The sequence below is a fragment of the Bufo gargarizans genome, chromosome 2, assembly GCF_014858855.1.
Source record: "Bufo gargarizans isolate SCDJY-AF-19 chromosome 2, ASM1485885v1, whole genome shotgun sequence".
NCBI classification, from domain to species: domain Eukaryota; kingdom Metazoa; phylum Chordata; class Amphibia; order Anura; family Bufonidae; genus Bufo; species Bufo gargarizans.
The window spans coordinates 286,728,320-286,800,408 of record NC_058081.1 but is presented as its reverse complement, the minus strand read 5'-3'; the positions used below and the strand labels follow the sequence as shown (position 1 = coordinate 286,800,408).

Here is a 72,089-nt window from a genome sequence, read left to right as displayed (position 1 = left end):
TCCCCCACACTGCCCCATATAGTAATTTCCCTCACACTGCCCCATATAGTAATTTCCCCCACACTGCCCCCATATAGTAATTTCCCCCACACTGCCCCATATAGTAATTTCCCCCACACTGCCCCCATATAGTAATCTCCCCCTCACTGCCCACATATAGCAATTTCCCCCTCACCGCGCCCATATAGCAATTTCCCCCTCACCGCGCCCATATAGTAATTTCCCCCACACTGCCCTATGAAGTAATTTGTCCCCACACTGCACCCCCATGAAATAAATTGCCCCCACACTGCACTCCCATGAAATAATTTGCCCCCACACTGCACCCCATGAAGTAATTTGCCCCCACACTGCCCCATGAAGTAATTTGCCCCCACACTGCCCTATGAAGTAATTTGCCCCCACACTGCACCCCCTGAAGTATTTTGCCCCCACACTGCACCCCCCTGAAGTATTTTGCCCCCACACTGCACCCCCTGAAGTAATTTGGCCCTACACTGCCCCCCATTAAAGTAATTTGCCCCCACACTGTACCCCATGAAGTAATTTGCCCCCACACTGCACTCCCATGAAATAATTTGCCCCCACACTGGCGCCTATAAAGTAATTTGCCCCCACACTTCACCCCATGAAGTAATTTGCCCCCACGCTGCACCCCCTGAAGTAATTTGCCCCCACATTGCACCCCTGAAGTATTTTGCCCCCACACTGCACCCCTTGAAGTAATTTGGCCCCACACTGCCCACCATGAAGAATTTGCTCCCACACTGCACCCTCTGAAGTGATGTGCCCCCACACTTCCCCCATGAAGTAATTTGCCCCCAAGTAATAATCTGCCCCCCCTGAACTGATTTGCTACCACACTGCCCCATGTTCTCCTCTGCCCCTCCCCCTCCCCTACACACAAAAACAATTTTATTTAATTTTTTAAATTCTTCATTGTCCTGCGTCCCTCCCGGCACAAGCGCATGATGACGTCATCACGCATGCCTGCACCGGGATTTCACTACCGCATAGGCCTCAGGCCTACTAGCAACTATTCGCTCCCGTGCCCCGCCGCAGTATGTGGGCGTTTGGGTCGGCATTGGGCCCCCCAGGGATGCCGGGCCCGGGGCTACCGACCCTATTACAATCCGCCACTGCTACTGAGCTGTGTGGAGGCTCATTTTTTTCGGGACAATCTGTAGTTTTTATTGATACTATTTTGGAATGTGTGTGACTTTTTAATCATATTTTATTAAACATTTTTGGGTAAGAGAAGCGATGAAAAAATGGCAAGTTGCCCATTTTGACAATTTTTTCCATTATTTCGCCATTTTTATTTTTTAATAGTACGGGCCTTTTCAGATGCGGTGATGCCCATGATGTTCATATTTTTTGTCACAGATAAGGAATGTCAGGAGAACCTGAACAGTGCTGTGGAGAACAAACTGCAAAATAAAGAAATACCGTATCAAGACAGGTGCAAAGGAAAACTGGCTTAGTTGCCCACAGCAATTAGAGATGAGCGAATTTCAGGTTATAAAATTAGTTCACGCTTCGTTTGGTGGCAAGCAGAAATGCCTTATGGATTCCGTTACCACGGACCATAACGCAATTCTATGACGGAATGCCTTTAGAGGCGTTCCGTTATTCATTCCGTCATAATAGAAGTCTATGGGCTGCAAAACGGATCCGTCCCGTTTCCGTTGTGCAGGGGAGTCCTCTCCCGCATAACGGAAATGGGATGGATCCGTTATGCAGGTCATAGACTTCTATTATGAAGCAATGAATAACGGAATACCTCTAAAGGCATTCCGTCATAGAATTGCATTATGGTCCGTGGTAACGGAAACCATAAGGCAATTCTGCTTTTACCACCAAACGAAGCGTGAACGAATTTCATAACATGAAAGTCACTCATCTCTAATAGCAACCAATCAGCTTCCACTTTTCATAGCTCCTTTGGAAAATGAAAAGATCAATCTGATTGGTTGACCGCACCACTTTTGATTAAACTGTGAAGCAAAAAAACAACCAAAAGTTAGAAATCAATAAAATAACAAAAGAAGGAATACCTAGTGAATTATAGCTACCAGTGCATGGGTACAGCATTACCCTGTGAGCTGATAACCGTATTCATTTCATCACACAAGCCTCCACTTCTCGAGCGGCCATGTTTTCATGGACCAGGGTCTCAGCTTATGAAAGTGACTCCGTCAAAATGGCTCCGTGGGTGCAGACGGAAGTCTCTGACACCCTGCCCTCCTGCAAACGGAGTCAGTGCTGCAGGAAGCTGCCGAGAGGAGAGCGATGGACGGGTAGATGAGGGGACAGGCAGTAGACTGGTAAGCGCTGGGGGCGGAAGGCTATTCCACAGAGGCTTTCTCCTTCTTGCACCTTTTCTACCTCCATGTATACTATTTCATGCTTCTTATTGCTGGGCGCTTATTAGTTCATATAACCAGTCCCAGGGATAGGTTGTCTGCTTGTTCAGCTAGGAGGGGAGGCTCCTAAAAAAGGGACACCTGGAGTCCTGCAAGAGTTGGCTAATAATCCCTTGGATTTGGCTAGCTGGGCTGCCTGCTGTTATACAGTCCATGTACCTGTGTATGTGGTGCTGACTTATTAGACACAAGCCTCCCACCCCCCAGACTAATGTTTGGGCTGTAAGAGAGGCGCCTGACCACAACCCATGTCCACCACCCAACCAAGCCTAACCCCCTGAAAACCAGCAGAACCCCCTAAATGGCTATGCCTGAGATCATCAGCATACTCGTCGTATGTAGTGGCCGGCGTACAGAGGTATGCATACAGCTACACTGTGCTGAGAGGCAATCTGTTTGGGCAAGCCCCTGGCCCACTAAGCAGATACCTATGGTGGTCTTTGTTGGGGTACTTTCACACTAGCGGTTTTCTTTTCCGGCGCTGAGTTCCGTCCTAGGGGCTCATATCGGAAAATAACTGATCAGTTTTATCCCCATGCATTCTGAATGGAGAGCAATCCGTTCAGGATGCATCAGGATGTCTTCAGTTCAGTCTTTTTGCCTTTTCTGGACGGAGATAATACAGCAGCATGCTGCGGTTTTATCTCCGTCCAAAATTCCGGAACACATGCCGGATCTGGCATTTTTTCTCATTGACATGCATTCATGCTGGATCTGGCCCCAAGTGTTCCGGAAAAACTGATCCAGCATTGCGGTCTGCGCATGCTCAGACCGCAAAAAATGTGAAAAATAAATAAATGCCGGATCTGTTTTTCCAGATGATACCGGAGAGACGGATCCGGCATTTCAATGCATGTGTCATACGGATCAGGATCCTGATCTGTCTGACAAATGCCATCAGTTTGCATACGTTTTGACGGATCCGGCAGGCAGTACCGGCGACGGAACTGCCTGCCGGAATCCTCTGCCGCGAATGTGAAAGTACCCTTAGGCCACCAGTTGCCAAAGTAAAGCATCACGCTGGGTTCACACCTGAGCGTTTTACAGCGCGTTCAAACGCGATGTAAAACGCTCAACACATGAAAACCAATGCTTCCCTATGGCCCTGGTTCACACTTGAGCGTTTTACAGCGCATTTGAACGTGCTGAAAAACGCACTACGCTCAAACAAGTTCTTGAGCTTCTTTGGGGCGTTTTGTTGTGCGTTCCCGTACATAGACTTTCGGGAACGCGCGACAATAGGCGTTCGCTTGTCTCTGTATGCGCGATTGTAAACGCCGGTACAATCGCGCATACAGAGCGCTCCATCGCGAATGCTCAGGTGTGAACCCAGCATCAGGGTTCCTCTGTCTGACCAGTGGTATCTACAGCTGCATTAGTCTCCATCAGGACTGCGGGACATACAGCGCTGCAATCTTCTGAAGTGCTGCTGTGAGTAGACGGCACCCTAGAAGAGCTCCTGCAAGGGCTGTTACACACAAGCGAGTCCACTGCAGGAATCGCGCTCCGTTTGTGAGTGTGAGCCTCTGTTCTGGATTCGCAGGAGCGCACAGCATTATTATATTGTAAAGCTGTCAGCATGATCCTGTAGAAGTAAGGTCAAGCAGAGGCACACAGCATTATAAATCATGATAATGCCGTGCGATCCTGAAGTCCAGGACGGAGGATCACGCTCGCACACAGTGTGATTCCCGCAGTGGACTCCCACGTGTGGAACAGCCGTAAGATGTGCTTTTTTAAAGGGCATCTGTCAGCAGATTTGTACCTATGAAACTGGCTGACCTGTTGCAACCAACTTGGCAGCTGAAGACATCTGTGTTGGTCCCATGTTCATATGTGCCCGTATTGCTGAGAAAAATTGTCTAAATATATGCAAATGAACCTCTAGGAGCAATGGGGGTGTTGTTGTTACACCTAGAAGCTCTGCTCTCTCTGCAACTGCTGCATCCTCTCCACTTTGATTGACTTTAGGAGAAATCGGGGCCAAGTGTGAAGACCTTTTCACTGCCTGTTCCCGTCTATCAAAGTGGAGAGGACACGGCAGTTGCAGAGAGAGCTGAGCTTCTAGGTGTAAAGGCAACACCCCCATTGCTCCTAGCGGCTCATTTGCATATATTAAAACATCATTTTTCTCAGAAATGCGGACACATATGAACATGGGACCAACACAGATGTCCTCAGCTGCCAAGTACACATGTAACAGGTCAGCCAGTGTCATAGGTACAGATCTGCTGACAGATGTCCTTTTAATACCCCAAATAATGACTTCATATTTAACTCATATTTCATCTTTTCTGTAGGTACCATGAGTGGAGGTCTTGCACCTAGCAAGAGTACTGTGTATGTGTCTAATCTGCCATTCTCACTGACCAACAATGACCTCCACCGGGTATGTACAGTCTGCAGCTCTTTACCATAGTGATCTGTGGGTGTACCGCCATGTCAAATACACATACCCCATACTGAGAGCACTCTTTCTAATCATCGAGGGGGTTCAGATGAGTGCTTCATCTGGCTGCTAGGGTTAATTTATTTCTGAAGCATCGATCTCACATCTGGACAGGGAATTTTATGGGCTTACTTTGGTTGGTGCCAGTGCACTCCTCTACTTACCTTTAGCAGGTCATAATTATAGAAGTGCTGCCAGGAGACAGATGCTCTGTAATAAAGCATGTTTGGGTTTGAAAAGAAATCCTTATGTTTTATGTTTTTTTTCAGATTTTTTCAAAGTATGGAAAAGTAGTCAAGTAAGTAAATTAATAAAAAATATCAGTGATGCGTACTAACAATTACATATAATTATGTACTATCAGTCTGGTTTCTAGGTAAACTGCATGTCAACTATGGGGGGAGGGGGGTTGGCATTGTTGCAGTGTAAGGAAATTCTATGGATTGGTTCCTTTGTTTTGCTATTAGAAAGTGTTTTTCTGCAATTTTCACATTGATGCCTTTCATTAATAGAAATAGGTGCAGGTCTGACTCACAATTTTATATTGTTTTTTGTTGGGCTACATTTAGCCCCTTAAAGGGAACCTGTCACCAGTTTTATGGTGTCCTAACTAAGGGCAACATAAATAAGTGACTGATTCGCTTAGCAAAATGCTGGGTCACTTTCTTTAATTGACCCAGTGAATCTGCCAACATCTTGTATTGAAAAGCTCCAGCTGATAATGATGAGTCATGAATATTCATGAGCTCCTGACTCTCCCCTCCCACCTGCTGCTGAATGACAGTTATTTTCCATATGAATCATTTATTACAAATATGAGACTTTGTAATAAAAAAAAATGTATTTTTTTTTTTATTTTTTTTTATTACAAAGTCTCATTCCACTAACTTGTGACAAAAAATAAAAAATTCTAGGAACTCGCCATGCCCCTCACGGAATACCTTGGGGTGTCTTCTTTCCAAAATGGGGTCACTTGTGGGGTAGTTATACTGCCCTGGCATTTTAGGGGCCCATATGCGTGAGAAGTAGTTTAAAATCAAAATCTGTAAAAAAAATGCCCTGTGAAATCCGAAAGGTGCTCTTTGGAATGTGAGCCCATTTGCCCACCTAGGCTGCAAAAAAGTGTCACACATCTGGTATCGCCGTACTCAGGAGAAGTTGGGGAATGTGTTTTGGGGATGTCTTTTTACATATACCCATGCTGGGTGAGATAAATATCTCGGCAAAAGACAACTTTACCCATTTTTTTTTTTTTTATACAAAGTTGGCACTTGACCAAGATATTTCTCTCACGCAGCATGGGTATATGTAAAATGACACCCCAAAACACATTCCCCAACTTCTCCTGAGTACGGCGATACCACATGTGGTTTTTTGCAGCCTAGATGCGCAAAGGTGCCCAAATTCCTTTTAGGAGGGCATTTTTAGACATTTGAATCCCAGATTTCTTCTCACGCTTTAGGGCCCCTAAAAAGCCAGGGCAGTATAAATACCCCACATGTGACCCCACTTTGGAAAGAAGATACCCCAAGGTATTCAATGAGGGGCCTGGCGAGTTCATAGAAAAAAACTTTTTTGGGCATAAGTTAGCGGAATTTTTTTTATTTTTTTTTTCTCACAAAGTCTCACTTTCCGCTAACTTGGGACAAAAATTTCAATCTTTCATGGACTCAATATGCCCCTCAGCGAATACCTTGGGGTGTCTTCTTTCCAAAATGGGGTCATTTGTGGGGTGTTTGTACTGCCCTGGCATTTGAGGGTCTCTGCAATCATTACATGTATGGCCAGCATTAGGAGTTTCTGCTATTCTCCTTATATTGAGCATAGAGGTAATGAGATTTTTTCCGTTCAACCTCTGGGCTGAAAGAAAAAAATGAACCGCACAGATTTCTTCATTCACATCGATCAATGTGGATGAAAAAATCTCTGCCAAAAAAAAAAAAGGAGGGGAAAGGCGTCTGCCAGGACATAGGAGCTCCGCCCAACATCCATACCCACTTAGCTCGTATGCCCTGGCAAACCAGATTTCTCCATTCACATCAATCGATGTGGATGAATAAATCATTGCCGGGATTTTTATTTTTATATACAAAGTGTTTGCCGAAGCACATGAACACTGCCTCCTCCTCAGCTCATATGCCTTGGCAAACGTATCTTTTACTGCAGAGGAGAAATCTCGTCTTGCAGCGCCGCATACACCGACTTGCGTGTAATCTGACAGCAGCGGAATGCTTCTGTCAGAATGCACATCAGTGCTGCAGCTAGTCGATCGGTTGGTCCACCTGGAAGGTAAAAAAAGAAAAAACCAGGCCGCAACGCAATAATTTTATTAACTTTATAATAACCTTTGAACAGAACATATAAACTTTATTTAACTTTTGGAACTGAACGTTAACTTTTTTGCTTACTGGTGTTTTTTTTTTTTTTTTTTTTTTTTTTGCTTGTTTTTTTTTTTTACCTTTATAGAACAAACCTCTCCTTCCCCATGGGTCAATGTGCAAAGCGCAAATCGCCCAAAGATGTGGCGAAGTGCGTTATGCACTTTGTCCCAGGTGAAAGGAGACGTTTGCAGCAGCTGTGAGTGAATGGGCCCTAATAGCCCTGTGTGCCTAGTCCTGGTGAGATGTGATCCTTATGCTAGGTGTACCTGTGTGTGGTACTTCCGGAAACACTCCCCTAAGCAAGGACAGAAATAGCGGGTGTCACGCCTTATTCCACTCCTGCTACAGACACGACATCTTTTTCGGGGTGACGGTTGGGTTGAGGTACCAGCAACGACATTGGGGAAATGTCGCTCGTGTAGACGGCTAACTACACTGGTGGATGGGGCTACGGAACCTCCTGGATACAGGAGGTTCTCGATCTCTTCCTGAAATCTGAGGAAGGATCGTGTTCTCCCAGCCTTACTGTAGAGAACAAAACTATTGTACAGAGCCAATTGAATTAAATATACAGACACCTTCTTATACCAGCGTCTGGTTCTGCGGGAAACTAAATACGGAGACAACATCTGGTCATTGAAGTCCACCCCTCCCATGTGAAGGTTATAGTCGTGGACTGAGAGGGGCTTTTCAATGACACGGGTTGCTCGCTCAATTTGGATTGTCATGTCTGCGTGATTGGAGGAGAGCATGTAAACGTCACGCTTGTTTCTCCATTTCACTTTATTTTTTCTACTTTTGGGGGTCTAATCCCTTTTACAATGCATTCCAATACTTCTGTATTGGAATGTATTGGCTGTATAAGTAATACTGTGTATATTACTCATACAGCTTCCGGCCTGTGAGATCCAGGGGGCTGGATCTCACAGGCTCGTCACTGGAAGGCAGCACAGATGCCTAAGGAAGGCATCGCGCTGCCTTCCATGCCATCAGGGCCCCCCTACAGCCCCACAGGGACCCGATGGCACAGCTGCTCGCAACATGAAAAGCCGCAAACCACAGGTCTAAATTGACCTGCGGTTTGCAGCGATTGCCGACGCGGAGGGGGGGGGGGATGATGGGACCCCCTCGCATTTAGCCAAGGTGCCTGCTAAATAATTTGAGCAGGCACCTTGTTCCGATCACCGCCTCCGCCGCGCGTCGGTGATCGGAAATACACAGGGCGTACCGTTACAGGTACGCCCTGAGTCCTTAAGTACCAGGACATCCGTAACAGGTTAAAGAAATAAAAAAACTTTGAAAAAAATATTACTGTATAATTCTGATAATATTATCAATGTTGTTGATTAGACTGCATATTTTTTTTTCTTTTTAGAGTCACTATTTTAAAGGACAAGGACTCCCGAAGGAGTAAAGGAGTTGCGTTTGTTCTATTTCTAGATAAGGAACCAGCACAGAACTGTGTCCGGGCACTGAACAACAAACAAGTATGCTTTTTTCATACTGTATTTGAGACCATGAGTAAATAGGATGTTGGATTTCTTATATAAATGCATGCTTGTCTTCCAGCTCTTTGGCAGAGTGATAAAAGCTAGCATTGCCGTTGACAATGGTAGAGCAGCTGAATTTATACGGCGGAAGAATTACACTGACAAGTCCAGATGTTATGAATGTGGGGTGAGTTACTACCAATCACAGACACCAACTCTGTCTAAATTCATACATAAAATGTCTACCACCACTGGAGTTTTTATGCTTTATTGTGTACTAGCGTATATACCCAGTTTTGCCTGGTGGTACATCTATATACAGTATATAAATATTTTCTAAAGCTACTGTATTTTTTTTGCCCTATAGGACGCATTGGCTCATAAGACGCACCTAGGTTTTAGAGGAGGAGGAAAATAAGAAAAAAATATTTTTCATTAGACCTCTGGTCAGACCACCAATCAGACCCCAATGTGTGACCCCTCAATCAGACCTCAAATAGGAGCCCCATGCCTCTCATCAGCTCCCATATCAGCCCCCATGCTACAGAGCACATAAAATAAAAAAAACACTTACCTCTCCTGCTTCGGACGCCACCGGTCCTCTCCTCCACCGCTCCTTCTGCTGCCGGCTGTACAGTGCCCTTGCACTGTATGCAGCCACAGCACAGCCGACAGTTGCGAACCAGAAAGTGGCGAGTACAGAGCCTTCACCGCTTCCCGGTCCTCCGGTACCAATGAGCGCTTCCATGCTCATTCGTATTTGCCCCATAAGTCCCTCGGATCTGAAGCAGAGTTCAGTTTCAAGTTCTAAAGCGGTTTTCCACTTTAAAAATCAACTTCCGAAGTTATCCAACAAAGTCTGAAGCTCGCTTTGCTGAACACTATTCGCAACCAATCATTGACCTGTGTAAAAGGTATCACTGAGGGCATGGACCTAAAACTTAACTTTTATTTAAAAATAAAATAAAATTACAACTTGGATAAAGCATCCTATTTGGTGCGTAGAAAGCTATCAACGGTAAACAAAGGGCGGTAAAAGGCTGAGAAACTGGGATACAGGGAATAACTATCGCTAAACTTTCCCTCCACAGCTGCTCAGCCCAGAGATGCACCTTAATGGTAGGTGTACTCTGCCCGCGTACCTAGGACTGAGCGGTCCTTGAAAAGACCCTATTACAAGATGTAATTGCAAGATGTATCCCAATTTCACAGGTTCCAACGCGTTTCCCCCTCTTAATGCAACAGAGGGTTCATCAGGGGTCAATACAGAAAAAGTGCGCGGCCTCTTGCAGAGCGCCCCTATTAGACACTAGCGTTACGGATTCTCTCGGGGTGTGTTCAGGAAAAAACTGATGGTTTTGCATGTAAGTTCAGACAGTTTTGTCTGCGATTGCGTTCAGTGTTTTATTTTTTTTTCACAAGGGTGCAGTCAGTTTTTCATGCGCCTGAAAAAAAAGCTGAAGAAAAACCATCTACATCTCCTAGCAACTAGCACTGAAAAATGCATTGCATCCGGATGCAATCTGTTTTTCACCGAATGCCCATTCACTTCTATGGAGCCAAAGCTGCATGAAAAATGCAGCATATAGAACATGATGCCATTTTTCCTGAATGCAGAAATGATGCGCATAAAATGACGCTCATGTGCGCAGACCCATTGAAAGGAATCGATTAGGATTCAGTCCAGATGCTATGCGCTTGCTTCACGCTCGTGTGAAACAGGCCATAGAAAATCTTACCTGCTGTTCTAAGAGACGTACGAAACACCACCGGGTTTTTGAAACCTCTTCATTACATCAATCTTTGGGGGTGTATGCATATGTGTACATCTTATGAAGGACTCCACTACTTAAAATGGCCTTTCTCCTTATTTTTAGGAAGGTGGGGGGTTTAACTGCAGATGACAATCCATATTAGAGCAATTTATGTAGCTTTGAGTATCCCGTCATACACTATACCCCTATGGCATTATGGGAAATATTGTCATACCATTGTAATACTGTCATTTGGCTTTAATTTAGTTTAGGGACAGGGATGTTAAACATTTTTGTAATTTACATTATTAATGTTTCTTTCTTCTACTAGAAGATGGTGTAGAGTCAGCGTTGCTAAGGAGAATCTATCTTCAGACTGCAGAAGACTCTTGTCACTGCCTCGGTCCCTAGCTATGGACATGTGGTATAACTATCGCTGTCCATCACGTTGCCTAACTGACTTGTTACACACAGGCGTCTTGAGCGCTCATTAAAACACTGAAGACAGATTCTGCTTAGCAACTCTTAGTTACAGCTTTAATAGACTCTTTAAACTCAAACGACAGTTACTTTAAAGTGTAACTGTCATGTTTTCATCAAAAAAACAATTTTATTATATGTCACTGCTGCAGCAGCATAATGCGTAAAGCAATCTTTACATACCACTGTTTTCCTTTTAGTTTTTCCCTTAAAGGGATTCTGTCACCTCTCATAACACAAATTCAGATTTTAAACCAGTCATGCTCCACAGATTACCTTGAATCGGCTTTGCTGTTCTATACTGTAATCCGTCCAGTAGTTTTGCAGAAAAATGACTTTTATAATTATGCTAATTAATCCTGAAGGTGCCCAGAGGGGCGTTATGTTCCACTTTGTGTGCCCAGTAACGCCCCCCTGCAGTGCCCAAAACACCTTCCTATTGAATTCCTAACCGCCCACAGCATCTCATCCCTCTCCTCCCCCTCCCTGATGGCCGAGCGAAGTCTCACACAGACGCAGTACCCACTGAGGGCTGCGCCAGTGCGATTTGCTGGAGACTGAGGTAAGAGTGAGCATCGGACGTCACTGGGCTCGGCGCATGCCCAGTGACGACGATGAAGCTCCTGCCCTCAGTCTCCAGCAAATCGCACTGGCGCAGCCCTCAGTGGGTACTGCGTCTGCGCGAGACTTCGCTCGGCCGTCAGGGAGGGGGAGGAGAGGGATGAGACGCTGTGGGCGATTAGGGATTCAGGAGGAAGGCGTTTTGGGCACTGCAGGGGGGCGTTACTGGGCACACAAAGTGGAACATAACGCCCCTCTGGGCACCTTCAGGATTAATTAGCATAATTATAAAAGTCGTTTTTCAGCAAAACTACTGGACGGATTACAGTATAGAACAGCAAAGCCGATTCAAGGTAATCTGTGGAGCATGACTGGTTTAAAATCTGAATTTGTGTTATGAGAGGTGACAGAATCCCTTTAATTACGGCTGCTTAACCCTTTCATGACCAAGGGTCATTGATGCCCCAGTGTCCAGGTCAAAATTTACAAATCTGACATGCGTCACTTTATGTGGTAATAGCTTTGGAACACTTTTACTTATCCACGCCATTCTGAGATTGTTTTCTCGTGACACATTGTACTTCATGATAGTCATATATTTGAGTCAATATATTTCACCTTTTATTTATGAAAAAATCCAAAATGTACCAAAAATTTTGAAAAATTCACAATTTTCCAAATTTCAATTTCTCTGCTTCCAAAACAGAAAGTGATACCTAATAAAATATTTATTACTTAACATTCCCCATATGTCTTTATGCTGGCATCATTTTGGAAATGTAATTTTATTTTTTTAGGACGTTAGAAGGCTTAGAAGTTTAGAAGCAATTCTTACAATTTTTAAGAAAATTTCCAAAACGCACTTTTTAAGAACCAGTTCAGATCTGAAGTCACTTTGTGGGGCCTACATAGTGGAAACCCCCATAAATGACCCCATTGTAGAAACTACACCCCTCAAGTTACTCAAAACTGATTTTACAAACTTTGTTAACCCTTTAGGCGTTCCACAAGAATTAAAGGAAAATGGAGATAAAATTTCTAAATTTCACTTTTTTGGCAGATTTTCCATTTTATAATTTTTTTTTCTTTAACACATTGAGAGTTAACAGCCAAAGAAAACTCAATATTTATTACCCTGATTCCGCGGTTTACATAAACACCCCACATGTGGTCGTAAACTGCTGTACGGGCACACGGCAGGGCGCAGAAGGAAAGGAATGCCATACGGTTTTTGGAAGGCAGATTGTGCTGGATTGGTTTTCTGAACGCCATGTTTTTTATTTTTCTGCCGATCGTCTTGTGCAGGGGCTCGTTTTTTGCAGAAAGAGTTGAGGTTTTTATTGGTACCAATTTTGGGTACATAGGATTCTTTGATCATTCATTATTACACTTTATGGGGCAAGGTGACCCAAAAATTGTCTGTTTTGGAACAGTTTTCATTTATTTATTTTTACAGCGTTCATCTGAGGAGTTAGGTCATGTGATTGTTTTATAGAGAAGATCGTTACGGACGTGGCAATACCTAATATGTATACTTTTTCTTATTTATTTAAGTTTTACACAATAATAGCCTTTCTGAAACCAAAAAAATGATGTTTTAGTGTCTCTATAGTCTGAGAGCCAAAACTTTTTAATTTTTTGGGCGATTGTCTTAAATAGGGTATCATTTTTTGCGGGACAAGGTGATGGTTTGATTGGTACTATTTTGGGGGTCATAAGCCTTTTTGATCGCTCGCTGTTGCACTTTTTGTGATGTAAGGTGAAAAAAATAGCTTTTTTGGCACTGTTTTTTTAATTTTATTTTTATGGTGTTTATCGGACGGGGTCTATCATGTGATATATTTATAGAGGCGGTCGTTACGGACGCGCTGACACCTAATATGTGTATTTTATTTTTTCATTTTTTTTAAAGGAAAAGGCAATTTCTTTTTTTCAATTTACATTTTTATTTATTTTTACTTTTATTATTTTCACTTTTTTTTATCAGTTCCCTCTTGGATCTTCAAGATCCAGTGGGGCTGATAGTTGTACTATACTTTGCAATGCTCTTGCATTACAAAGTATAATACTTACAGATGTCCTGTAGGTGGCAGCACTGGACACCTTTCCATGGCAACAGGACGCTTTTGCAAAGCGTCCGGTTGCCATGGCAACCATCGGGTGCTGCAATCACAGCGCTGCAGCCCCGATGGTGGAGAGAGGGAGCTCCCTCCCTCTGTTAACCTCATGGATGCCGCAACCGCGGCATCTATGGGGTTACAGGAGAGTGTCAGCATAGAGCTGACACTCTCTGCTGATGGCGGCGGCTCAGTAATGGAGCCGCCGCCATCGCACACAGCAGGGAGATCGGGGGGGCAGCGCTGGAAAGGTGGGGTGAGGGGGATCGGGGAGGCTACAAAATGACTGCATGGGTGGGGGGGGGGGGGGGGGGATCGCCGAGGCTACTAAATGACTGCATGGGGCGGGGAGGGGGCGGACCAAATCACGGCAGCTAGTAGGAGAATGAGCTGCAGGCGGCACAAGGGGGGGCACAGCCACAGATCGGGGGCACAGATCGGCGGGAGGGGGGTTTATTACCCGAGGTCACATTACCTGATTTCATGCTCTGATCTGCAGAGCGCAGATCAGAGCATGAAACCAGCATTTTAACACTGCCGCGATCCGATTGGTTAGTCTGCACAGACTAACCAATCGGATCGATTGCCGGCAAGGGGCCACTCTGATTGGTCCCTTGCCGGCATTACTGCACTGTATGCTGTCCGTGACAGCATACAGGGCAGGGGCAGAAGCTTTAATCCAAGCGCTTTGCAGCGCTTGGATTAAAGAGCTGCCAGAACGTTTATATACGTGGTAGCTGCACGGGGTATGTGCAGCTATCACGTATATATACAGATTGCGGTCGTGAAAGGGTTAAACATTTACAATATGAGAACCTTCTCAAGATGGCTCCTCTACCAGTTCTCTGAGGCCAAACCTGCTTTCCCTCACTTCCCATACACGCTTGCTGTAGCCAGCAACTCCCTGCCAGCCAATCAGATTGGATTACTGAGAGACACGTCTCCTCACTCTGAAGCCTAATGCAGCTTAGCCAGAGACAGACAAGCCCTAGTAACGGTCTTTTAAGGGAGCAGTGGAAAGGGACAGAGGACATTAATGAAAGCTGTTATTATAAATATAAGGTAATTGCAGATCTTTTGACAATCATTGACAGACTAACTCAGGTATACATGCCTAGCTCTAATAACTAGCAAATACAGATTGTGTTTTTATTGCATGTGACCACACAACTAAAATTCCAAGTAAATGTGTTCATTTTATTTTATTTTTTAAAGGACACCGGTCACTTGAGTTATGCTTGTCCCAAAAATATGCTGGGGGATCGTGAACCTCCACAAAAGAAAGAGAAGAAAAGAAAGAGAAGGGGTGAAATTGAAGAAGTGTAAGGAGTCACTTTCCCATTTGGGCTACTTTCACACTCGCGTTTGGTGCGGATCCGTCATGGATCTGTACAAACGCATCCGTTCAGATAATACAACCGCATGAAAGTGAAAACGGATCCGTCCCCGTTGACTTACATTGTCAGGACGGATCCTTTTGGCTCAGTTTCATCAGACGGACAGCAAAACGCTGCAAGCTGCGTTTTGATGTCTGCCTCCAAAGCGGAACAAAGCCAAACTGATGCATTCTGAGCAGATACTTATCCATTCAGAATGCATTAAGGGCAAAACTGATCCGTTTTGGACCGCTTGTGAGATCCCTGAATGGATATCGCAAACAGAAAGCAAAACGCCAGTGTGATATTAGTCTTAACCATCATGAGAGTACTGTTATTACGTACATGGTGCTTACATACCCACATATTTAACCTTGCAGTGTCGAAGATGAACAGAGTGAAGAAGAAGAAGAAGGTGAAGATCCTGCTCTTGACAGTCTCAGTCAGGCCATAGCATTCCAGGTAGAACTCTTAAATTACTTCAATAATCCACATACCAAGCTTTACAGAGTGTCCTACTATAAAACCATATCCTGCCATCGCAGCAGCATACAAGACTGCCAGTAAAACCATTATGGATTTACCTTTGGGGAAATTGTGCATTAGGTACCATCCAGCTTTACAGTTTCCTGGTGCTGGATGCTCAACTTTTTTTTTTTTTTTTTTTTTTTTTTTTTTTTTTTTTTTTTTTTTTTTACACGGATCAGCTTTCAAAAGAATCCCAGTACAGTATCCCAATGGGCATGAGATACATGATCGCAGTTCACAAAATGATATGTGTAACAATTGTTTTAACTTTTGAAAGTAATGTCACCAATATAGGCCCATTACATTTTTACTCTCTTGTTGTTGAGGCTTCTAAAAATCTGTGTTTGCGCCCAACTTGCTGGAAAATACAGTCCCAATTCCCCAAAATTTGGGACACTGTAAAATGTAAATAAAACCAGAATGCAATGATTTGCAAATCTAATTGACCCGTATTTTATTCACAACTTGCAGAAGGACCCGGCTTCGCACGGGTATATTTCATCTATTTTATTTAATGTTTGTGTGTGTCGTTAAAAGATATCGACTGTATCCCCCATAACAGTGACCTCTCCAGCACCACGCCCCTTTAACAGTGAACTCCACAGTCCCTGTGCCCCGCCACTTTAAAATGGGACCCGCACAGCAGCCCATCCCCTTAACTCTGACCTTCACAGCAGCCCGCCCCTTTAACAGTCAGTTTCACAGCACCCCACTCCCTTGACAGTGACTTCCACAGTACCCCGCTGCCTTAACAGTGACCTCCACAGTACCCCGCTGCCTTAACAGTGACCTCACAGTACCCTGCTCCTTAACAGTAACCTCCACAGTGCCCTACCCATTTAATGCTAAGACGACATGTGTCGCGAGACATTTTGTATCAACAATTTTTATAATGATAGGCTATGGTGTCGCCCTGCGACATGTGATATACTGCGACACGACAGTTGCAAAAAATCCTTTCAAGATGGATTTTTCTGCGACTGTTGTGTCCCATCATGTTACAGTGCAACACCATAGACTATCATTATAAAAATTGTCTCGTGACACATGTAGTATTGTAGTTGTGCCCTATGTGTCGTGTGACACATGTCGTCATGTAGCCCTAGCCTAAAGCTGACCTACAGCAGTGAAGAAAAATCTCTGGGTTGTTATGGAAACCTGGAGTAAAACTGTGTGTATGTGGAGACTAAGGGCCTGCGAGCTTCTATTGGCTGATAAGGGACTTGTGACCGTGTGTATGGCAGTGGGGGCTTGTATTGGCTAATGCAGGTGATTTGGGGGGAATATATCAGAAACAGTACGTCCTAGAGAGCTGAGACCAGCTCTAAAACCTTCCTGGACACCTGATGTACCTGTGTGCCAAATTTGGTGAAGATCGGTCCAGTCGTTTGGTCACGCATAAAGAACAGACAGACGTCCAGACAGACAAACTTTTTTTTACATATTTGAGATATGATACTTACTGTATATTGAGGACAGTGCGTGTGTGTATATTGGTCAGGTTCAACTAGTGTGCGTGCGTGTGTGTGTGTGTGTATATACATATCTATATATAAGAAGGACTTGTGTATATATATATTCCGCAATCACTCAAACGCAACCATCGATCTGAATGAAACTTGGTATACAGATCCCTTGCTACCTGGAAAGAAATCTTGTGGGGGTCACACACAGCTCTCTAGCACGTACCGTTCCTGAGATATAAAAAAAAATGCAAATATCGCACATCACTTGACCTACATTAGCCAATAGAAGCCTGCAGGTCTTTCTCTTCATATCCCAACTGCCATACACATGGTCATATGTCCTTTATCAGCAAATAGAAGATCGCAGGTCCTTAGTCTCCACATACACATAGTTTTACTCCAGATTTCCATAACAACCCAGCCATTTTTCTTCACTGCTGCAGGTCAGCTTTAAAGGGGCAGGGAGCTGTGGATGACACTGTTAAGGGAGCGGAGTGCCGTGGAGGTGACAGTTCAGGGGACAGGTAGGATGGCCCACGTCCCGCTAAGCCACCCCCCTCTCACTCTGCAGCCGACGGGGATTGAAAAAAGGAAGGTGAAAATAAACTTCTGTCAGGTGATCGAGGGAGGGTGACTTTCTCCCTGCAGCTCATGCTCAGACAGCACAGTGCTGCTGTCTGAGAGTGAGCTGTTCAAAAGAACATCCCTGTGTCCATCCAGGCCCTGCTCCGGACGAAGGACAAGGGAGTCTGAAAGCCGAACTGTCCAGCCTAAAACCGGACCTCTAGCCACCCTAGGGGCAGGCTGCTGTGGAAGTCACAGTTAAGGGGATGGCCCGCTGTGGAGGTCAGTGTTGAGGAGGTGGGATGCTGTCGAGGTCACTGTTGAAGGAGCGAGCTGCTGTGGAGGTCACTGATAAGGGGGCAGGCACTGTGGAGGTCAGTGTTAAGGGGCGGGGTGCTGTAGAGATCACTGTTAAGGGGGATACTGTCTATCTATCTTTTAATGACCTACACAAACATTAAAGGAAATAGATAAAATATACCCGTGCCAAGCCGGGTCCTTCTGCTAATATATATACACACACACAGTGGATATAAAAAGTCTACACACCCCTGTTAAAATGTCAGATTTCTGTGATGAAAAAAGAGACCAAGATAAATCATTTCAGAACTTTTTCCACCTTTAATGTGACCTATAAACTGTACAACTCAACTGAAAAACCAACTAAAAAATATTTTAGGTAGAGAAAAAATATAAAAATTAATATGGTTGCATAAGTGTGCGCACTCTTAAACTAATACTTTGTTGAAGCACCTTTTGATTTTATTACAGAACTCTTTGGGGTATGAGTCAGCATGGCACATTTTGACTTGGCAACATTGGCCCACTCTTCTTTGCAAAAACACTCCAAATCTGCCAGATTGTGAGGGCATCTCCTGTGCACAGCCCTCTTCAGATCACCCCACAGATTTCCAATTGGATTCAGGTCCGGGCTCTGGTTGGGCCATTCCAAAACTTTAATCTTCTTCTGGTGAAGCCATTCCTTTGTTGATTTGGATGTATGCTTTGGGTCATTGTCATGCTGAAAGATCCTCTTCATATTCAGCTTTCTAGCAGAAGCCTGATGGTTTTGTGCCAATATTGACTGGTATTTGGAACTGTTCATAATTCCCTCTAGCTTAACTAAAGGCCCAATGCCAGCTGAAGAAAAACAGCCCCAAAGCATGATGCTGCCACCACCATGCTTCACTGTGGGTATGGTGTTCTTTTGGTGATGTGCAGTGTTATTTTTGCACCCAACACATCTTTTGGAATTATGACCAAACATTTAATCAGACCATAACACCTTTTCCCACATGCTTTTGGGAGACTTCAGATGTGTTTTTGCAAAATGTAGCCTGGCTTTCGTCTTGACACTCTACCCCAAAGCCCAGACATATGAAGAATACAGGAGATTGTTGTCACATGTACCACACAGCCAGTACTTGCCAGATATCTCTGCAGCTCATTTAATGTTGCTGTAGGCCTCTTGGTAGCCTCCCAGACCAGTTTTCTTCTCGTCTTTTCATCAATTTTGGAGTGACGTCCAGTTCTTGGTAATGTCACTGTTGTGCCATATTTTCTCCACTTGATGATGACTGTCTTCACTGTGTTCCATGGTATATCTAATGCCTTGGAAATTCTTTTGTACTCTTCTCCTAAATGATACCTTTTAGCAATGAGATCCCTCTAATGCTTTGGAAGCTCTCTGTGGACCATTGCTTTTACTGTGGGATGCGACTAAGACAATTTCAGGAAAGACCAACTAGAGCAGCTGAACTTTATTTGGGGTTAATCAGTGGCACTTTAAATGATGGCAGGTGTATGCTGACTCCTATTTAACATGATTTTGAATGTGATTGCTTAATTCTGACACAGCTACAGCCCCAGTTATAATATATATATATATATATATATATATATATATATATATATATATATATATATAAAATAATTTTATTTATTTTTTTCTTCCCTCCACCTAAAAGATTTCAGTTGGTCTTCAATTGAGTTGTACAGTTTATAGGTAACATTAAGGGTACATGCACACGTTCAGGATTCATGTGCGGAGCATCCGCAGGTGTTCGCAGGCAATGTGCGGTCAATCCGCATCAATTGGTGCAGATTTGCATGCGGATTTTACTTAGTGAATGAAGAAAATCCGGTCAGGAAAAATTAAAAACATTTTTTAAATACGCACCGCAGGTCAAAATCCGCATTATGTGCACTGAGAATTTCAAATTCTCATAGAATAAAATGTACATGACCTACAGTGCGGATTTTCCGCACGCAATCCTGGTCATGTGTGTAACGAGCCTCTGCTCGCTCTATTCTGCTCTCACTGCACTCCCTGATGTGACCACAATATCTGCTGGTTCCGCCGTTGATGATCCAGCCTCAAACGACCTCTCGTGTCGTTTTAATTCATACAGAACTAACACCAGTCAGACTGTATGTGAGTTCAAACTGACAAAATTCTTTATTAAATGCATCACATATATTTATATTGACAGTTGGAACACCTCTTTCAATAGGTAAATTGTAAAACCCCCTCTGATTGGCTATGCAAATGAGGTAAGCAGGGATTAGTTCGAGAGCTTGGCTGGGAGGCAGATGGGTGTGGCCATTGTCACAGAGAGATTCAAACCATGACAGTCAGTGTGCATTTAGCCTAAAGGTGGAAAAAGTTCTGAAATGATTTATCTTTGTCTCATTTTGTATGTTCTGCAATCACTCAAAAATGCAACCATCGATTTCAACAAAAATTGGTATACACACCCCTTGCTACCTGGAAAGAAATCTTGTGGGGGTCACAGATCTCTAGGTCGTACCATTCCTGAGATATTCCCAAAAATCGACCTGCATTAGCCAATACAAGCCTGCGCATCGCGGGCCGGCATTTCGTAGCCAAGTATTTCGTCAGCAGCCTGCCGGCCACGATCATTGGCTGGCAGGTTGCTGATTTTTAAAAAATCCAATCAGCAGCCATTTAACCCCACATATTAGTAAATATGATGGGGTTATATGGCTGCTGTGCTCCTCTGCTCCTTCTTTTGGTGGGTTGGTTCCAGCAGAGGAGCACACATCACTGTGAGTACCCACTACACCACATACTAGCCCCAGATCACCCCAATTAACCCTTTGATCACCCCTTTGATCACCCCTTTGATCGCCCCTGTCAATCACTAGTGAAAGGAAAAAAGTGATCAGTGCAAACTGTCACTTTTTTTTTTCACTGGTATTGACCGTTAGGTTTCAGTATAGTTTAGGCCCCTTGGTTAGGTAGTTTAGGGATCGGTTAGCGCCCAGCCGACCGCAGTCCGTTATTCGCTGATTAGCGTATCGCTAATCAGCATTTGTACTTTTATAGTATCTGGAAGTGATCAAAACTGATCACGGTCAGATCTATAATAGTACTAGTGTCACTTTAGTTCTCCCTCCACCCAAAACGCAGTGTTTGCCCGATCAGGCCTGATCGGTCGCCCACACGTGCGTTCGCCCACGCCCGCCCCACCGCAGTGACAAAAAAATTATTATTTTTTGATCGCTGCACATTCACTTTACATGCACTGCGGCGATAAAAAAATCAGTTTTGATATTTTTTATCAACCGCAGCGGCCTCCGGTACTTCGCTAGCCTCCCATTTGTAAGACAGGCTTGCTTTTTTTTTTTCTTGGGTAGTCTCAGGGAATACCCCTAAATTTAGTTGCCCACATGTCTAACAGGGGGTATTCTTCTGAAGAGGCCTACAGGCTTCTGACCCAGTCGGATGAGGAGTGGGAACCCTCATCTGATGAATCCAGCGGGTCAGAATACGAACCTGTAGAAAGCAGTGGCTCTCTGACCCAAAGTTCGGACGAGGAGGCTGAGGTCCCTGATAGCAGCAGGCGTACCCGGCCCCGTGTCGCTAGACCGCAGGTTGCGCAGGATCCGCTTCAAGAGCAGCAGAGTGGGGCTGGTGCTGTCGGATTACGTGGTGAGGCATACACCAGCAGCCCAGCCCTTCCTGGACCTAGTACCAGCACTGCCGTAGAACATGGTGAAGTAGCGAGCACCAGAAGGGCAGTTGAAGCTGGTACGGTGGCACGTGCAGTAGTGACCCCGTCGCAGCCACCGCAAAGACGTGCCCGTAGAGCCCCTAGAATCCCAGAGGTGCTGGCAAACCCTGATTGGCAGTCCCCAACTTCAGCCGCACCTGTAGTTCCCCCTTTCACCGCCCAGTCTGGAGTTCGGGTTGAGACAGCTCAGATCGGTTCGGCCCTGGGATTTTTTTGAGCTGTTCTTGACTGCGGAGCTCTTAGACTTAGTTGTGGCAGAGACAAACCGGTATGCCACACAATTTATAACCGCTAACCCGGGAAGCTTTTATGCCCAGCCTTTCCGGTGGAAACCAGTCCAAGTTTCCGAAATTAAAACTTTTCTGGGCCTCCTCCTCAACATGGGCCTGACAAAAAAGCATGAATTGCGGTCATATTGGTCCACGAACCCGATTCATCACATGCCCATGTTCTCTGCTGCTATGTCCAGGACACGATTTGAGACCATCCTGCGTTTCCTGCACTTTAGTGATAACAGCACCTCCCGTCCCAGAGGCCACCCTGCTTTTGACCGGCTCCACAAAATTCGGCCCCTCATAGACCATTTCAACCTGAAATTTGCAGATATTTATACCCCTGAGCAAAACATCTGCGTAGACGAGTCCCTTATACATTTTACCGGGCGCCTTGGCTTCAAACAATACATCCCAAGCAAGCGCGCCTGGTATGGGGTCAAATTGTGTAAGCTCTGTGAAAGGGCCACAGGCTATACACACAAATTTCGTGTCTATGAGGGAAAAGATCAGACCCTGGAGCCGATCGGTTGCCCTGACTACCTGGGGAGCAGTGGGACTTGGTGTCACCCTTATTCGGCAAGGGGTACCATCTTTATGTGGACAATTTTTACACAAGTGTGGCCCTCTTTAGGCATTTGTTTCTAGAACGGATTGGCGCCTGTGGTACCGCGCGAACTAGTCGCGCGGGCTTCCCCCAACGGCTCGTTAGCACCCGTCTTGCAAGGGGGCAGAGGGCCGCACTGTGTAACGAAGAACTGCTCCCGGTGAAATGGAGAGACAAGCGTGACGTTTACATGCTCTCCTCCATTCACGCAGACACGACAATACAAATTGAGCGAGCAACCCGTGTCATTGAAAAGCCCCTCTCGGTCCACGACTATAACCTTCACATGGGAGGGGTGGACTTCAATGACCAGATGTTGTCTCCGTATTTAGTTTCCCGCAGAACCAGACGCTGGTATAAGAAGGTGTCTGTATATTTAATTCAATTGGCTCTGTACAATAGTTTTGTTCTCTACAGTAAGGCTGGGAGAACACGATCCTTCCTCAGATTTCAGGAAGAGATCGAGAACCTCCTGTATCCAGGAGGTTCCGTAGCCCCATCCACCAGTGTAGTTAGCCGTCTACACGAGCGACATTTCCCCAATGTCGTTGCTGGTACCTCAACCCACCCGTCACCCCGAAAAAGATGTCGTGTCTGTAGCAGGAGTGGAATAAGGCGTGACACCCGCTATTTCTGTCCTGACTGTCCTGACCACCCTGCCCTATGCTTAGGGGAGTGTTTCCGAAAGTACCACACACAGGTACACCTAGCATAGGGATCATCTCACCAGGATAGGCACACAGGGCTATTAGGGCCCATTCACTCACAGCTGCTGCAAACGTCTCCTTTCACATGGGACAAAGTGCATAACGCACTTCGCCACATCTTTGGGCGATTTGCGCTTTGCACATTGACCCATGGGGAAGGAGAGGTTTGTTCTATAAAGGTAAAAAAAAAAAAACAGTAAGCAAACACGTTAATGTTTAGTTCAAAAAGTTAAAGTTACATGTTCTGTTCCAAAGTTAATAAAATTATTGCGTTGTGGCCTGGTTTTTTTTTTTTTTTTTTTTTGTCTTTTTCCCTTCCAGGTGGACCAACCGATCTACTAGCTGCAGCACCGATGTGCATTCTGACAGAAGCATTGCGCTGCTGTCAGATTACACGCAAGTCGGTGTATGCGGCGCTGCAAGACGGGATTTTCTCCTCTGCAGTGACAGATACGTTTGCCAAGGCATACGAGCTGAGGAGGAGGCGGCGTTCCTATGCTTTGGCAAACACTTTGTATATATATAAAAAAAAAAAAAAAAATCCCGGCAATGATTTATTCATCCACATCGATTGATGCGAATGGAGAAATCTGGTTTGCCAGGGCATACAAGCTAAGTGGGTATGGATGTAGGGCGGAGCTCCTATGTCCTGGCAGACGCCTTTCCCCTCCATTTTTTTTTTTTTTTGGCAGAGATTTTTTCATCCACATTGATCGATGCGAATGAAGAAATCTGTGCCGTTCATTTTTTTTCTTTCAGCCCAGAGGCTGAACGGAAAAAAAATCTCATTACCTGTATGCTCAATATAAGGAGAATAGCAGAAACTCCTAATGCTGACCATACATGTAATGATTGCGGAGACCCTCAAATGCCAGGGCAGTACAAACACCCCACAACTGACCCCATTTTGGAAAGAAGACACCCCAAGGTATTTGCTGAGGGGCATATTGAGTCCATGAAAGATTGAAATTTTTGTCCTAAGTTAGCGGAAAGTGAGACTTTGTGAGAAAAAACAAAAAAAAAATCAATTTCCGCTAACTTTTGCGAAAAAAAAAAAAATTTCTATGAACTTGCCAGGCCCCTCATTGGATACCTTGGGGTGTCTTCTTTCCAAAGTGGGGTCACATGTGGGGTATTTATACTGCCCTGGCTTTTTAGGGGCCCTAAAGCGTGAGAAGAAGCCTGGGATCCAAATGTCTAAAAATGCCCTCCTAAAAGGAATTTGGGCACCTTTGCGCATCTAGGCTGCAAAAACTACGCCACAAGTGACCCCATTTTGGAAAGAAGACACCCCAAGGTATTCTGTGAGGGGCATGGCGAGTTCCTAGAATTTTTTATTTTTTGTCGCAAGTTAGTGGAATATGAGACTTTGTAAGGAAAAAAGAGAGAAAAAAAAATCATCATTTTCCGCTAACTTGTGACAAAAAAAAGAAAATTCTAGGAACTCGCAGTGCCCCTCACGGAATACCTTGGGGTGTCTTCTTTCCAAAATGGGGTCACTTGTGGCGTAGTTATACTGCCCTGGCAATTTAGGGGCCCATATGTGTGAGAAGTACCTTGCAATCAAAATGTGTAAAAAATGGCCTGCGAAACCCGAAAGGTGCACTTTGGAATATGTGCCCCTTTGCCCACCTTGGCAGCAAAAAAGTGTGACACATCTGGTATCGCCGTACTCAGGAGAAGTTGGGGAATGTGTTTTGGGGTGTTATTTTACATATACCCATGCTGGGTGAGAAAAATATCTTGGTCAAATGCCAACTTTGTATAAAAAAATGGGAAAAGTTGTCTTTTGCCAAGATATTTCTCTCACCCAGCATGGGTATTTGTAAAATGACACCCCAAAACACATTCCCCAACTTCTCCTGAGGGTGAAGATACCAGATACTTCTCCTTAGGGTGTCTACTTTCCGAAATGGGGTCATTTGTGGGGTTTGTCTACTGTTTGGGCATTGTAGAACCTCAGGAAACATGACAGGTGCTCAGAAAATCAGAGCTGTTTCAAAAAGCGGAAATTCACATTTTTGTACCATAGTTTGTAAACGCTATAACTTTTACCCAAACCATTTTTTTTTTTGCCCAAACATTTTATTTTTTATCAAAGACATGTAGAACAATAAATTTGGCGAAAAATTTATATATGGATGTCGTTTTTTTTTTGCAAAATTTTACAGCTGAAAGTGAAAAATGTCATTTTTTTGCAAACAAAATCGTTACATTTTGATTAATAACAAAAAAAGTAAAAATGTCAGCAGCAATAAAATACCACCAAATGAAAGCTCCATTAGTGAGAAGAAAAGGAGGTAAAATTCATTTGGGTGGTAAGTTGCATGACCGAGCGATAAACGGTGAAATTAGTGTAGTGCCGAAGTGTAAAAAGTGGCCTGGTCATGAAGGGTGTTTCAGCTAGCGGGGCTGAAGTGGTTAATCACCACAATCCAATACTCCCAAAAAAATATATATGACAGTTATTCTTTAAGGAATGAAGTAGTATATAAATGTCTTGAACATTTTTATTTTTTTTATTCAATTAAGAAGTTATTATTTTTTTTATTTTTTTACCCAAGCATTACCCAAGCAGACCTCCCTCCCTGCCATTAACTCTTCCTGCTTCTGATGCTTAGTGTGCACCAGGCAGAGTACATGGGGAGGGGGGTATTCTGCCAAGGGCACAATGTCCTGTATATAAACAGCAGCAAGCAGAGTTCAAAGGTAGGGGACCCCTGCCATAAACTCTGCTACTGATGCTTATATAGAGAAGTGTCCCCCCCTCCTCGAGACAGGCAGGGCTAGTGTGGTGTCTCACATGGGAGCAGCAGTCCTTCTGTATCTGTCGGCTGTGCTGATTGGCCAGTTCAGCGCTCAGCTGACAGAGGAGAGCTCTCTCCTTGGCTTACAGTGGGGACAATCTGTAACTGTGTCAGCCACAGAAACATACACAAAGTTTGTAAGGGGGTAGGGTCCCTGGGAACAGAGGAAGCAGGGCTCACCAGAGCCCCAGGTAGGACTCAAGCAGTATCTATTGTTGTTTTAGTATAATTAGAGGGCGGGGCTTTACATCCACTCCGGGGCTCCTCCTCCTACAGGCCCCGTAGCAGCTTTGTGGTCTGCCTATATTAGAGGTACGCCACTGGTTCTGGTCTTGTTTGAAAGCTGATAGTCTAAACTTTAAAGCAAGATCAGAATCACATTATGTCTACTACATCAGGTGATATACCGGTTAGAAATCAGGTCAGGAATGATAGTGGGTGAAAGTTAAAGCAGGTTTCCCTTGATTTCAATCCTGACTATTTCAGACAGCTATATCCCCCAATGTAGTGGACTGTCAGGATTCAAAAAAGAATAGAACCATATCTATATGTGCTCCCAATCCAGACATACCCATAATTTCACCCAGGCAGCCCTCTGATGTTAGCATCTGAGTATGTCATGCTCCGATGCACTCCCTTGCCCTGAAAAAAATTTGTAAAGACAACACCAGAATTTTGGGGAGTGAAAAAAACCTAGGGTGGCTGCACACTGAAGTTGTTCTAGCCTTTGGCCCCTACAGCTGATGTAAGCAAGGAGGAAGTAAAGGGCTACAGTAATTCAAGTCACCACCTACTCTGCCCCATATTGAAATGGAGTGTGCAGCCATCAAGCGACTGAAGCTATTAAACAGCATCGAGCAGTCATGTTTTAATTCTTCATTAAAAATTTAAATCTACAGACTAAGCCTCATGCACATGACAGTATGTATTTTGCGGTCTGCTAAAACGGATCTGCAAAAAATACGAATGACGTCCATGTGCATTCTGTATTTTGCGGAACGGAACAGCTGGCCCCTGTGTGGACAATAATAGGACATGTTCAATTTGTTTGCGGAACTGATATACGGAAACAGAATGCACCCGGAGTAACGTCTGTTTTTTTATGTACCCATTGAAATGAATGGTACCGTATACGGTCCACACAAAAAAGTAACTGACATGGAAAGAAAATACGTTTGTGTGCATGAGGCCTAAGGGACATTTTAAAGCCTACAGGAGGTACAATCTAATGAAATACTGTATGTAATTATTTGTTGTATTTTGCTTTGCTTTCATTCTAGCAAGCAAGAATTGAAGAAGAAAAGAACAAATTCAGACAAGCAGCAGGAGAAACCTCTTCATCGGTTGACTCAAGGCGACCTAGAATAAAGAAGAGCACATATTTCAGTGATGAAGAAGAACTTAGTGACTGAGTGTATACAGCATATTTGTGTGTTACACACAAGAGGTCTTACTGGTGTCACGTTACACAGGCCCTTTAAATTTCCATCCTCCAAAGTGGCCAGAAGATTTTGTCTTGAGGGTTTCTTCATATCCTTTATTTTAACCTGTAGTTTATTTATGAAAATGTTGTTGTATAAGAACTTTTTGAGCTTGGCTAGATGGAGTACTTTCCCTACTTGTGGTGTACACATCGATAAACTGTTCACTTGTGGGAAAGTGGTCAATCCAATAACTTCTCCAGTCATGTCTAGAGTGTAGACTGTGTACCATAAGTATCACCCATGTGGCAGAGCCAGAAGGATGCTCAACTTTTATATACTATGTTTGTACATATGTATCTTCCGCTGTTCTTGCTTAAAGACTATGTACATCAAGCATGTCAAACTCAAAGGCTAACACGGGCCAAAAAAACAAAATTTAAGTTTGTGGGCCGCATCAAAAAAAAAAAATTTTTTTTACAATATAATGCAGACGGATCCGTTCTGAACGGATCCACCGTCTGCATTATATGAGCGGATCCGTCTCAGACGGATCCGCTCTGAACGCAAGTGTGAAAGTAGCCTTAGGGGCGAGAACCTGGGATCTTTCATCCCTTGTCCTATTCAGCTCTATCAGGGTGAATAGGACTTCACACTGTCCCTGCTGCTCTGTGCCTTGTGCACACAGCATCAGGGATGTTACCATGGCAACCAGGGCTTCTGTAGCGTCCTGGCTGCCATGGTAACTGATCGGAGCCCCAGGCTTACACAGCTGGGGCTCCGATCAGAAGCTGCCACTGCACCACCAATGAGGGGGAGGGGAGAGGTCCCTGTGGCCACTGCCACCAATGATTTTAATACTGGGGGGGTTGAGAGGGGCTGGCGCACTGTGCCACCAATGATTTTAATGGGATGGGGGGTTGAGGGGGGGGGGGGGCACACTGCACCACCAATGATAAATTACCCCTTTATACAGGAGGCTGGTACTGGCAGATCAGCAGTTAACCCCTCAGGTGCGGCACTTAAGGGGTTAACTGCCTCTGATCGCAGCTCCCGGTCAGCGGCAGGGTGCCGGCAATGTGATTCTGCTGCCGGCACCCGCCTCCTGTATTTGTGTTAAAGACTGACTTTCACTATCAGGCCACACAGAGCGGCGCCCAGCGATGTCTCAGCACTCACCATTAGTCCTGGGCGCCGCTCCGTTCGCCTGCAGTGCTCCATTACTGTCTCCTCTCCTGCTCCACATGCTGCTGATTACTATCGGAGCGATGGGAGGAGACATCAGCTTCACTAGTGAGCGTTCCTTCTTCCTGGCTGTAGCGCTGTCCAATCGCAGCGCAGGGAGAAGGAACGCCCACTAGTGAAGCTGATGTCTCCTCCCATCGCTCCGATAGTAATCAGCAGCATGTGGAGCAGGAGAGGAGACAGTAATGGGGCACTGCGGGCGAACGGAGCGGCGCCCAGGACTAATGGTGAGTGCTGAGACATCGCTGGGCGCCGCTCTGTGTGGGAAATGGGAATAGTCCTATCATTGGTGGCTCAGTGCGCCCGCCCCTCCTCCGCCCCTCTCTCCTCATTGGTGGCGCAGTGCGCCCGCCCCTCCCCCCCCCCCCCCCTCTCTTCTCATTGGTGGCAGCAGCACAGGGGGAGGGAGGACAGCTTCCTTCTCCCTGTGCTGCTGAGAGAACATGAGCGCGCCGATAGCAGCGCGCTCATGTTCAGAGATACTAGACTGCCGGGCCGCAAAGATATTCATTGCGGGCCACATGTTTGACACCCATGATGTACATCTTTGGAGGCATTTTTTTTTATTATTGCATTTTACTCACTTTATGCTGAAAATCTTTTTTTTTTTATTGGCATTTATGAAAAATATTGAGCCACAAAGGGTTAACTGTTTTTCTGTGTGACTGGTACTTTGACCTTCACCTGTCATTTAATAAACCTTATCGCTAAACTACTAAACCCTCAAACACTTATTTGAGCCACATTCTTATCAGTAAGATAAAAACTGAGCTATAATGAGTGTTTAGGAGGTCAGAGAGCAGAGATGAGGAGCCAGTCAGCTCTTGGTCTGACGGAAAAGACAGAAAATACAAAGGATGCTACTAGAGCAGGGATCAGCAACCTCCGGCACTCCAGCTGTTGTGAAACTACATCTCCCAGCATGCACACTTGCTTGGCTGTTCTCTGAACTCCCACAGAAGTGAAAGGAGCATGCTGGGAATTGTAGTTTCACAACAGCTGGAGTGCCGAAGGTTGCTGATCTCTGTACTAGAGCATCTCAGCTCTGTACAAAAAAAATAGATGCCATATTTTTAATAAAGACCAATTAAAAAAAAATATTTTAGCTGAAAATAAGTACAATGCAATAATAAAAGAAATTGCCCCCATAGGTGTATATAGACTAGGTTTGTAAGTACATCTAAACAACAATACTATCCAGTGGATAGGTGATGACCTTTCCTTACTGGAATACCCCTCTAATACCACTGACTGGTGAAGTGATTAACATCTAATTACCATGGCATTTCAGAAGGGGTGGGATATATTAGGCAGAAAGAGAACAGTCAGCTCTTTAAGGAAATGAGTTAACAGAATAAAAATTAGCAAGCATAAAGATCTTTGATGTGGGAGAATTGTGATGGTTAAATTACATGTTCAGGGCATCTCCAAAATGGTGTAGGTCCTTTGGGATGTTCCATATATGCAGTGGTTAGAACTTGCCAAAAATGGATCACAGGACTATTGGCAAGTCTCTCTGATTCACATGAAGAACGAAGGCTAGCATGTCTGCCTCAATCCCACATTAGAGCTCACTGTAGCACAAATTGATGACAATAATAATTACACTTACCGATAAACCCATGAAAGCAACATAGAGAGGGATCTGCCCCCACAGCTGGGCAGGAAGCCTTAGAACAATTAAAAGGGAACACCAACTTCCTCCTTCAGTGGATTCCAAAGCAGATCAGGAGAAGCCCTACATAAGTACCCTTAAAATATTTTTCCTTTTTTCATTTATTTTATCACCAACATGTGAAGGCGAAGAGACAGAAAACCCATAACCAACTACAAGCAAGAGGGAGGGTTTAAGAGGGGTGCTGTCATGGGTTACGGAAAATCAAATTACCTGTAAGCGTAATGCTCTCCCTTTTTCCCCCCCTCCATTAACCCGTGGCAGCAACACAAAGACTGATCGTGAAATTAAGGCCCTAGAAGCCGTGTGCTCCAGACATTTAGGCCTGAAGAAAAGGAAACCTCACTAAAGGAGGTGTTCCCTTTTAATTGCTGTAAGGCTATCTGTCCAGATGTGTTGGCGGATCCCTCACTCTAGTGCTGTCATGGTTTAAGGCAGGGGTGCACAACCTTTTTCTGGTTAGGGGCCACATTGTCAGCCTGAACCAATTCCAAGGGCCGAAAATAAAACTTAAAGGGGTATTACCAACTAAAATACTATATTTATGCTATAATGAACATACAGTACATATCCATTAATGTCTGGTTACACTTCTAGTATGCCTATCTTATGGGAGAATACATGAAAGATACATGTGAGCGGCCAAAAGACAGACATACATGTCTGTTACCAGATGGTTGGAGGCCGCAGGTTGTGCACCCCTTGTTCAAGGGATAGAAAAATGTCAGAACGCACAGTCCACGGTGCTGGGCATATAGAACACGAATGCCTGTGCTGACCCTCACCCACTGCCGTGGTCCTGTCATTCATGTGGATTTTACACTGAAGATTATTGAGGAATTGTTGGAAGAACATAACCGTTCAAGTTGATATGACCTCCAAATTCTTTAGATCTGAGTCTGATCATTAGAGCATATATGGGTTGTGCTGGGCAACAGGTCTGATCCATGGAGGCCCCAGCTTCCGATCTGTCTGCATAATATAGCTATGGGTCTGTACTCCTAGTAACCAAAACGGTCAAAAAATGTTTTTGCGTTTTAACTAATAGCGGCTTATAAACAATAAAGCAGACTCAGAGGGGGATTGGTATTGATGGCCTATCCTAAGAATAGATCATCAATATCTGGTGGGGGTCCAAATCCCGTCACCCCAGCTTTTTAGCTGTTTGAAGAGGCTGTTGCACTCCAGTGAGACCGCTCAGCCCCATAAAAGTGAATGTGCCTGAGCTGCAATACCATGCACAACTGCTATACAATGTATGGCACAGAGTTTGGTGAGGACGCTGGACCCTCTTTAACCCCTGAATGACCTCTGCTGTATATGTATGGCGGAAATCTGGTCCCTAAACATGGCGCCCTCTCGCACGTGCAGAGGGCGCCATAGCCACCGGGTTTCTGTCATTTTAAATAGTTGAGACCCGAGGCACATGTATGTGATCAGCCATAAGGCTGATCGCATACATTTTCCCCTTCAGATGCCGTGGTCAAATGTGACCATGGCATCTGATCAGTCCGGGAGTGAAGTCGCGTGATTCCGTTCCGGTAACAGAGTTCCCCGGCTGAGATTGGGGAACCTGTTACATCTCTGAAATAGACCGAAGCATCAATCAGGCTTCGGTGCCTATTTCAGGAATATACCAATACAGGCCACTAGGTGGCAGCATTGTATTGGTATAGTGCAAATGATGTGTTCAATAACTGCCATATAGCCATCAATGAACACAACGGGCAATTTAATGGTTGCCAGTTATTGTCATCCAAGGTGACTTAAAAAAAAAAAAGTTTTTACAAATATAAAACAAAAACAACTAAAAGTTCAAATCGCCCCCTTTTCTTAAAACAAAAGTACTCAACCAATAAAAATAAATAAACCTCATGGGCATCGCCGTGTGCGAAAATGCCCATACAATTAAAACATAACAATATTAATGGCATACGGCAAATGGTGTAACAGGAAAAAAAAAATGAAAACAGCCAATTTGCCATTTGTCACTTCAACTACCCAATAATTTTTTTAAATAAAAAGTGATCAAAAAGTCGCGCACACTTTAATATGGTATCACTGAAAAGAACAATCGTCCCGCAAAAAAATGAGCCCCTCACACAGCCCCGTACACATAACTACAAAAAAGTTATAGGGGTCAGAATATGTTTTTTTTTTCCCCCTCAAAGGTTTTAATTTTTTTCTGTATTAAAAACGCAAGAAAAATTATAAAAGTTTGGTATTGTTGTACCCCTACTGACCTGGAGAATGAAGATAAGTTAATTTTACTGCATAGTGTACAGTGTAAAAAAATAAAAACCTTTATCAGAATTGCATGTCTTCCCAATTCTACCCCATTTGGAAAAAAATTTCCGCTTCCTACTACATGGTATGCAACTGTAAATGGTGCCATTAGAAAGTACAATTTGTCCCGCAAAAAATAAGCCCTCATAAGGCTATGTGAATGGAAAAATACTAAAGTTAGGACTATGGGAAGGCGGAGAGTGAAAAACGAAAACGCAAAAATGGAAAAATCTCCGGATCCTGAAGGGGTTAAACAGCTGATTGGCGGGAGTCAGACCCCCACCGATCACATATTGATGACCTATTACGACAATAGGCCATCAATATCAAAATCTTGGAATACCTCTTTAAGACCAGCACCTAAGATGAGACAACACTCTCTAACCAATCCTTACCACTGGGACAGTAGTACTTCTATCAGGCTAAGTTCATATATCGCCATGAAATCATGTTTTTTGCGACTAAATCATGGTAATAAAAAAAACATGTCATTGTGATGAAATTTTGCAAAAATTGTGCCAGAAACCATGACATGAACTCGCCATCATAGTGTTGGGACATTTCACTGGGGGATGTGAAACAATGCTAAAACTGTCCACACCCATAGGAAAAAGAGAAGCTAAAATGGCATATTTTGCCCGACCATCATTTGAAAATTTAACGCAGACAGAAGTTTTCCAGTTTGCAACTATCTGCCAAAAATATATTCCATATGGTTGGAAAATTCTGACCATGGTCAGCTGGAAGGACAAGTGTATGACGTGAGTGGTCTAATTCAGCTGATCACATACCACTTTGAATAAGCCTCAGGGAGCCATTTTTTTTTTTTTACTGATTGTCGAGTTTAATCTGTTTTGTTGCTTACAGGATCGACTGAACATTTCCATGGCTGACCGATTGGTTGCTTTGTGACTGATCAAAAACTAATGTGTATGGGCTGCTTTATGGGGTTGTGCAAGAATGGCGGAGAAGGGTATTGGCAGCCCCCCACTTTCCTAGACCAGTAAAGGGAAGCTTACTTTCCTGCTCCTAGTGCTGGTTCCTTCTCCTCCAGGCCTGCGAAGCTCCACTGGGCTACGAAGCAAACGCCCAGTTTGACATCACCAAAGCCAAGCAGTGGCCGGGGTGGAGACTGGATCCCCTTGCATCATGTGACAATTTGCCATGATGTAAACTTAATTTCAAAAATATGCCTGCATCCACTTGAAAAAAAGGCTGTAAAGTCATGGCCACTGGGGGGGTCTCACTTTCACCTAAGTTGTAGTCCACTGCCAGTTGTCAGGCAAGATCCTTCCCTAATAACAGAGACTTAGAAGACGGCTGAGATGAAGTGGGAGCGTGTCAGAGCTAGCCGAGATCATAAACCTGATAAAATCGCTGCTTCTACACAGCTTCTGAATTCACAGGAGCCTCCTGCTTCTATGTAAGTGTGATTTAGCCCTCCTTATCAGCTTTCTGAATTCTCTAGAACAAACCAAACTTAGGCCTCTTTCACACTTGCGTTGTCCGGATCCGGCGTGTACTCCACTTGCCGGAATTACGTGCCGGATCCGGAAAAACGCAAGTGTACTGAAAGCATTTGATGACGGATCCGTCTTCATAATGCTTTCAGTGTTACTATGGCAGCCAGAACGCTATTAAAGTCCTGGTTGCCATAGTGGGAGCGGGAAGCGGTATACTTACAGTCTGCGCGGCTCCCGGGGCGCTCCAGAATGACGTCAGAGCGCCCCATGCGCATGGATGACGTGCCATGTGATCCATGCGCTTGGGGCGCCCTGACGTCACTCTGGAGCGCCCCGGGAGCCGCACGGACGGTAAGTATGCTGCTCCCCCGCTCCCCACTACACTTTACCATGGCTGCCAGGACTTTAGCGTCCCGGCAGCCATGGTAACCACTCTAAAAAAGCTAAACGTCAGATCCGGCAATGCGCCGAAACGACGTTTAGCTTAAGGCCGGATCCGGATCAATGCCTTTCAATGGGCATTCATTCTGCGGCCAAAAAACATTCCGTTCCGGAACTGAAGACCTCCTGATGCATCCTGAAGGTCACTGCATATAGTACTGGCAGAATGCAGATACCCATTGCTTCTGAGAGAAATGCATCTAGCTGTGCAGCTGAAACAAGAAATAACATGGCTGAAAGAGACTTTGGGGAAGCTCAAACATGCCTGTTCTTTCACAGTTGATTGTACAAAGAAGCACAGCCATTATGCTAACTTTTGTTTGAAAACAGGTAAAGTAATATTTTTATATATTCAGTAATTTTATTAATTCCCCTTTAACCTTTTCAAGACCAGGTGATTTGAATTTGTATATTTTTTAAAAAACAATTTGGGGCACATTGGCTCCGGATGCGTTCTGGGTGGGTTCAGTCAAACTTGCACCATTTTGCAAGCAGTTCAGTCAGTTTTGTCTGCAATTGCGTTCAGTTGCTTCAGTTTTTCATGAGTGTGATAAAAAAACTGAATGTTTACAAATCTCTTAGCAACCATCCGTGGAAAACGCATTGCATTCGCACTTCACTGAAGCCCCGTTCACTTTTACGGGGCCAGGGTTATGTGAAAAACGCAGAATATAGAACATGCAGCGTTTTTCACGCAACGCGTGAAAAAAAAAACGCTCATCTACACAGACACATTGAAATGAATGAGTCAGGATTCAGTGTGGGTGCTATGCGTTCACGTCAAGCATTGCACCCGCACAGAAAACTCGCTTGTGTGAAACGGGCCTTACACTTTTAATAGTTCCCCTAGGGAACTATAACAAGCAATTATTAGTTTGATTATTTAAGACTCCTATGGAGCCCTGCCACAAACTCTCCATAGGAACTAGTGTGCAGCAGCCCTGTACCACTCTTGAGAACAAGGGCTGTCACACACTGCACCGGGTTCCCCTGATTCTCACCAGGGGGAGCCGAAGCACGATCGGGGGCACACACTCCTGAGTCATTGTGGCATCTAAAGGATTAAATGTACGCGATCGACATTCTCGAAATTGGTGCCCATATTATTTCACAGGATGAAACACAGGGAAAAAAATGGACTCCAAATTGTCTTCACTAGCAGGTCTAGCTGTATACCACATACACAGGCACATATGTCATTGGAGGAAAGTTATTACATGGGTGGTCTTAAACCCACCGATCACAAGAATCGGGTCCCCTATTCCTTGGAGTGGAAAAAGCACATACGTGTCTAATGCTCTATTAAGAGATGTAAGAGATCAGGGCTGCCAGGGGGCAGACCCCCCTCCCTCCCCAGTTTGAATATCATTGGTGGCCAGTGCGGCCCCCCCCCTCCCTCTATTGTATTAATTACATTGGTGGCACAGTGTGCGGCCTCCCCCGGCCCCCACCTCCCTCCCTCTATTGTATTAATAACATTGGTGGCCAGTGTGCGGCCCCCCTCCCTCCCTCTATTGTATTAATAACATTGGTGGCCAGTGTGCGGCCTCCCCTCTCCCCCCCCCCGATCATTGGTGGCAGCGGAGAGTTCCGATCGGAGTCCCAGTTTAATCGCTGGGGCTCCGATCGGTAACCATAGCAACTAGGACGCTACTGCAGTCCTGGTTGCCATGGTTACTTAGCAATAGTAGAAGCATCATACTTACCTGCTGGCTGCTGCGATGTCTGTGTCCGGCCGGGAGCTCCTCCTGCTGGTAAGTCACAGGTCTGTGAGGCGCATTGCTTAATGATCTGTCACTTACCAGTAGGAGGAGCTTCCGGCCGGTCACAGACAACGAAGCAGGCAGCAAGTAAGTATGATGCTTCTACTATTGCTAAGTAACCATGGCAACCAGGACTGCAGTAGCGTCCTGGTTGCCATAGTTACCGATCGGAGCCCCAGCGATTAAACTGGGACTCCGATCGGAACTCCGCTGCCACCAATGATCGGGGGGAGAGGGGAGGCCGCACACTGGCCACCAATGTTATTAATACAATAGAGGGAGGGGGGGGGGGCGCACACTGTGCCACCAATGTTATTAATACAATATAGGGAGGGAGGGGGGCCGCACACTGGCCACCAATGTTATTAATACAATAGAGGGAGGGAGGGCCGCACTGGCCACCAATTAAATTAAAACTGGGGAGGGAGGGAGGGGTCTGCCCCCTGCTGCCTGGCAGCCCCTGATCTCTTACAGGGGGCTGTGATATGCACAATTAACCCCTCAGGTGCAGCACCTGAGGGGTTAATTGTGCTGATCACGGCCCCCTGTAAGAGATCGGGTGCTGCCAGGCAGCAGGGGGCAGTCATGTACACAGTTCGTAGTATATTCTAACTAGAAGCGTCCCCATCACTATGGGAACGCCTCTGTGTTAGAATATACTGTCAGATCTGAGTTTTCACGAAGTGAAAACTCAGCTCTGAAAAAGCTTTTATGCAGACCGATCTTCGGCTCCGTCTGTATGAAAGTAACCTACGGACACGGATGCCAATCTTTTGTGCATCCGTGTTCTTTCACGGACCCATTGACTTGAGTGGGTCCGTGAACCGTTGTCCGTAAAAAAAAAAAGGACAGTTCAGATTTTTTTGACGGACAGGATACACGGATCACGGAGTCGGATGACAACGGTGCATTTTCCGAGTTGTCAATGGGTCCGCAGAAAATCACAGAAAACGGAACAACGGCCACGGCTGCACACAGCGGTTGTGTGCATGAGGCCTTATCCTAATACATTCTGAATGGAGAGCAATCCGTTCAGGATGCATCAGGATGTCTTCAGTTCAGTCACTGTACGGTTTTTGGATGGAGAAAATACCGCAGCATGCTGCAGAATTTTCTCCGTTCAAAATTCCGGATCCGGCATTATTTTCCATTGAAATGCATTAATGCGGCCCCAAGTGTACGAGGAAAATGTGAAAAAGATAAATACTGGATCCGTTTTTCCAGATAACAACCGGAGATACTGTTCCGGTATTGCAATGCGTTTGTGAGACGGATCTACAAATGGTATCCGTTTGCATACAGAATGCAACGGAACTGCCTCCCAGAATCCAACAAAGCAAGTGTGAAAGTACCCTAAATTGACATGCTACAGATCTTCCTCAGGATCTTCCTCATACAGACCTGTATGTTAGGCCTCTTTCACACGGGCGTCACGTTTGGCTCAGGATGCGTCCCGATGCATTGAGGCAAACCCGCGCGAGTAGGTACGCAATTTCCGTCAGTTTTGACTGCGATTGCGTTCCGTTGTTCACTTTTTATCGTGCAAGTGGATTAAGGGGTGTTAAATTTTTATTTTATTTTTAACCCCTCCAGCCCTAATTTACTTAGCATTCTGTATTAAGAATGCTATTATTTTCCCTTATAACCATGTTATAAGGGAAAAGAATATTGATCGGGTCCCCATCCCGATAGTCTCCTAGCAACCATGCATGAAAATCGCACCGCATCCGCACTTGCTTGCGGATGCTTGAAATTTTCACTCAGCCCCATTTACTTCTGAGGGGCCTGCGTTGCGTGAAAAAAATGCACAAAATAGAGCATGCTGCAATTTTCACGCAACGCACAAGTGATGCGTGAAAATCACCGCTCATGTGCACAGCCCCATAGAAATTAATGGGTCCGTATTCAGTGCAGGTGCAATGCGTTCACCTCATGCATTGCACCCGCGCGGAAATCTGGCCCGTGTGAAAGAGGCCTTAAGAAAAACGTGCCATTTACCAATCACCATGAATATGGTGTTCACTATATTGTACAGCTTATTATGATTACAGGGATACCAAATATTATTTTGTGACGTATCATAGGACATACAGTCCTGATCAAAAGTTTAAGACCACTTGAAAAATGGCAAAAAATCCTATTTAGCATGGCTGGATCTTAACAAGGTTCCAAGTAGAGCTTCAACATGCAACAAGAAGAAATGAGAGTGAGACAAAACATTTTTTAGAATTCAATTTAATGAAAACAACAAATAAACTAAAACAGGTTGTTTTTCCGCTGATCAAAAGTCTAGGACCACATGCCTTTAAAAGGCCAAATGTGTGCAAAGATGTGAATTCATTGTCATTTTCTGTCAGGTAGTCACACATTGTGATGGCAAAGGCAAAAAAACCTCTCCCTTTTTGAACGTGGTCGGGTTGTTGAACTGCATAAGCAGGGTCTCTCACAGCGCGCCATCGCTGCTGAGGTGGGACGCAGTAAGACAGTCATTTGGAATTTCTTAAATGATCCTGAGGGTTATGGAACAAAAAAGTCAAGTGGAAGAGACCCAAAAAATTTCATCAGCCCTGAGCCAGAGGATCCAATTGGCTGTCCGTCAAGACACTGGACGAACCTCGACCTAAATTAAGGCCCTTACTACTGCTAAATGAAGGGCTTCAAAAACAAAAAACGTCTTCAAAGACCTCGTCTCCTTAACCCCTTAGGGACCCATGACGTATCGGTACGGCATGTTTCCCGAATCCTTAAGGACCCATGACGTACCGGTACGTCATGGCTTTAATTTGCGATTCCGGCGCCGCGGGGGTTAATCGGAACGGGATGCCGGCTGAAATCATTCAGCCGGCATCCCGTAACAACGCAGGGGGGGTCATTTGACCCCCCCGTATAGACGATCGCAGAAAACCGCAGGTCCATTCAGACCTGCGGTTTTCTGCGTTTCCGGTCCATTCGGGTGTGCTGTGACCCGATGAACCGGAAAAAGACTGCGATCGGTGGCGTAATTTTACACCACCAATCGCAGTCCGAGGATTTGAGGAGGCGGTGCTGGCCCTGGTGCTGAACACTGCTGTCCAGGGTGCTGATTGGTGCAGGGGAGAGAGGCGCGAGATTCAAACTTCCTGCGCTCCTCTCTCCCCTCCTCTTCCTGTCCAGCACCCTGACCGTGCAGCATCGTCCAGCACCAGCTCCTGTGTCCCCCTAATCGGCATCCATCACCCTCCTGCACCCATCACCACTCAGGTAGGTTAGGGTCAGTGAGGGAGAGGCACCATTAGGAAGGGAAAGAAGGGAAAAGTTAGTTAGGAAAAAAAAAAAAAAGAACTTTTACACAAAACTTTTTTGATCCATCTATCAGACCCCAGAGCCCCCCCTGCCACTTGCCCCCCCCCCCACCAGCCCCCCCCCCCCACCTATCCCCCCACCAGCCCTCCCCAGCCCCCCCCCTCACCACTAGCCCCCTTACCACCACTTTTTTTTTATTTTTCTGCGTTCGCTGACTGGTCGGCACTTTAGCGTCCGTCCACTGTTAGCGTATCGCCCGCCCCACCGCTGATCAGCAACTTTGAACTTTTTTTTTTTTTTTTCCTAACACTTGCCCCTTTATTTTCCTTTTTTTAGTACGCGAACACCCGTTGCCCCCACACACACGCACATATAATAAAGGTTTCCACACACGCACACCTACACACACACACACCCATGGCCCGCCGGGTGTTCTCGGCCGAGGAGGCGTATACGCCCAGATTGCCTCCGACTCCGAGAGCCCCAGTGAGGATGAGGATGACCCCACGTTCCTTTTGTCATCTGCATCCTCCTCATCATCATCGGATGACGATGAGCCACCAAGGCGGCGGAGACGCCGCCAGGCGGAGCCAGGGGCCACACATGCTAGGGATCCTGTGGCCCACCCTAGTACGAGCCGCCCTGGGGTTCGTACTGGTTTCCCGGCCCACCAAATAAGTTCACCGGAGCCCCCTGCCGATGAACTTAGCTGGTGTCCCCCAGTGGACTTTGAGCCTGAGATTCCGGATTTCGCTGGCAATCCTGGAATCCAGATTCCCACAGTGGGGTTTACTGAAATAGACTTTTTTAGTTTTTTTTCAGTAACCCACTGGTGAATTTGATGGTGGAGCAGACGAATCTGTACGCCCAACAGTTCGTCGCTCAAAACCCAGGCTCATTTTTGGCTAGACCCGGTGGCTGGACGCCGGTCAGTGCAGCCGAAATGAGGACATTTTGGGGCCTCGTGCTGCATATGGGTCTAGTCCAAAAACCCAGTGTCAGGCAATACTGGAGTGGGAACGTCCTATACCAGACCCCACTGTACAGTATGGTCATGACACGTCCCCGGTTTGAGGCCATCCGGAAATGTCTGCATTATTCCGATAATGCAGCATGTCCACCCCGAGGTGATCCTGCCTATGACCGGCTGTATAAGATACGGCCGGTCATCGATCACTTTGGGGCCACATTTCAGCAGGCCTACGTACCTGGAAGGGAGGTCGCGGTTGATGAGTCTCTCGTTGCGTTCAAGGGGAGACTCAGTTTCCGCCAATACATTCCCACAAAGCGGGCGAGGTATGGCGTGAAGCTATACAAAATTTGTGAGTACCTCAGGGTACACTTACAAATTTCGTGTGTACGAGGGGCGAGATTCCCGTATTCAACCCCCAGAATGTCCCCCCACTCTGGGTGTTAGCGGGAAACTCGTGTGGGACCTTATGCACCCACTGCTGGATAAGGGTTACCACTTGTACGTGGATAACTTTTATACCAGCATTCCCTTGTTCAGGTCCCTTGCCGCCAGATCCACGTTCGCTTGTGGGACCGTGCAGAAAAATCAGCGCGGCCTCCCTGCCCACCCCCTCCAGGTACCTATCCCCAGGGGTGAGACCCGTGCACTTACCAGTGGAAACCTGTTGCTGGTCAGGTATAAGGACAAGAGGGATGTCCTTATGCTGTCCACAATCCACGGTAACAGCACCACCCCAGTCTCTGTGCGAGGTACCACGGCAACGGTCCTCAAGCCCGATTGTATCGTCGACTACAATCGGTATATGGGAGGAGTTGATCTCTCTGATCAAGTCCTCACGCCATATAATGCCATGCGCAAAACCCGGGCATGGTACAAAAAAGTTACGGTCTACATGGTGCAGGTTGCCATGTACAACTCTTTTGTACTATCCCGAAGCGCTGGCAGCACAGGGACATTCCTCCAATTCTATGAGGCAGTCCTCAAAGACCTGATCTTTTCGGACCGGGAAAGAGCAGGCCGGAGTACCTCGGGAACTGGAGGCGCCCGGATCGTCCCTGGCCAACACTTTCCAGGTGTGGTCCCCCATACTGGAAAGAAGGGACGAACCCAAAAAAGATGCAGAGTGTGTCACAAAAGGGGGATACGGAAGGACACCACCACTCAATGTGACACGTGCCCCGATCATCCGGGCCTCTGCGTTATCGATTGCTTCAGGGAGTATCACACTTCCATGGAGTACTAAATTTTTATAATCCCCAACAGTCCACTAGAGAACATAAAACACTATGGCTCTTAGACTTTGGAGACACAGAAACAATTTTTTTCCCCCCAAAAAATATTAGTTTTAGAGCAGGCATCCTCAAACTGCGGCCCTCCAGATGTTGTAAAACTATAACTCCCAGCATGCCCAGACAACCTACAGCCATCAGCAGGGCATGGTGGGAATTGTAGTTTTACAACATCTGGAGGGCCGCAGTTTTTAGGATGCCTGCTTAGTGTCTCCAAAGTCTGAGAGCCATACATATTGGGCATCGTCGCGTGCGTAAAAGTCGTCGCTATAAAAATAACATTTGACCAAACGCCTCAAATGAACGGTGTTAAAAATATAAAACAAAAACGGTGCCAAAACACCCATTTTTGGGCAAAATTTCGATTTGAATCCCTTTTGCCGGTAATAAAGCAAGGGTTAACAGCCAAACAAAACTCAATATTTATGGCCCTGATTCTGTAGTTTGCAGAAACACCCCATACGTGGTCGTAAATGGCTATATAGCCGCACGGCAGGGCATAGAACGAAGGGAACTCCATACGGTTTCTGGAAGGCAGTTTTTGATGGACAGTTTTTTTTTTTTGACACCATGTCCCATTAGAAGCCCCCCTGATGTAGCCTAGACTAGAAACTCCAAAAAAGTGACCCCATCTAAGAAACTACACCCCTCAAGGTATTCAAAAGTTACTTTACAAACTATGTTAACCCTTTAGGTGTTCCACAAAACTAAATAGCGAATGTAGAAACATTTTTAGAATTTAATTTTTTTGTTACATTGCCTCAAAAAAGAGTAATATAGAGCAACCAAAAATCATATTTACCCCTAAAATAGTCCCAAAACAACAACCACCTTATCCTGTAGTTTCCTAGATGGGGTCACTTTTATGGAGTTTCTACTCTAGGGGTGCATCAGGGGGCTTGAAAGGGTACATGGTGTAAATAAACCAGTCCAGCAAAATCTGCCTTTCAAAAACCATATGACGTTCCCCTCCTTCTATGTCCTGCCGTTTGGCCAAACAGTAGTTTACGACCACATATGGGGTGTTTCTGCAAACTACAGAATCAGGGCAACCCATTTTGAGTTTTGTTTGGCAGTTAACCCTTGTTTTACTCCTGGAAAAAATTTATTATATTGGAAAATTTTCCAAAAAATAGAAATTTCTAAATTGTTTCTCCATCTGCCATTAACTCTTGTGGAAGACCTAAAGGGTTAATAAAGTTTGAAAAAACAGTTTTGAATACCTTGAGGGGTGTAGTTTCTAGAATGGGGTCATTTTTGGGAGGTTTCTATTATCTAAGCCTCACAATATGACTGCAAACCTGAACTGGTCCATAAAAAGTGGGATTTTGAAGATTTCAGAAAAATTTCAAAATTTGCTTCTAAACTTCTAAGCCTTGTAACATCCCCAAAAAATAAAATATCATTCCCATAATGCTACACACATGAAGTAGACATATGGGGAATGTAAAGCCATCACAATTTTTGGGGGTATTACTATGTATTACAGAAGTAGAGAAACTGAAACTTTGAAATTTGCTAATTTTTCAAAAAAATTGGTAATTTTTTTGTGCAAAAAAATTTACTTTTTTGACCCAATTTTAGCAGTGTCATGAAGTACAATATGTGACGAAAAAACAATCTCAGAACGGCCTGGGTAAGTCAAAGCGTTTTAAAGTTATGAGCACTTAAAAGGGACACTGGTCAGATTTGCAAAAAATGGCCAAGTCCTTAAGGTGAAATAGGGCTGAGTCCTTAAGGGGTTAAACTCCACAGAACTGCTCGTTTGCACTTTGCAAAAGAGCACCAAACATGGGACATTCAAAGGTGGAAAAAAGTTTTATTCTCTGATGAGAAAAAAATGTAACCTTGATGGTTTCCAACGTTACTGGCATGACAAGCAGATCCCACCCGAGATGTTTTCTACACGCCACAGTGGAGGGGGCACCATAATGGTCTGGGGTGCTTTTTCCTTCAGTGGAACAATGGAGCTTCAGGAAGTGCAGGGGCGTCAAACGGCCGCTGGCTATGTCCAGATGTTGCAGAGAGCATTCCTCATGACTGAGGGCCCTCATCTGTGTGGTAACGACTGGGTTTTTCAACAGGACAACGCTACAGTACACAATGCCCACCGGACAAGGGACTTCTGCAATGAGCAGGACACTGGTATGATGGCCAATGATGCAATGGGTCAGGATATATATATATATGTTTATAAGTTGTTCGTGACGCCAATTGCAGCTTGCGCAGGTACTGTTGCAGGGCCCTTTAAGATGTTATAGCTCACATACCAGGTGAGGAATGCCAGAGGGCGATAATGTCTCTGTAGTGTCAACGGTGTCTCCTACCTTGGTACGGCTGGACTCCTGGATCCTGGCTCACTTGCAATAAAATGAGTGTTGTTAATAGGAGCAACTGAGTCACTTTGGTAGCAGTAAATGAGATCCAGACTGGTAATATAATCCAACTTGTCTTTACTTGATGCAGCATAATTCCGCACGAGTTACAGCAATAGTCTTGGGTCCCAGCAGGTATAGGCAATGTATGGCAGGAATCAGTATCTCTACTGCTTCTATACTATGTGCCTGGAGAATCTGGCAGGTATTTATCTTCTGCTCTGTCTGTCTTCTGCTTGTAGTGGGCCTGACTAGCTGAGGAGGAATTTGGCTTCTCCTGGACTCTGGATATGCACTCACAGCTTGGCTCGCAGGTAATGCTTCTTCCTGGAGGCTGGAGATGGCTGCTTTTCTTGTCAACCAGCTGAGGCTGATGACTCAGGCTGGGAAGAGTGATCTTTGGCCTCAGCCGAGGCAAGATCCTGTCTTGGGATCCCTGTTTCTGGGAGCTTCTACTAACACAGCCTACCCCAAGCGGGGGTAGCTGGTACACTAACTAAACTTCCTTCTCCTCCCCATGAGACAGGACATGGGACCAACCCACTTCTGCTCACAGAGGAGGGGGAGCTAAAACTGGATTGAACTATTCCAGTCTAGCAATACTAAACTGGCTATGGACCTAATCACACATTGCTGCCACCTGTTGGTGTACAGGGAAATTACAGCATAATATAAAACAGGCCTAGAAATACATTAAAGACAATATACTTATATAGACGGACAATGAAATTACACTTAACATGTAGCAGGGAAAGAGAGTTTAGTAACATACTTCGGGATGTTACATTCCCCCTTACTTTAAGTTAAGCCGTCCTCGGCTTACGTTTAGGAGGGTGAAGGAATCAGCTCTGGGTACCCAATAAATACAAAGTGCTGCGTGAAATACATATGACTTACAAAGACAAAACATTTAACGGCTTTCCCCAGGTTCCTGCCCGCTAGAGTAAGGTGTCCAACACACAGTTTTCTTCTCTTGGTATAACCAGGTAACCTTGATACTGCACAAAGCAAACATCACTGACTGACTTTGTATGTCCTGCGCTATAGACATCAAAGAAAGCATGGGGGTGTCTTTACTCCGTAATCCTGCCATTGTGTAATACAAAGCCCGCAAATAGAAGGGTGGCTTTATCCTGTATTCCCTTCCCTGCACCATAGCCTGAAGAAATTTGGCTTGTAGCACGATCACTATGATGACTGAGGGGAAGCTAAAGTAAGGCAGGCAGGCATCTCAAACTGCGGCCCTCCAGCTGTTGCGAACTACAACTCCCAGCATGCCCGGACAGCCTACAGGTATCAGCCTACAGCAGTTTGAGATGCCTGCTCTAAGGCTTGAGGTACTATACCTTAGGCAAAAGGCTCAGAAGGGGAGGTATTTATCTTCTCCATATCTTCTGGCAATGTCACAGGAGGAGGGTAGCTTAATCCCGTCGCTCTCCTGGAAATGAGACACTTCAGGATGGGAACAATCCTGAACATTTAACAAGCGGGAAGGAGCAGCCTAGGGCTTCTAACGATTCCCAAAGCAGCAGGGATACCTGTGAAGTAACTGGATCTGCCTGGACTTACCACTTGATCCTACCCTGGGTACCTATGGGTATATATCACCGGGTGTAGGCCATTAGTATACAACGTCCCTATGAAGACAGTCCGTATAAGGAGGGGAGAGAACAAGAGCTGTAAAAAAGGCACACTTTAAGTAAGTTGCTACAATTTTTGTTAAGTGCAATTGTTACAATCAGTGCAGAAATTCACATTGCAGCACCTAGAAGAAGAATACACACAATGGGCATGTTGTCTTGAACATTACATAACTTGTAAACTGGTACTTAGTGCAAAAATATTACAGTATAAAATCACAAAGAGCTCAGATATCACGTTTGAGTCTTTTCCTTGGGTGCAAGCTTTTATGTTGCAATAAAACATTTTATATAAAATAGTGCAAATTTTTAATACAAGGATAGGCTCAACAATAACTTGAGTCCTTTTTCTTGAAAGTGCTTAAAGTTGTAGAATCCTCTGGAAACTGATAAAAGTCAATTTGCAATCCACAGGGTTAAAAGTTAATTGCAATCCACAAGGTATAACATGTCATATAAAAGCAACGGTAACCTGAGAAAGGGGATAAAACACTGAACTTGGACATGAGGGGGTTAAGTGCTGTTGGGGGGGGGGGGAGGAGTCCTTACAGAGCATGACCATCAGGGTGAGGACGAACCAGGCAACTTGAAACAAAAATGTTAACACACACAAAAGGCCAACAGGTCCTCACCCGTCAGGAATCAGTCCACGACGTGGCTCCCAAATGTCAGTTTTTTCTTTTAAGGGACACCTTTTAGAGGAAGGTATCCAGCTCCTTGTCACTACTCGAGCTGCTGAAGCGCATAAGAGGGTGCTCTTGCCTCTGGTGGTAGCTCATAGTAGCGGCGGTTGTGGTGCGCCACTGCCCTCTGCTGGTTGCTGCAGGTACTGGTTGGGCAGACAGCCTGGAAAATACTGCAGTTACACGTTGCAGTCTGGAATCTCCAGCCGGCACAGAACCTCTGGCGGAAGGGGCTCAGGAAGGGACACAGCAGGGACTTGAGGCTGCTTCCATGGAAGGGTGTATGGCTGCATCTTGGGGTTGAACGTTAGGACTGAATTGTTAATTTGTCCTACCCTCAGGGTTGGTGGTGCGGCCAAATCGGGGATGAGAGGTGCAGGCTCAGGCTGGGGTTGCTCTCTGAAGCATAGCCTGCCATCGGGAGTCTCTTGGAGGCACCTTACCTTACTCGCAGAGCCTGGTTCTTCCTGCCAGGTCTCTGGGATGACGGCAGGTGTGAGAGGCTTATCTAACAGGGTCACGCCCGCAGAAAAGGGGCCCTGTATAGAACGCATAGGGTGTATTCCACTTGGTCCCCCACACATAGATTGTGCCGGGCCTGAGGCAGGTAATGCCTTTTCACCGAACGTCAGACCACCAAGATTTCAGTCCCAAATAGTTGTCCTGTAGGAAGCCAACCTCCCGTTCCACCGAGAACCACAGGACGGTTCCGGTCCGTCGGGCCAGCTTGGGATCTCCTGGCTGGGGGTTATCCACCACCTGCTTGAGCCACTCCTCGACAGCGGACTTGTATTCCCAGGCCGTATGGGCGAAAGCGGTGATCTCGTGGGGCACCTCAGGATTCAGGTTTGGTGGGAGTAGCACTGGGCGGCAGAGTGGAAACGCCAGCCGCCTCCGCCGCACCAGGTGATTTCTGCAGAGCAGGCCTAGTCCTGGTGGCGGTTGCTGGGACCGCAGGACATGATGCAGGGGCAGATGCGGACCGGGGCATTAGGGAGCGCGACAGCTCCTACCTGTAGTTGCGGCCGGTTCCTCCTGGTTGCCATCTTCGTCTGGAACACCGGCTTGTCAATGGCAAAGGTAGCTCCGTCCTCCGCAGGAACAGGCACGATGTTGTCTTCCGCGGTGGCACTTGGCGTGGCGGAGGGATACACAGCCTCCAGGAACTTAATGAAGTCCTGGCTCTCTACATCAGGGACCAGGACATCAGCGGCGGCCTTCTCTGGATCCTCAGGGATGCTGGCCAGGGTAGGTGGCACAGGCACTTTGGCCACGGAGGGATCCACTGCCACCGGGCCAGTACCGAAGATCGAGGGACCGCGCCTTTTTAGTAGCTGGGAAACTTGGATCTCCAGCGGATATTCTGGATAAACTGGCTCTCCCCCAATGGACATCTGGTTCCACTTAGGACGGGGGTACGCCATCTTCGCTTCCTTCTTGAACACGCAAACTGCCAGATCTGAGGATGTAGCCCAGAGGGAGGAGTCTTCATCCCCTCGGCTCACAACAGAAAGTTCACTGGGGGCAGTCTTTAGTTTTCCCGCTTCCAGGGGGGGGGGGGCGTATTTGACATCTCCGCGCTCTTGGAGGAGTTACTAAGTTTTCCAGCTTTTGGGGGGCGTATTCAGCATTTTCACGCTCTTGAGAGGGCGTTCTGGTCTTTCCCCGCTTCTGGGCATGAAGAAGCGCCATTTTACGAATATATGGCGAATTTCACAATGACAAATTAACCCCTACACTGCTGGAGCGCACATTTAGCGCTTTCTGGCATAGCAGCAGAGCAATAAAGTCACTTTTCAGGGTTTTCTGCACAATCTGCAGCTTCTGCACTACTGTGGAACATGCGGTCGGGTCAGTTTTAACACATAATTGGATCCGGTTCTGTTGGCAGGGATGGCACACAATTCAATCCGATCCTGTTGTCAGGGGTGGCACACAATTCAATCCGATCCTGTTCATGACGCCACATATGCAATGAGCAGGACTACTGGTACGATGGCCAATGATGCAGTGGGTCAGTATATGTATATATATATATATATATATATATATATGTTTATGAGTTGTTCGTGACGTCAATTGCAGCTTGCGCAGGTACTGTTGCAGGGCCCTTTAAGATGTTATAGCTCACGTACCAGGTGAGGAATGCCAGAGGGGGGATAATGTCTCTGTAGTGTCAACGGTGTCTCCTACCTTGATACGGCTGGACTCCTGGATCCTGGCTCACTTGCAATAAAATGAGTGTTAATAGGAGCAACTGAGGAACTTTGGTAATAGTAAATGAGATCCAGACTGGTAATATAATCCAACTTGTCTTTACTTGATGCAGCATAATTCCGCACGAGTTACAGCAATAGTCTTGGGTCCCAGCAGGTATAGGCAATGTATGGCAGGAATCAGTATCTCTACTGCTTCTATACTATGTGCCTGGAGAATCTGGCAGGTATTTATCTTCTGCTCTGTCTGTCTTCTGCTTGTAATGGGCCTGATTAGCTGAGGAGGAATTTGGCTTCTCCTGGACTCTGGATATGCACTCACAGCTTGGCTAGCAGGGAATGCTTCTTCCTGGAGGCTGGAGATGGCTGCTTTTCTTGTCAACCAGCTGAGGCTGATGACCCAGGCTGGGAAGAGTGATCTTTGGCCTCAGCCGAGGCAAGATCCTGTGTTGGGATCCCTGTTTCTGGGAGCTTCTACTAACACAGCCTACCCCAAGCGAGGGTAGCTGGTACACTAACTAAACTTCCTCTCCTCCCCATGAGACAGGACATGGGACCAGCCCACTTCTGCTCACAGAGGAGGGGAGCTAAAACTGGAATGAACTATTCCAGTCTAGCAATACTAAACTGGCTATGGATCACACATTGCTGCCACCTGCTGGTGTACAGGGAAATTACAGCATAATATAAAACAGGCCTAGAAATACATTAAATGACATTAAAGACAATATACTTATATAGACGGACAATGAAATTACACTTAACATGTTGTAGTAGGGAAAGAGAGTTTAGTAACATACTTCGGGATGTTACACTTCTTCCAGGAGAATAACATCACTCTTTTGGCCCATTCTGCGTATTCCCCTGATCTAAATCCAATTGAGAACCTTTGGGGATGGATGGCAAGGGAAGTTTACAAAAATGGACAACAATTCCAGACAGTAGATGGCCTTCGTGCGGCCGTCTTCACCACTTGGAGAAATGTTCCCACTCACCTCATGGAAACGCTTGCATCAAGCATGCCAAAATTTTTTTTTAAGTGATAAACAATAATGGCGGAGCTAATCATTACTTAGTTCATGTTTGGAAGTTGGATTTCTGTTTTGGAGGGGGAGGGGTTAGTTTTTTTTTGGAGGTGTGGTCCTAAACTTTTGATCAACTAAAAAACAGCCTGTTTCAGTTTATTCGTTGTTTTCATTAAATTGATTGATTGAACCTTGTTAAGATCCAGCCATGCTAAATATGATGTTTGCCATTTTTCAAGTGGTCTTAAACTTTTGATCAGGACTGTACGTTACAAAAAATTTTCTTTGTTGTTTTCTAGTAATAACTTTGCAGAAAAGTAACTTTTTCAATAAAAGAAAACAGTTAAAGTAAAAATTCTGTTTTATGCCATGACTTTGATATCACTATGAAGATAATTTTACAGGTCTCGGTGAGATTTGAACCCCAGACCTTCTGTACAGTAAACAGCTAGCTCTGCTGTAAAGCTGGGATTTTTTTCATGCTTTTTTTTTTTCTTCGTATCCCTGTAATCATAATAACCTGTATAATGTAGTAAACATAATATTTATGGCGATTATGTATAATGTATTATTTAGACAGTATTCTCTGGATAGGTCATCAGTAACTGAGTGGGGGGGGATCCCTGCCAATCAGCAGTTTGAGAAGGCACCGGTGCTCAAATTAGTGCTGCAGCCTTCTGTCAGCTTTGCCTAGGCCAATGACGACATGCACATCGATCATATGCCCTAGGCCAGTGGTGGCGAACCTATGGCACAGGTGCCAGAGACTGCACCCGCACCCTGGAAAAAGTCAAAGGCGTGCCAATATGCCTTAGACTCTTCCTGCCACTCATCAGCGCAGGGCGCACTATGAACGGCACAGGCAGCGCACTGAATGTAGGCAGGCTGTTATAGCTAAATGATAAAGTACATGGGAGATACACTATATTGGTAGTCAGGTGAAAGTGCCGTGGTGGCACTTTAGATAAGTGGGTTTTGGGTTGCAGTTTGGGCACTCGGTCTCTTAAAGGTTCGCCATCACTGCCCTAGATGCCCCTCAGCCCTATAGAAGTGAATTGGGCCGGGCGTGATACAATGTACGGCGTTGTGCTTGGTCAGCTCCAAGAAGGCCACACCGCTGAGCGCTCACAGCAGCCGATGCCTTCTCAAACAGCTTATCCGAGGGGGTCCTGGGTGTCGGACCCCACCGACCAGATACTGAAAACAGATCATCAGTATTAAAATCTTGGAAAACCTTTTTAACTGCAGAGCGTTATGGGGGGGAAAAATATCCACCAAAAATTGCCCCCCCCCCCCCATTTATGCCCTTATTTTGTGCAGATTGCCATATCCACAGTGACCTGTGTACACATACTGACCCAGAGTAATAATGATGGCACTTATACCTCACAGAAAAACAAAAAATGGGCACTAGTGCTAGTTTTTTGTTTTTCACCCTATCCCCTAAAACATTAATAAGTTAGACATAAAGTATAAAAATACAGCCCCTCCTGCAGAAGGAAACCTCCCATATGACTACTGCCATAGAAAATACATTAAAAAAGTAAGGTTTGTAAAATGCACATTAAAAATAAAATACATCACTGCGACGTAAAGCGCGACCTGGGGCTGAGCAATATGTGGCAGTGCCCTCGGTGAGGGGACATTTCGGTCCCAGTGCCACCGCCGCCATCCTGAGACTCCGGCACCGGGAGCCCGCTCCATTACACATCCAGTCAGATGATGAGAGGACGCCTCTCCCGCTGTTCGGACTCGGCCAGGGGCGTCCTGTGATTGGACGGGCTGGGTCACGTGTGGCGGCGGACAGCTGGCTGCGGCTGATCGCGGTCGGTGCAGCCGCCTGCTACCGCTCGTGTGCCGGGGCTGTGCTGCTCGGCCTCCGCTTCTAGTCATTCGGCGCAGTATGGGAGACAAGAAAAGCCCGACAAGGTGAGCAGAAAGGGCGGCAGTGCCGGGGACGGGAGGAGCTCTCCGCCTCCAGCGCCCGAGGCCACAGCAGATGCGAGCAGGCCTTGTTGTGCGCTGCATGTAGACATGTCTGCGTCTCACTCTCCTCTCTTCTTCAGGCCGAAACGGCAGCCGAAGCCGTCGTCAGACGAGGGATACTGGGACTGCAGCGTGTGCACCTTCAAGAACAGCGCCGAGGCCTTCAAGTGCCTGATGTGTGATGTGCGCAAGGGGACGTCCACCCGGTGAGAGCAGGCGAACAATGCACGGTGGCCCGGGGGCCCCCAGTCTGTCCTGTATAAGGCTAGGCTCGTGCCATGTCAGCCCCCCTATAGGGGTGGCTGAGGCAGAACAGACTGTGCTGCAGAATGAAAGTAGTCATCTGATTGGTTCCTTCCTGGGACAGGAAGTAGCTGTCTGACATCTACCACTGTCGGCCATGTTGGCTCTTATGGGCTTGCTTCTCTTGGTCACACAGGTGTCCCCCCCTCTCTTTGGCAATGATTGACATGCTTGAATCTATACCTGTTGAGTAATGTTGGGGGCTCTCAGCCTGAGATAAGTGTACCCCAGGGCAGTGATTTCCAACCATGTTAGGGACCCCCTAAGGATGTTTCCTGGGAAGGTCTGTGGCTCTTGGTGTAGAAGAGGCTAAAGAACATGTGCCAAGTTTGGAAGTTATTATGGGGGATAACTGATTGGTGGGGTCCCGTTTTCCCTTCCTGATGGGGCGGCATGCTGCACCATTCATTATCTGTGGGACTTCCAGATTTCTATTTGTTTTGGGGGGGGGGGGGGCTCCAAGGGGTATGGGGGTCGCCATTCTCGTGATCAGTGGGGATCCCTGCACTAGGATAAGGGATTACTGGTAACAATTGGAATACCCAATTAAAGGTGGTGCTCATGTTGTCCCCATGCTGTGTTCTTACTGTGCAGCACATATGACCAGGAGGTTAGGCCCGGATTACACCAACAGATTATCTGACCAATCATTGGTCAGATGACTAATTACACACACAGATCGCCAACTATTGGTCTGATTGGGCAGACACTGGTCAGGTAATCTGTTGGTGCCATACAGACCTAACTTTGATGCCTGGAGCTGTTGGGTTAGAAGTAGTGAGAAAAGCTGCTCTACGTGACGGCAGCAAGAACTGTCACCTGTAGACCTTATTTACAGGACCATGTCCAGATCTAAAAGAAACAGATCAGTGAAAAACCAATCATACACAGATGGCCTCCTCGTGCATTGTGTGTTTTTATCCTGTGCATTGAAGTGGCGAGTCTAATCTGCCAAAATGAGCCAGAATAGGATATACATTTAGTTTCTCCTACTGAGCGCACCGGAAAAAAAAAAACTGGTGTGTGAATAGTCCCTATGACTTCTATGAGTCCGTGGACTGCACATGGAATGGGAAAGGGTTGTGTGAACAAGCCCTTATCTCAGGATGGCCAGCTGATTGCAGCTTGGCAGGGAAACAGGAAGAGTACTGGGCCAGAAGCATACCGTAGCCGCCTCCTCAGTCTGGATGTCTCGGAGTTAGGCTTCATACACACGACCATATCTATATTTCGGTCTGCTGAATACAAATACCTTCTACGTGCACGCCACATTTTACTCACTCCAATTATTAAAAATGTCTGTTCTTGTCCACAGACTGGGCCAGAATAGGACATGTTCTATAATTTGCAGAACGGCCACATGGATCCACAAAAAATACAGATGTGTGCGCTGCCCCATTGAAATGAATGGGTCAGGGAACTGTCCACAAAAGATGCAGACGAATGAAAACTGCGGTCATATACAGAGGCGTTAGGGGCAGGAGTGAAGGTTGCATAGGATGGAGTAGCACACGGATGAAAACTTTGGTCATATACAGAGGCGTTAGGAGCAGGAGTTAGGCTGGGTTCACATGGGCGAGATTTCCGCGCGGGTGCAATGCGTGAGGTGAACGCATTGCACCCGCACCGAATCCGGTCCCAATCACTTCTATGGGGCTGTGCACATGAGCGGTGATATTCATGCATCACTTGTGCTTTGCGTGAAAATCGCAGCATGCTCTATATTCTGCGTTTTTCACGCAACGCAGGCCCCATAGAAGCGATTTTCACGCATGATTGCTAAGATGACAGTCTATTCACTGTATTATTTTCCCTTATTACCTGGTTATAAGGGAAAATAATAGCATTCTTTAATACAGAATGCTTGGTAGAAGGTCAATTGAGGGTTAAAAAATAAAAGTAACTCGCCTCCTCCAATTAATCACGTAGCTGCCGGTCTCCTGATCTTTCTTCAGGACCTGTCAAAGGACCTGTGGTGATGTCACTGAGCTCATCACATGGTCCATCACCATGATAATGGATCACCACAGGTCCTGAAGAAAGAACAGGAGATCGGCAGCTACACGATCAATTGGAGGAGGTGAGTTAATTTTAATTTAATTTTTTTAACCCTCAATTGACCTTCTTCTAAGCATTCTGTATTAAAGAATGCTATTATTTTCCCTTATAACCATGTTATAAGGGAAAATCATAACATTTACAGAATACTGAACCCGAACTTCTGTGAAGACGTTCGGGTCTGGGTACCAAACCTGCCGATTTTTCTTACGTGCATGCAAAACGTATTTGAAAAACGCTTTGCACTCGCGGGGGAAAATCGCACATGTTCCCGCAACGCACCCGCATCTTTTCCCGCAACGCCCGTGTGAACCCAGCCATAGGGGTTGCGTAGTATGGAGTAGCACATGGATGAAAACTATGGTTGTGTGCAGAGGCGTTAGGGGCAGGAGTGAGGATTGCATAGGGTGGAGTAGCACACGGACAACTACGGTCGTATACAGAGGCGTTTGGGGCAGGAGTGAGGGTTGCATGGCATGGAGCATGTGTTTGGAGAGCTCTGCCATAGTATAAATTGTAGGTGCTATAGACCGCTCCTCTGTTTTCCCTCTCCTGCACCAGAGGAAATAGCAGGAAGTATAGCGCCTCTCTGATCACCTGCTTATTGGCCATACACAGAAGAAAGCGTGGTGCAGGAGAGCAGAGGGTTAAGTGTCCTCATGGAAGGCATTTCCTTTGGTCGTGTGACGTGTGTTGGCTGCAACACTCACCACATTGCCAAAGATCACAATGCAATGAAAGCGAACGGGTACATGTATCCCACAAGTTGTGGGTCGCCATGCAACCTTATTCCCTTTCATAAGTTGCAATGCATATTGTGGCCAAAGTCACTATTTAGCCCTAGCCTAAAATAAATTATAAGGGCGAGGCCTGGTATATGGACAAATAAACATTTGGTCATTGACACCAGTGTCATCACTGCCTCATGTAGTTTTCTCAGATTATAGTAAAGTAAGTGCTAAGATGTGACGTTCTCCACCAAGGACCAATAAACATTTTTGAAGTGAATAGTAAATGTACTGACTGATAAGGCAGAGTGGTCATATTGTTCATTTGTAGCACCACAGACATTAAAGAACTCCCACAAATATCTGTAGTCTCCGACCTGTTAGAAAGGTACATGATGTAATCTTCTTACCAGTGACTGTATTTGTGAGTTATCCCCTCCCTTCTGATCCTCAGTCATGTGACCAGCACTCTGACTCTCCAAATAACACAGCATCTTGTGTGGACAGGAAGTCCGTTTCTCTATGTATTCACATGGAAGCCTCAGTCTCATAGGAATGAATAGAGAAGTAACTGACTTCCTGTCCTGTTTCAGTTGGAGATCAGAGAGTTGGTCACATGACATGAGTGGCAAAAGTATGTGGACCTTTATGAATCGGATCGCTGAGCCAGTTGCAAGAAATCCAACCCTGCTGGATTCCTTGCGACCCGCGCAGCAATCCCATTCATTTCTATGGGATAACAGCTACTCTGCAATCCTGGCTGCAACAGCTGTTGCCATGTAGGAAACCGTAAGGATTAGCAGATGACTTCAAGGTGAAATTAGTGTCAGGTGTTTTCATTCAATGGGGTGACAATCTGGTATGAGTGGGGGATCTGTCAAAGTCTGAACTTCACAACACATGCTTGTAGAAGTTTATCATGCCAAAAACAAAGTAGATTTCTGAGGACCTCAGAGGAAGAGTTGTTGATGCTTATCAGGCTGGAAAAAGTTACAAACTCCACCATTCCATAGTCAGGCAGATTGTGTGCAAATGGAGAAAATTCAAGACCATTATTACGCTACCTAGGAGTGGTCGCCAAGAAAGATCACGCCAAGCTGTCTTCAGCTGCCAAGAGTACATGTAACAGGTCAGTCAGTTTCATAGGTACAAATCTTCTGACAGATGCACTTTAATGTAGTAGAAATGTTGTAGAAGACCCACCATCATAAGAGTTGAAGCTGTTTTGTACAGAAGAATGGACTCAAATTTATCAAAGCCAATGTACAGGACTAATCAACAATTGCTGGAAACGTTTAGTTGCAGTTATTGCTTCACCAGGAGGTCACGCCAGCAAAGGTCCACATATTTTTGCCACTCACAGATACGTGATATAAGATAATTTACATAGTACATAAGGCCGAAAAAAGACATCTGTCCATCCAGTTCGGCCTGTCATCCTGCAAGTTGATCCAGAGGAAGGCAAAAAAAAAAAAAAACCTGTGAGGTAGAAGCCAATTTTCCCCACTTTAGGGGAATAAAAAATTCCTTCCCGACTCCAATCAGCCAACCAGAATAACTCCCTGGATCACCGACCCCTCTCTAGTAGCTATAGCCTGTAACATTATTACGCTCCAGAAATACCGTATTTTTCGCCCTATAAGACGCACCCGCCCATAAGACGCACCTAGGTTTTTGGGGAGGAAAATAAGAAAAAAAATATTTTTAACCAAAAGGTGTGCTTTTGGTGGGTTTGGAACTAATGGTGGTCTGTGGGTGGCACTATTACTGGGGATCTGTGAAGGACACTGTTATGGGGGGGGATCTGTGGATGACGGACACTGTTATGGGGGGGATCTGTGGATGACGGACACTGTTATGGGGGGATCTGTGGATGACGGACACTGTTATGGGGGGGATCTGTGGATGACGGACACTGTTATGGGGGGGATCTGTGGATGACGGACACTGTTATGGGGGGGATCTGTGGATGACGGACACTGTTATGGGGGGGATCTGTGGATGACGGACACTGTTATGGGGGGGATCTGTGGATGACGGACACTGTTATGGGGGGGATCTGTGGATGACGGACACTGTTATGGGGGGATCTGTGGATGACGGACACTATTATGGGGGGATCTGTGGATGACGGACACTGTTATAGGGGGGATCTGTGGATGACGGACACTGTTATGGGGGGGATCTGTGGATGACGGACACTGTTAGGGGGGATCTGTGGATGGCACTGTTACAGTGGGGGGATCTGTGGATGGCACTGTTACAGGGGGGGATCTGTGGATGGCACTGTTACAGGGGGGGATCTGTGGATGGCACTGTTACAGGGGGGGATCTGTGGATGGCACTGTTACAGGGGGGGATCTGTGGATGGCACTGTTACAGGGGGGGATCTGTGGATGGCACTGTTACAGGGGGGGATCTGTGGATGGCACTGTTACAGGGGGGATCTGTGGATGGCACTGTTACAGGGGGGATCTGTGGATGGCACTGTTACAGGGGGGATCTGTGGGTGGCACTGTTATATATGTGCCATTCACAGCTCCCCAGCCCATAACAGTGGCATCCACAGCCCCCCAGCCCATAACAGTGGCATCCACAGACCCCCCCCCCCCTTAACTGTGCCATCCACGGATCAGCTCGCCCGCCGCCGCCGCCCCCAGTATACTAATATTAAATGTCTTATTCAATTAAAATGTATTAGATATGCCCCCTCACTCCTAAATTCCTAATAGTACCTTACATCCTATTCCTAGGTTCTGTAATGCAGGCCGGGCGGCCGGCACGTCACTCACTGACGTCACTTGCCTGCGCCGCCTGCTTCATTCATAAAGTAGGCGGCGCAGGCACGTGACATCAAGGAGTTACGCTGCCTGTATTACAGAACCTAGGAATAGGATGTAAGGTACGATTAGCAATTTAGGAGTGAGGGGGCATATCTAATACATTTTAATTGAATAAGACATTTAATATTATATACCGGAGGGGCGGGGCTATAGTACATTGATTGCACCGCCCTGCCGCTATTCCCGGCCCCCAGCTCCTCCTCCCAGTCCCTCCCCCGGCCCCCGCTCACTCTACATCGCATCCAGCGATGTTAAATTGTCAGCATTCGCCCCATAAGACGCAGGGGCATTTCCCCCCGATTTTTTTGGGGGGGGGGAAAAGTGCGTCTTATGGGGCGAAAAATACGGTACATCCAGGCCCCTCTTGAATTCCTTTATTGTACTCGCCATCACCACCTCCTCAGGCAGAGAGTTCCATAGTCTCACTGCTCTTACCGTAAAGAATCCTCTTCTATGTTTGTGTACAAACCTTCTTTCCTCCAGACGCAGAGGATGTCCCCTCGTCACAGTCACAGTCCTGGGGATAAATAGCTGATGGGATAGATCTCTGTACTGACCTCTGATATATTTATACATAATAATTAGATCTCCCCTCAGTCGTCTTTTTTCTAAAGTGAATAACCCTAATTTTGATAATCTTTCAGGGTACTGTAGTTGCTCCATTCCAGTTATTACTTTAGTTGCCCTCCTCTGGACCCTCTCCAGCTCTGCTATGTCTGCCTTGTTTACAGGTGCCCAGAACTGTACACAGTACTCCATGTGTGGTCTGACTAGTGATTTGTAAAGTGGTAGGACTATGTTCTCATCATGGGCATCTATGCCCCTTTTGATGCAACCCATTATCTTATTGGCCTTGGCAGCAGCTGCCTGACACTGGTTTTTGCAGCTTAGTTTGCTGTTTATTAAAATTCCTAGATCCTTTTCTATGTCAGTGTTACCCAGTGTTTTACTTTCCTCAATAAATGTTGTAGTCTAATATTTTTGACTGATTATCTTTATCTACTTTTTGGACTTGTGTAAAAATCTGATGTAGTTTTAGGTCAAACTTATGCAGAAATATAGAAATTCTGAAGGGTTAACAAACAGCGTACGTCGATATTTCTTCACTTCCCATTCATTTCAATGGGAAATTCGGAGTGCATTCTGCACGAAGATAGGGCATTCTGCTACTTTTTTTTCCTTGCTTTTTTTTTTTCAATGTGTCCAAGTGCTGCTTTCCACTAAAATAAATGGCAGGATGTTTGAAGGCGTTTTTTGATTCTGATTCCATGCGGAAAACGTGCCAAAAAACTGTGTGTGCTGGCCCTAAATCTGCAAGACAAGCAAATACTTAAAGGGAACCTGTCACTGGGATTTTGTGTATAGAGCTGAGGACATGGGTTGCTAGATGGCCGCTAGCACATCCACAATACCCAGTCCCCATAGCTCTGTGTGCTTTTATTATTGTGTAAAAAAAAAACTATTTGATACATATGCAAATTAACCTGAGATGAGTCCTGTCCCTGACTCATCTCACGTACAGGACTCCTCTCAGGTTAATTTGCATATGTCTCAAATCGTTTTTTTACACAATAAAAGCACACAGAGCTATGGGGACTGGGTATTGTGGATGTGCTAGCGGCCATCTAGCAACCCATGTCCTCAGCTCTATACACAAAATCCCAGTGACAGGTTCCCTTTAACTTCATCTTGTAATCTTTTAGATGTGACCTAATTCTTTAGTGTTATTTAGTTACCTGTTAGGCTGGTGTCACATGTATTTTTGGTGTTTTTGAGGAATTTTGCAGTTCCTGGTGGCTGGCTTTTTTTTAGGATAAGAATGCCAGCTCCAGATGTTGCACGGAAGTCTATGGAAAATATTAAATGCTGGACAGGAAAAGGACACCTCTAAAAATGCTTGTAGAAAAACTGAATTTCCTAGCATTGTTTTACAAGCCAAAAAACACTAACAAAAAAGATTGTGTCAGCACCCTACTGCTCTTTTAACATCAGGGCCCTGCATTTGGTGTATATGCAGCTGGCATCCTTTCTCCTGGCAGTAGCACATGCATGTGCCTTTCATCCGTGGTACAGCATATGTCAGGAAAATCCTGCAATGGAGGGTTGAACTGTGGTGGAAATACAGTTTTGATTGTACAAAAATGTGGAGTCTTCTGATAACTGGAAACAAGATTTAATGGGAAGGTGTCAGCCCCATTCAGGACCATAATCTACAGTAATACATGAGGAGTACTGCAGATAAAGGAGTCCACTGTTTTCCCTTGTCAGCACTCAAAGCTGCACTGAAATACACAGTCCAGGCTGCTGTGCTGATGGAGAGGACTCCTGTGCACATGCACAGCAGTCCTGACATTTATAAGCAGCTCTGTGCGCTGACAGCAGGGAATGGGGAGCAGTAGGAAAAAATAAATAAGTTATCTAGACTTAATTACAATACTACCCACGTATTACTGCATTTAATAGTCAAGGATTGTGGTGACAGTCCTTTTAAGGCCTCTTTCACACAACAAACCGCAGATCCACATAATATGGATACTGTCCTTGTGCCATCCGCTTTTTTTTTTTTTTTTGCGGAACGGACATACTGATACAGATGAACCATGTGCTTTTCGCATCTGTATGTCTGTTTCGCTAAAAGATATAACATGTCCTATACTTGTCCATTGAAGTCATTGAGTCCGCCAAAAGCTGCTTATGCAACACGGACGGTATCTACAATTTGCTAACCGCAAATGTGAGTGGAGAAGAAAAAGACATTGAAGTAAAAAGTAGTGCGTAACAAGTAAGATTGGTTTCACTTCCACCACATCGAAACCCCTTGTTGTTCTGGTGACCTGGACTTTATAAAACGGTGATCAAAGTTCAGTAGGACCATGGGGGCAGTCTGGATCTAGCTGTACTACAGACGCAGCTTGGAGTTTGCAGAGTTAGGTGATTACGGTAGCCACAATGCTTTGCTGAATTCGTTGTGTGATGGACACCACCGGTGCCCGATGCACTCCAATGACCTACCATCGGTTCTTGATATCAGATGTGGTGTAAGAGCTTCAAACAGCAATGTGAACAAACTTTACTCAACATTTTATGCAGATTTGAACTTTAAAGACTGAGGCTTGCTTCATCATGATAAATACATAAAAAAAACTAAAATGCATTTCTGTCGTTTCTGACTTCAAAATGTTTGTTTCTCCATCTACACCATGAGGTGAAGTGACTACTGAGGTCAACACAACCCATTGCTACCAAAGCAACGCTGTAATTTGGCTTCTCACAATGAGTGGTGTAGACCAGGTCTTCTACCTATAGCAAGAATGTTTGCCTCAATAACTGTGTTTTCTTTATGCAGGAAACCAAGACCTGTTTCACAGTTGGTTTCACAGCAGGTGACACAGCAATTTGTGCCTCCCATGCAGTCAAAGAAGGAGAAGAAAGACAGAACAGAGAAAGAAAAGAGTGAAAAAGAAACATCTATTAAAAAGAACAGTAACAAGAAAACAAGGTAGTATTCTTTGAAATCTTTTTTCCACTGTATTGACATGCCAACTTCATTTATCTAAACCTAACATGTTGTAAATGTAAAGGAGGTTCTAGTAGGTAAATCAGGCAAAGCTCATGTTGGGAGTCCTGATTTCCTCATATAGTCTGTCAGGAACCTTGTCTTACTGTAGGGCAGTTTTTCTTCACATACAGGCTTGTTTATGTGTATAGAGATCCATGGATGTAAAGCCGACCTGTGGATAAAAGGTACCGTATTTTTCGCCGTATAAGACGCACCGGCCTATAAGACGCACCTAGGTTTTTGAGGAGGAAAATAAGAAAAAAATCTGTGGGGATCTGTGGGTGGCACTGTTATGGGGGATCTGTGGATGACACTTATGGGGGATCTGTGGGTGACACTTATGGGGGATCTGTGGGTGACACTTATGGGGGATCTGTGGGTGACACTTATGGGGGATCTGTGGGTGACACTTATGGGGGATCTGTGGGTGACACTTATGGGGGATCTGTGGGTGACACTTATAGGGGATCCTCTCTGGATGGCACTGTTATGAGGATGAGGATCTGTGAATGACAGTTATGGGGGGGATCTGTGGATGACACATATATAGCATCTTATGCTGTCATCCACAGATCCTCTCCATAAGTGTCCCTGTAGTGAATGACCCTCAATACAGGGGGTGGGGGTCGCATCTGCTTTAATGACAGCGGGGCCCGTGCAGTGACTATTCTACTACACGGGCCCCGCTTACTGTATAATCATATCTCTCTAATAGTTAATTGTTCTATGCATGTAATCGCATAATGAGCGCTGTGTATTACCGTACTTAAAACTAGCAGCGCTCGCCGTTCGGAGCAGAGAGGAGGCAGGAGGCAGGCCGGGAGGACGGGCGCTTGCAACGTGAGTCATACGTCACGCGCCTGCGCCGCCTGCTTCATTCATAAGTGGGCGGTGCAGGCGCGTGACGTATGACTCGCGCTGCAAGTGCCTGTCCTCCCGGCCTGCCTCCTCCTCTCTGCTCCGAACGGCGAGCGCTGCTAGTTTTAAGTACGGTAATACACAGCGCTCATTAGCGCTCATTATGCGATTACATGCATAGAACAATTAACTATTAGAGAGATATGATTATACAGTGAGCGGGGCCCGTGTAGTAGAATAGTCACTGCACGGGCCCCGCTGTCATTATAAATGCAGATGCCGCCCCCAGCCCCTCCTCCCTCACAGCTGATACACCCGCCGCGCGGCATCGCGGCGGGTGTATCATTGAAAACTGGGCAAAATAAGTTACATTCGCCGTATAAGACGCACTGCTATTTTCCCCCCACTTTTGGGGGGAAAAAAGTGCGTCTTATACGGCGAAAAATACGGTATATATGCATTACCTGACTCTGTCCATCATCCCTATGCAGCTGTTTCCTCATATTAGCACTTGGGATCAAACTTGATAAGTCAAGTTCTATTAACCCCTTAACGCCCAGCGCCGTACATCTATGGCGCTCTGATCGGGCGGGTGCAGCAGCTGCCCGATCAGACCCCCAAAAGTTGAAGTCCCAGAGTGGGACAAAAAAAATAAAGTGAAAAAAGAAGTAAAGTTTCAAGTAAAAAATAAATAAAATAAAGTTCCTTTTCACAAAAACTAAAACAAACAACCCAAAAAAGTATACATATTTGGTATTATCGCGTACATAACAACCTGCTCTATAAAAATACCACAGATGAACGTTGTAAATAACAAAAAATAAAAACGGTGCCAAAACAGCTATTTTTTGTTACCTTGCCTCACAAAAAGTGTAATATAGAAGTACCAACAAAACTGCCACCTTATCCCGTAGTTTCCAAAATGGAAAGGGCTTCAAATGGGACAAGGTGTCAAAAAAACTATCCAGCAAAATCTGCCTTCCAAAAACCATATGGCGTTACTTCTGCGCCCTGCCGGGTGCCCATACAGCAGTTTACAACCACATATGGGGTGTTTCTGTAAACTACAGAATCGGTGGCAAAAATATTGAGTTTTGTTTGGCCTTTAACCCTTGCTTTGTTAGTGGAATTTTTTTTATTAAAATGGAAAATCTGCCAAAAAATGAAATTCTAGAATTTCATCTCCATTTTCTACATGTCAGATTTGCTAAAAAATAGCCTGGGCAGAAAGGGAACTTTCTGGTCATTTGACCTACTGGTATTCAGTAATAACCTGTGGAAGGAAGATCTTTTAAATAGTACTCTTACTTTCCCCACCCTCCCTCTGCTGATGCCGCCATCTCTTCTGCACTGTCACAGTGTGTGGGTTCTTCTACCCAGATGCTGACTGCATGTGGTTTGCATTTACTACCACAGTATGTATTGAAAAAGTATTCATACCCCTTGAACTTTTCCGCTTTTTTTATTTATTTTTTTCAAGTTACAACCACAAAAATTTTATTGGGATTTTATGTGGTAGACCAACACAAAGTAGTATCAAGTATTTGTGAGGTGAAAAGAAAAGAGACATGGTTTTTACAAATTTTAACAAATAATAATCAGAACATTGTGGTGTTCATTTGTATTCAGCCCCCTGTACTCTGATACCCTAAATAAAATCCAACGTGACCAATTGCCTTCAGAAATTTTTAAATACAGTCCACTGGTGTGTAATTTATTCTCAGTATAAATACAACTGTTCTATGAAGGCCTCAGAGGTTTGTTAGAACATTAGTGATCAAACAGCATCATGAAAACCAAGGAACACACCAAACAGGTTAGGGATAAAGTTGTGGAGAAGTGTAAATAAAGCACGGCTAGGTTATTGAAAATAAAAATATCCCAAGCTCTCAACATCTTACAAAGCATTGTTCAATTATCATCTGAAAATTGATGGATTATGGCATAACTGCAAACCTACCAAGACAGCCTAGGCAAGGATAGCACTAATTAGAAAAGCAGCCAAGAGGTCCATGGTCACTCTGGAGTTGCTGCAGAGATCCACAGCTCAGGTGGGAGATTTGTGGTTGTAATGTTAACAAAAAGTTCAAGGGGTATGAATACTTAACAAGGCACTGTATGCAGCTGAACAGTAAAAGTGGCCACATCCAGTTGGGACCCGGACGCGGGGAGAACCTGCATTGTCTGTGAGGGCAGCGGAGACGTCTGCATTGGCAGAGCGAGGGGTAAAAGATCTTTCTTTCACAGGTTATTACTGAATACTGATTAGGTGGAATGACCGGAGAAATTATTTAACCATATTATTTGTCATTTAAACCATGTTTTAAACCTTTTCTTGCCGGGCACTTCGATAACCAAGAATGTATGAGATATGTCCTTGCTACTAATGACTATCTCAGTGTGTATAGCAGCTGGAGATATGAGCCAGGTCTTGTTTTATAGCTGAAAATCTAAGTGATACCACCAGAAATAGTGCTGTGAAATGAAAGCTGCATATACTACAGCTCTCACTTTTGACCCAATTTCTAAAGGCAATAGCTTAGGCAATATTGTGGCTAGCACCGGTATCCTGTTCTTGTTTTAAAGCTTAGATTCTCTGCTTTAAATCATATATCTACTAGATATAGTGGGTTAAAATAGCAGCCCTCCATTTAGCCAGCTATGGTCTCTGTCGCTCACTGTCGCCGTAAACAATCTTTTTCGAGTTCTTTTACAAAAAGTAAATCAGTTTGGCCACTTTTCAGACTGGTGTGATACAAGGGCTTTTTTGATGCCCATAGCATAGTCACAACACCTGTACCTCCCACGATTCATTAGAACCAGAGTTCTAGCACTTTTAAAGGGGTTGTCCCACGAAAAATATTCTACAGTTTTCGAACCAGCCCATGGATCTGAATACTTCTGTAATTGCATGTAATTAAAAATGTAGCATAGTCACTGAGTTATTCAATAAAATGTATCTGTATAGCGCCACCTGCAGTTCTTTTTTATTTCTTTGACCTGCTCACTGAAAAGGCTGTGATAGGTAGAGCATGGACATGCCCCCTGAGCTGCAGAAGGAAAGACACTCCCCTTGAGCTGCCAGCTTGATATAAATCTAGCAGAGCAATGAATGGGGAGATCTCTGGATCCGTGAGAGGTACAAGACATGTTTTATATGATGTCTGATTTTAAATTTTTTACATTTAGTCATGGGATAACCCCTTCAAATCCAGTCTGATGAACTGCAGGAGGTTCAGGTATTGTGTAAATCAAGGGCAAGCAATAGAGCACCCCTACACCACCTACGTCAAAGTGGCCTTATTAGGTGTAGGGACTTGTCATTTTGAATTGGGATTACATATTGTTTAGGAGTGTGGGAAATTATATTTCCCCCCCCAAGGCCATCAGCTCCCCCCTAGTGCCATCAGCTCTCTGTGCCATCAGCTCTCTGTGCCATCAGCTCCCCCCTAGTGCCATCAGTCCTCTGTGCCATCAGCTCCCCCCCAGTGCCATCAGTCCTCTGTGCCATCAGCTCCCTCCCAGTGCCATCAGTCCTCTGTGCCATCAGCTCCCCCCCCAGTGCCATCAGTCCTCTGTGCCATCAGCTCCCCCTCCCCAGTGCCATCAGTCCTCTGTGCCATCAGCTCCCTCCCCAGTGCCATCAGTTTTGTGCCATCAGCTCCCCCCCGGTGCCATTAGTTCTTTTTGTACCATCAGCTCCCCCCAGTGCCATCAGTTCTTTGTGCCATAAGCTCCCCCCCCAGTGCCATCAGTTCTTTGTGCCATAAGCTCCCCCCCAGTGCCATCAGTTCTTTGTGTCATAAGCTCCCCCCAGTGCCATCAGTTATTTGTGCCATCAGCTCCCCCCCCAGTGCCATCAGTTCTTTGTGCCATCAGCCCCCCCCCAGTGCTATCAGTTCCTTTTGTACCATCAGCTCCCCCCAGTGCCATCAGTTCTTTGTGCCATCAGCTCCCCCCAGTGCCATCAGTTCTTTGTGCCATAAGCTCCCCCCAGTGCCATCAGTCCTCTGTGCCATCAGCCCCCCAGTACCATCAGTCTTCTGTGCCATCAGCCTCCCCCATGCCATCAGTCCTCTGTGCCATCACCTTCCCTCTATGCCATGAGTACTCTTTGACATCACCCCCCCTATGCTAGCATTCCTCCGTTTCCTCAGCATCCCCAGTGCCACAATCTCTGCTTCTAGCCATCAGTCTCTCCTGTAGGGGTGCCGCTCAACGACTCGTCCATCTTCTTTTCCGTGCTCTGCACTGTCCTTCTGATGTCACACAGCGCCAGGTCATAGTGCGCACTTACATGCACTATGTGTCAGGATCCAATGCAGCGTGGTGCGGCCGGCAGGTGACCACGGAGACTGAGTAACAGCAAGCGCTTCACTCACTCTCCGTGGTCACATGACACAAACGAATCCTCAATGCGAAAAATTAGCATCAAGGATTTTTTTTTTGTGTCGAATTACTCGATTGCAGCCCTAAGCAGGCTGTTTCTTGCCGGGCTGGCCTGCCAGATGTACAAGCGCTGGTGTGAAACTAGCCTGTCAATAGTGTCCCCTCCAGATCATTGTGTCTATGGACCATAGCAATTTTCTTAATGCTGTTAAGAACAGCTCAGGCAAGATGGCAGCCCTCATAATCATGCTCAGGAAATAGAATACAAAAATCTGTAGTCAGAAAATAAAAACACATTAGAAAAAAAGAGATGTGTTCCTATCTGGTTTTAACTGTCAGATAACATTTGCGGTGACACATTTCCTTTAACAAATGAACCAGTGAATCTAGATGTGTGGTACGTATGCACAAAGCAAGAGATGGGAGGCGACACTCGCACAATGTATGTAGACATAAAGTAAGGCCACACATAAAAAGTCACAAATCCAAAATATACCAAATATAAGAATTTTATTGTAGCCCAGAAAAACACAAACATTTAAAATCCTGTATACAGAAAAATGCATGGTTGGGTACACCATAAGTACCTACCCCAGAGTGCAGACCTCGGATTTACCAAGGCACCCAGACCAACCTAATGAAAAACACTCTGCAGTCAGGCCAGTATGCTAACGCATTATAGTAACACAATACAATTTTAACCAATTTAACATTTATGTAATTATTATAAATATGTATCATATATTATATTTGAATTTCAATGTAGTTTTTGCTAATATTCGGTTATAACTCCTTTTTAAAAGGGTTTTCTGAGATTTTTGAACTGATGACCTATCCTCCGGATAGATCATCAGTACATGATCGGTGGGGGTACCTCCGCCAATCAGCTGTTTGAGAAGGCACCAGAACTTGCAGTAGCGCCGTGCTTACCAAGCATAGCACTGTACACTGTATAGCGGCTGAGCTGCATCTAGGCCATATGACCAATGAACATGATGTCACATGGCCTAGGGAAAGCTGTCAGGAGGCAGTGACACTACTGTGAGCACCAGTGCCATCTCAAACAGCTGATCAGCAGGGGTCCCGGGACCCAGGATAGGTCATCAGTTCAAAATTCTCAGAAATCCCCTTTAATATTGATAAACTCATCCCTGGTTCATTAGTAAGCCCTGGAAAGACAGAGTGGAGCAGGGATGCCAACAATGAGCTCTGGCAACAGATGAAATAGCAGGGGCTCTTAGTCCATTTAGGGGACAAGTCACCTCTGTGCCCAGTCATTGGCTGCAGGGCACACACGACCCCTGTCCACCAGACGTTTACAAGTCATGGCAGCGGGGGACCAAAGGAGTAGGAACTCCCCTCCAAGGCTCCAATGGGTCAGTCAAAAAGGCTTAGAAAGTGGGACAAACCCTTTAAAATCTCTGTCCCAACACATAAAAAAATTGAAATGACAGTTACATTTTAAACACAAAAGTGTTTTAATATTCTATAATCAATCTTTATTGATAATATTACAAATACAACAAACCAGATATAGAAATATATAGGGTAATATAGTCAAAAAGTTACCTGTTTCTATATTATTTATTTTTTTTTATTTATTTTTTTGTAGGCCACGGTTGAAAAATGTGGACCGAAGTAGTGCACAGCATTTGGAAGTCACTGTGGGGGACCTAACGGTCATTATTACAGACTTTAAAGAGAAAACAAAGTCCCCTCCTACATCCAGTGCCACTTCTGTGGACCAACATAGTCAAAGTGGATCTGGCTCAGAAAACACAGAGCGGGGAATATCCAGGTCATCATCACCCAGGGGCGAAACCTCATCCGTAAATGGAGAATCTCATTAAAGTTTCTCTAGTGTTTTCTAGATATTGTGACAAGAAACTTCTTTCTGCCAATATTCACCACAGTTACATGGGAAAAATCTGACGCAAATCTGATATTTTTGAGAAAGAAAGTGAGTATGTATGCACTTATTTTTTTAATGCTATATTTTAAGTGCGCCTTGAAAGATAAGCCTTTCAAGGTAAGTGACACCAAAAGATGAAGAGGGTTTGCATAATCAGAAATATTAACAAGTCCAAATGTTCCTGGTACATGTTGATTGATGTAGGCACTCGGATATTTACCAAATGACAATAGTCCGCACTAGCTGCCGTGTCTATCCTGTGTGACATTTGCTTTACGAGTCTCACTAAACCCAAGCTGCAGTACTTAGGGACGCTACCACAGATGTCTCTATCCAGTCATATAGATTTATGTTTACACATGGCTGTACCTTTCCGAAATCTGGATTATATAGGTAACGGTTTAACACCTGTTCCATCATTCTTAGTCTCTAGTAAAAGAGTCATAAGCACACTTGCTGAATATTTTGGGTGTGCCAAGACATAAGCCGGTTTCAGCTCCAGTCACACAGTGTGAGCGGCTGCCTCCTACAGTACATCCGGAGAGTAGACCAGGGGTTGTGACTATGCGAGGCAGGCTGTGGTGTGAGGCTTCAACGTTCCATTGGATATTTTCTTGGATGGATCACTGTGCGGAATTAGACAAGCTGTGGTTTTATGAATGGATCCCTGTAAATTGCATTAACCCCTTGAGAGTAAAACAGTACTTCCCAGTTGTCCAGTGTTATACACAATTTATGTTGACTGAAAGAAGCAAATGACATCACCTGAGAACTATAGGGCTAATAATGGAGATGTGTAATGAGGAATTTAAAGGCACTGTCATTTAATTTATTGGTTTGTATGTGGAACGCTGCAACTCTACAGTAAATATACTATGTGATTTTTCTTTTATCAGGATGATTATACGATCTGTAAACCAATTTGTTTGCACTGGGCTACATCACATTACAGAAAAGTTTCTTTAAAGGGGTTGTCCAGTGTTAGGATATTGATGACTTATCCTCAGGACAGGTCATCCATATTAGAACGTGGGGGTCCAACATCCGACACCCTTGCATCTTCAACCAGCTGATCGGTGAAGGTGCTGGGAGTCAGACCCGACTGATCTCATATTGATGACCTGTTCTGACGCTTGAACCATATCGGTGCAGGCTTTATAGCAGAGTGGAGCGAGCGCAGGGCCTGTGCCCGCTCTGCTAAAGCCTGACATAGCACATCTATGTCAGGCTTTAGGAGAGAAGGGCTGCTACAGGCAGGAGCAGCGATGTGTGCTGCTACCTCTACAGCGCTCAGAGTGGTTCCAGAGGAATCCATACTTCCATACAACCGCTACACAAGTGTATGGATTGCAAAGTGCAAACTTCAGGTATCTATTTCACAAGGAAAAGTAAAAAACAAAAAACATTACAATAATGATTACCACCACATTTAGAATAGGTTTTGAGAAGGGTTATCTGAAGGTTTATGTACACTTTCAGGGGCCCATACACCTTCAATAGTTATTGGTCGTCTACTCATTTAGCCTACAGCTGTCTCGCCTGACTTCCCCCAGGGGAGCAAAGGGATTGACATTCAGTGCCATCATCTGTCAGAGTGAGAGTCTGGAGCTACCTGTACTGTAGATTGTCGGTCAGTCCCACCTGTAGGACATCATGCAGTATGTACAAGCTAATAAATTAAGGACTTCTAAATGTAGATTTTACAATGTGTAAAGGTGTTTGTGGACTGTTATCCATGCAATGGCAGGATATAATTAAACCAGGACCTTGATTTAAAGAACTGTAGAACTTCCACAAGAATGTTTAATGTTAACCTCTCTTTAACACATTTTAAAGTCTGAACACCATTGCATTGAATTTGTTTTTTACTGTTCATTTGCTCCTAAGTGGAGGGGGGGGATATCTAAATTTTGAGGGAGGGAAGAGCACACAAGCTGTAGAAATCAGTCTGAAGGAGGAAGGGGAAAACTGTGTAGGCGGTGTATGAATGTAAAGAAAGCAGAGCACCCACAGCAAACTCCTTGGGGGGTTACTGTTCACGATCACACACTCTTCACCATCAATGTCTGTCAGTACAAGTGAGAGGGAATACCTCATGAGCTGTAGGAGAAAGAAGTCCAGCAATGAAGCTGTTAATGATAAATAAAAGCTAGTGAAGACAGCAGTACCCTGGACACACAGATCCAGCATATATTACTGGGATAGACACAGCACATGAGGAATGTCTGAAACTAGGGTCAGGTTGTGAATTTCAGGGGGTCTGAAAGATCATGAAGGAATGAAGATTGTGGACTTAATGCAACAACTTAAGGTATTTACCAACATAAAGGAGTTTTCCAAGTTGTTGGCAGATTTGCCTAAGAAGATATTATAAAATAATAAAGTATATAACTACCAGTTAAAATCCCTAATGTTCCAGTGCTTCCAGTCTTGTCCTCTCTGCCAGTCTATATGCAACAGTTCATGACACATAAGTGGAACACTGGGTGATTTAAAGGGGTTATCCAAGACCTATAATGCACCCCCAAATGCCTGGGCACCTCACACAGATTGTAAGTACCTCGCTCCCCGGCACCAGCTTCACTGGCGCGGGTGAAAACATCTGGCATCGTGGGGACAGGGGGTATACAGCACTGGAACTAGCCTTCCTAGCCTCACTGAGATGCTAGGGAGGCTCGTTCCCGTTGCGACCTGCTATTGGCTTCCCAGCCACCGCAGGCCATGCCAGCATCAGAAGCGATGCAGGTGTTGGGTAATGAGATATAGGGGGGAAGGGGGGACGGCATTATAGGTCTTGGATACTCCCTTTAATAGGTGATTGGACGTTTTTATTATTTAATAACCTCTTCCCCCTCCTTGTTCAGATTTGTCAAGCACCCTGCAAAACTCTGTACACTTGCAGGTTTACTCCAAGAAACGTGGTGGCATTGGGTAAGATACAGATTAGGCACATTCAGTGCCACTTAGTCAGTGGTTTGTGAATGGTTAGGGCAGCTGAATCTGCTAAGCATATAGCCTCCATTTGAGCAGTTTTCACCATTAGACTTTTATTCCACATCAGACAATGTGACTATTCTCTTTTGAAATGAATGAGAGATTTGGAACCACTCAAAGAAGTGATTATGCCGTAGGCCTATTAGAGGGAGCCCCCCTTTAAACACTGTGAACAAGTACTAGCTGCATACATGAAAAATGGACAGAACATTTCTTGCTTCCATGCATTTGTTACCCACAAAATGAGCACTACCTACATGTGGACTGCTTTTATGTAGTGTAGTTTTGGTTTAGATTTTTAATGCAAAAATTATATGGAACAATATCTACTTTTCATCACGCAGAGAAACACCCTTAGGGCTGTTTCACACGAGCGGATGCCGTGCGTGACATCCGCTGCGTGAATGACAGCCAAGACCCGATGCGGACAGCAGAGACACGGAGCAGTAACATGATTGATAATGCTCCATGCCTCACTGTGATCTCTTTACTACAAAATCACAGTGACAACTTTATCTCACTGTGATTTCGTAGTAAAGAGGTCACAGAGAGGCACGGAGCATCATCAGTCATGTTAATGCTCCGTGCCTCTGCAGTCTGCATCGGGTCTTGGCTGTCATTCACGCAGCGGATGTCACGCACGGCATCCGCTCGTGTGAA

At 45.4% G+C, this 72,089-nt stretch overlaps 2 protein-coding genes across 2 annotated transcripts; both read left to right on the top strand.

The window, feature by feature from the left end:
* The first annotated feature begins 2,222 nt into the window (after positions 1–2,222).
* Positions 2,223–27,956, top strand: ZCRB1 (zinc finger CCHC-type and RNA binding motif containing 1). The gene is made up of 8 exons (XM_044277048.1): positions 2,223–2,327; positions 4,727–4,815; positions 5,145–5,173; positions 8,632–8,743; positions 8,826–8,933; positions 14,874–14,980; positions 15,415–15,496; positions 27,303–27,956. The coding sequence occupies exons 2-8, from the start codon at positions 4,732–4,734 to the stop codon at positions 27,432–27,434; spliced, it is 654 nt and encodes a 217-aa protein (XP_044132983.1). The 5' UTR covers positions 2,223–2,327; positions 4,727–4,731; the 3' UTR covers positions 27,435–27,956.
* Positions 27,957–51,420: 23,464 nt separating this feature from the next.
* Positions 51,421–71,844, top strand: YAF2 (YY1 associated factor 2). The gene is made up of 4 exons (XM_044280357.1): positions 51,421–51,728; positions 51,866–51,991; positions 61,064–61,216; positions 68,136–71,844. The coding sequence occupies exons 1-4, from the start codon at positions 51,703–51,705 to the stop codon at positions 68,371–68,373; spliced, it is 543 nt and encodes a 180-aa protein (XP_044136292.1). The 5' UTR covers positions 51,421–51,702; the 3' UTR covers positions 68,374–71,844.
* The last annotated feature ends 245 nt before the right edge of the window (positions 71,845–72,089 follow it).

Coding starts and splice junctions, on each gene's coding strand:
- ZCRB1 (XM_044277048.1), top strand. CDS start 4,732: ATGAGTGGAGGTCTTGCACCTAGCAAGAGTACTGTGTATGTGTCTAAT. Junction 4,816..5,144: donor CCAACAATGACCTCCACCGG/GTATGTACAGTC, acceptor GTTTTTTTTCAG/ATTTTTTCAAAGTATGGAAA. Junction 8,934..14,873: donor CCAGATGTTATGAATGTGGG/GTGAGTTACTAC, acceptor TATTTTTTAAAG/GACACCGGTCACTTGAGTTA.
- YAF2 (XM_044280357.1), top strand. CDS start 51,703: ATGGGAGACAAGAAAAGCCCGACAAG. Junction 51,729..51,865: donor GACAAGAAAAGCCCGACAAG/GTGAGCAGAAAG, acceptor TCTCTTCTTCAG/GCCGAAACGGCAGCCGAAGC. Junction 51,992..61,063: donor CGCAAGGGGACGTCCACCCG/GTGAGAGCAGGC, acceptor TTCTTTATGCAG/GAAACCAAGACCTGTTTCAC.